Here is a 69,298-nt window from a genome sequence, read left to right on the forward strand (position 1 = left end):
GGGTTTGGGGATTTGGGGAGGGGGCTGGGGACCCAAGGGAGGCGCTTTGGCTTGGGGGTGGATGGGGGTCCAGGGCGGTCCTGGGGGTGGCATGGGGGCGGGACCCCGGCTGTGCCCGCCCCGCCGGGTCTCAGCCAGGGCCTGGCCCATCCGTCCAGGTCACCCCTGGGGAGCCCATCCTTGGTCCCTGTCTTCCTTCTCTCCTCTTCCTCTTCCTCCTCCTCCTCCTCCTGCTTCCTCCTCCCCCTCCTCCTCCCCTCTCCACCCTTCTCCCCTCCTCTCCCCTCTTCTCCCTTCTCCTCCCCTCCCTCTCCCCTCCCTTCCCATCCCTGCCCCTCCCCTCTCCTCCCCGCCGCCTCCTCCTCCTCCTCCTCCTCCCTTTCTCTCCCGTCTGTTTCTCCCAGCCCGGAATCCATTCCGGCCCCGGAGCCGGAGCGGCCAGGCCGCCGTGGCCCACCGCGAGCCACCTGGGCCCGCCCTCGGCGCGTGCGTCTGTCCGTCCGTCCGCCCGCCGCCCACCCGCCGCCCAGGTGAGCGCCCCCGCCCCTCCGCCGGACCCCGGCCGCCCCGGGGCCGCGCCCGCGCCCAGCCCGCGCCCGATCCATCCCCGCAGCCCGGGCCGCTGCCCACCCCGCCCGGCCCGGCGTCCGGGGCGCGCGGCGGCGCGCGGGGACCGACCGGGACCTGCCCGGCGCGGCCTTTTGTTGTGATGTCGCGGGGGAGGGGGGCCGGGCGGGGGCCGCGGGGACCCCTCGGGCCTGCCAGCCGCCTCCGGCTCCCCGGCCCGCCGGAGCCGCGGAGCCCGCCCGGCCCCCGGCCAGGTCTAGGCCAAATCTGAAATCAGAGCCGCTCGCCGCCGCCTCCGGCCCAGCCGCCCAGCCCTGCGCCCGGGGCCTGAGTGGGAGGGGGACTGGGTGCAGGGTGGGCGGGGGGGGTGCAGGGGGGCGGGGGCAGGACGGGGGGGTGCAGGGGGGGCTGGAGGGGGCACCGGGCGGGGTGGGGCACAGGAGGCCTGGGGCGCCCAGGCAGGTCGGGTATAAGTGGGCCTGGGCGCTGAGGTGGGGGTGGGGTACAGGGCAGGCTTGGGGCACTGGGGTGGGGGTGGGGTAGAGGTGGGCCTGGGGCACCTGCTGACCTGCCAGGGGCTGGGCCAGCCTCAGCTTGGTGCCCCCAGCTCCGCCCTGAGCAGGCCCAGCCTCTGGCCAGCTCAGAAGTTGGCAAAAGTTGGGGAGTGTCACCCAGAGGCTGGGATGAGTTTGAGTGTCCCCCTCAGGGACATCACTTGCCATGCTGTGTGTCTTTAGACAGCTGAGTGTCCTCTCTGAGCTTAGGTCCTCAGTGGTGGTGGGTGGGCCTGGCCGAGATCCCTGGGCTGATGCAAGATAGGGGTGGCAGTTGAGCCCCCTGGGAGCGTAGGGCAGGCCCGGCAGTGCCCAGGGTCCGTGGGGGCCCTGGCTAATGGTTTCTGGAACCTCAGACCACTTGGGACAGTGGTCTCTGGGTCACTTGAGTGCAGCCGAGGTCAGATTTGGTTTCCAGGGCCGGGCGAGCTGGTGACCCTCTTCTCAGCTGCTGGCTGGGGAGTCAAGTTGCCACCCATGCCAAGGGACTGGGAGCCCCATGGGAAGACCATGTCCTGGGGCATCTCAGGATTGGCAGGGGGAGGGGAGGTGCTGGCCCCAGTGGAGCCCACCTTTGGGAGAGGTTTGCTGGTGCTCCCAGAGGCACCCCAGAACCCCTGGAGGAGGAAAAGCCTGACCACCCAAAGCCGTGTGATCTCAGACAGCCACGGAGCCCTCCGGTCCCCATGTTGTCACACATGGGGATGATAGAGCCGCTGGAGAGGCTCTGTGCTAGAGCTGGCTGCCCAAGAGTGAGGGCATGCCAGGTCCTGGACGCCACCCCCTTGCCCTGGGCTCCATCTCCTATGCAAAGGTCCTGGGGCCCATCTCTGAAGAATTGAGGTAGACACACAGGCTCTGAGCTCCATTAACTGCACACAGACCTGGGCTCCATCCATCCCTTTGGAGTTTAGCGGGTGTGGGCTCCAGGGCCTCTGCTCTGCTCACCACTGTAATAAAGCAGTAACAACAGAAGCTGCTCACATCCGCTGAACACCTCCTGGGAGATCAAAGCGCTTGTGTATCCTCATTTTTTTTTCTAGTGAGGAAACTGAGGCTCAGAGATGAGTGCACGTGATTAGACCCACAGCCACACAGTGTGAAGCTGGAGAGAGGCCTCAGAGAGAGAAATCTGGCTGTCTTTTTTTTTTTTCTTTTTTTCTGTGCCAGTCCTGGGGCTTGAACTCACAGCCTGGACACTGTCCCTGAGCTTCTTTTTGCTCAAGGCTAGTGCTCTACGACTTGAGCCACAGCACCACTTCTGGCTTTTTCTGTGTATGTGGTACTGAGGAATGGAGCCCAGGGCTTCATGCATGCTAGGCAAGCACTCTACCACTGAGCCACCTTCCCCGCCCCTGGCTGTCTTTGAAACAGGGATCAGACACAGGGCCGTGGTGGCAGAGAGGGCTGTGAGTGTGTGGCGGGAGGCACGAGGCCCCGCTGGGGCTGTGGGATGTGGTGATGATGCGGCCTTTCCAGCAGGGAGGTGACTTCCAGTGTGTCACTCTCAGCTGACTGCGTGCCGGGGCCTGATCCTGTGTCTGCCCGCTGTGAACTCCCCCTGCCCTTGCTCTCCCTGGCTTTGCTGAAGCCCCCCTACCCCCTTGGCTTCTGGTTTCTCCCCGAGGCATGGGTAACCCTAGCCTGGGGCCTAGCACTTACTTTGATGTCACTTGTGGGGCTTGAACTCTGGGCCTGGGCGCTGTCCCTCAGCTCTTCAGCTTGTGCCTAGTGCTCTACCACTTGTGCCACAGCACCACTTCCAGTTTTCTGAGTGGTTTATTGGAGATAAGAGTATCACAGACTTTCCTGCCCAGGCTGGCTTTGAACTGTGATCCTCTAATCTCAACCTGCTGAGTAAGCTAGGATTACAAGTGTGAGCTACCAGCACCTGGCTTACTATGATTCTTTCCTGAATGTCATCTGGAGGTAGAACTGGAGTATGTCTGGTTTCCCCAAATCCTAGGAGCTAGGGAGGAACCAGAATGACCTCCTGTTAGACCTCTCCACTCATCCCTTGATCCTCAACTGACCCCATTTTCTCCAGACCTGCTGAGACACAAGCACCTCTGATTGTGCATTGAGCACCTACTATATACTTTCTGTGACCATGTATTGAGTACCTGCTATAGTTGCTTAGAACTTGGCTGAGCAGTGCTGAAGTGGGAGGCTTCCAGGTGGTGGTGCCCTGGCTGAGGGGAAACAGTGTTCAGCTAGCAAAGGAGGGAACTGGATGAATTCCCCCCATTCTCGTGCTCAGACCCTTCTTAGGACCCCTGGGGTTGTGGGCAGTGGTTTGTCTGATGGTTTCTAGCCTCTTAGAAATTGAAAACTGGAGAGTGAGCCAAGAGGCAAACATATTGCCAGATGAATTAATCTATCCTCACTCCTGGGATAAAGGCTCAAATAAAGGTCTCTGAGGCCTAGGAGACAGAGATAACTTGAAGAAAGGATGTAGAAGTTGGCTAGACTTGAAGCCAGAGGAACGACTTAGGAAAGTTCATATGCAAAGGCCCTGAGGTTGGGGAGGGTACGCAGTTTGTGAAGCCAGGAAAGAGTGTGTGAGGTTTAACACAGAAAATGGAAAGTGTAGGGGAGGTAAAGCAAGGCCTGTTATCTGCAGGGCTGGCCTGGAGACCCTGGGGAGGATTTTGGCCTCTCTGTCTGTCTGTCTGTCTGTCTGTCTGTCTGTCTCTCTTTTTTTGGTTGTCGTGGGGCTTGAACTCTGGGCCTGGGCGCTATCCCTTAGCTCTTCAGGTCAAGGCAAATGCTCTACCACTTGAGCCACAGCGCCACTTCCGGCTTTTTCTGTTTATGTGGTGTTGAGGAATCGAACCCAGGGCCTCATGCATGCAAGGCAAGCACTCTACCACTGAGCCACCTTCCCTCTTTTTATATAGGAGGTCTGGTTGGTGTCCCCAGTATGAATAGGCTCAAGCCATGGGCCAGCGTATAGATCTGACCAAGGCCCCTGATAGAAAGAAACGTGAAATTGGACTACAGTATTCCATGGGGGCCTAAGCAGGCCTCAGGAAGAAGCAGCAGTTGAGTCTGGGTTTTGAAGGGTCAGTAGGAGTTCAATAGGAGGAAGGCCAGAGTTTCTGAGAGTCAGGGATGAGAGATGCCAGATGCAGAGGGGGCAGATGAGAATGGGATGGGGAGACTAGACAGTCAGCTAGAATGACGGCCAGGCAAGTGCTTGTGAGTTCCCCGGGCCTGGGTTCAGGTTCTGACTCTCGCACTTGCTGCATGTCTTTTGGGTCATCTCCTGTCTCTTTCTGAGTCATAGTTTCTTCAGCTTGAAAATGGGGACCATACACCTCTCTCTTTCAGGTTGGGGTTAAGAGAAGGCCCTGTGCTCTCCTGTTGATGCACCCCCAAGTGGAAACCCACCCTTCCTGGGGTAATGGGAAAGTCGGTTGGCATCTTTATCAATGTCCTCACCCAGCTGGGCAGTCAGGGCCTAGCGTGGAAAGTGCCATGGGGTCGTCTGGGTCAAAGCTGGAGGTCAGCAAAGTACTGGGTGACCGTGACACCCACTCTGCCCTCTCTATACCTCCTGTCTGTGTTAGAAGGCTGGAGACAGTGCCTGGGCCTGGCCCAGCTTCTTAAAGGCTGTGGTAGGTGAGATCAGCCACATTTTCCAGATGGAAATGTTGAGGCCTAGAGAGGAAAAGTGGCTTTCTTGGGGGCTGTGGGGCTGTGGAGCTCTTGGGATCTGGAGATCTGAACTCCTGGGTATGGCAGCCAGGGCCCTGCAAGGCCCCTGCCTCTCTGAACTGGGCTCTTTGTGAGACAAGCCTTGTTTCCCCTTCGCAGTCTGTGGCCCCTGCTCTTCTATCCGCCCTTCCAGCTCCCCAGTTTCTATTTTGTGTATGTGTGTTGGTCCTAGGGCCTGGGCACTGTCTCTGAGCTTTTGGGCTCAAGGCTAGCACACCACCACTCGAGTCACAGCTCCATTTCTGAATTTTTAGTGGTTAATTGTAAATAGGAGTCTCAAGGACTTTCCTGCCCTGGTTGGCTATGAACTGTGATCTTCAGTAGCTAGGATGACAGGAGTGAGCCACAGGTGCCCAGCTGGTCCCAGTGCTTCTTGCTGCTCCGATCCCCTTCCACCCCTTCTCTCCCTGGGAACCCTCTGGCTTCTACTAGAGCTCCTGGGAGCGTTTCCTTTGTCGGGGCCTCAGATTCCCCATACATGAGGTAGCCCAGTGAATCATGGTTTCCAGGGTGTCCCAAGAGGGTGGACAGGAAGTACTAAGGCGCACCAGGAGCTCAACAAATGGGAGTGGGGAAGAGCACCCCCTCCCCTGGCAGCGAGATCCCCTTTCCGGGAGGAGTTTTGCCAGATGTAAAGTGGGTAGGGGTCTTGCACCAGGCAGGGCCAAGAGGAAGACGGTTCTGTGTTGCCTATTCTGGGAGAGAGACCCGGTGAAGACCACCCCTGTGTTCAAGGCCTCACCCCAGCTGTCAGGTCGCAGCCTCTGCATACTTCCCTGCGAGGGGTGAGTTGGTTGAATGCAATCTACAGGACCCAGGACTTCAAGTCCAAATGGAGACCCAGCAGCCAGAGCTGCAGACCCCCAGGAGTCAAAGTAATCAGCCCCACCCACTCCCTGGACTCAGATTATCCTGTTCTACTTGGCCCAGGACTTCAATGCCACCCACCTGAAGTGCCACTGTCGAGAAGCATTCTGAGGTCCCAGTCCAGTGTTGGCTGCATGGGAAACTGTTCTGTGATGGATTAGTAATGTCTGCCATGGGCAAGGGCTTAGAGAATGCTGTCTACATGCTGTGAGTTTCTCATTTCCTGATCTATTCAGACCTTCTCTTTTCTCTATGGGGAAAATGAGGCCAGAGAAACCCAGGGCAAATCATCAAAGCTGAAAGGGAGATGCAGATATATCTCTCGCCCTTTGATCCAGCATTTTTCCTAGCCAGCTCACCTGTCCCCACTGACACTGTGTAGTCTTGTGGCTCACACCAAGGGTGAACTGGGAAGGATCACAGAGCTGGAAACTAAACTCTCCATCTTTCTTCTCCTGGGCTCTGAGAACTTGGGCAGGGGACTTCCTCTGAACTTTGATCCCTTCTATTCTCCCTTCCCCCTGAAATTACCTGGAAAAGATCCAGAATGAAAGGAGAAGCTAGAAAGGAGGAGAAGTTGAAAGATCTTGGTTCAGTCCCTTCCCATCTGGTCATCCATTTCCTCATCTCTGCAGCTGAGGCTCTTTCCTTCCTGGGGCTCTGGTCTGGCATTCGTGTTGGAGACTTCTGCACAGGCAGGCCTGGCTGCACTCTCCGGTGCTGCGTGGGACTGGGGGGCATCTGGGATGGGTGAGGGGTGCTTGCAGCCGAGCTGTTGGGTCTGTAGGAATGGATCTTTGGAGTCCTGGCACCTGCTGGGCCTGGTGGCCAGTGGGAACAGCATCTGAGCTGGGGATGGGGAGGTAGACACAGGGCTGGAGCAGCATCAGGAAATCTGGTCTTCCTGTCCAGGCCTGCTGTGTCCATGTGGTCTTGACTTGGATGTTGATGTCCACACTGAAGGCCTTCCAAGTGTGGACCCCAGCGAGGTGGCCCAGTCCCTCTAACTGCCTTCCCCTGGAGGCGGGTGGGAGTTCAAGTCACAGAACAGGAGCCTGGGCTTAGAGAAGCTAAAAGTCCAGACTTTTGGGGTCTGGGTGATTTGTGGGTGTCTGATTCCTGTACCCAGGGCGAGTGTAGGGCTGGTGACCCTGACTCCCTGGGCCTCAGCTCTGCCTGGTGCTTTTCCTTTTGGCCTCAGGTCTGGGTGGCTGTGGTATAAAGTACAGTAGAGGCAGGGAGGCCTTTAAAGCCAACTGGCTGTAGGTTTGACTCCTGGCCTGGCCACCTGTGTGCCATATCTGGTGGTGGGAAAGTATCTGCTCTGAGCCTCAACTTCCCTATCTGCCCGTTGAGGTTGACAGGGCCAGTACCAGCTTTGACTGGTGGGGTAAAGGTCACAGGAGCCAAAGGGTGTGCTGTGCTGGCAGCCAATGTTTATCTGCTGTGAAGAGGAAGGTGATTTCCTAGCCAGGCAATCACTGGGCCTCCTGAGGGCGCAGGGATCCAGGAAGCCCTGGGGCTGGGCCCGACTACCTGTCTGACTTAGTGGCTGCATTGATTGGTTGATTCGAAGCTATTAGCTTTATCTGGGCTTTTTTTTCTTTTTTTGTCCATTGTGGGGCTTGAACTCAGGGCTTGGGCACTGTTCCTGAGCTTTTTTTTGCTCCTAGTTAGTGCCACTTTAAGTCACAACTCTACTCTCAGTTTTCTGCTGGTTGATGGGAGATAAGAGTCTCATGGACTTTCCTGCCCTGGCTGGCTTTGAACCTTGATCCTCAGATCTCAGCCTCCTGAGTAGTGAGGATGACAGGCGTGAGCCACTGGTGCCTGGCCTCCATCCAGACTTTCTCAGGGAAGCCCTTGCCTTAGTTTCTCCCTGTCCTGTGACCTGCCAAGTCCTCTGCCCTGAGTCCCTGTGGCATTTGACACCGCCTTTCTGAGCAGGCCCATCTCTCTAGAGATGCCACACTTTGAGCACCGGCTTCTTTCAGTCTTTGCCTCTGGCCTGGGAGGCAGGAGCAGGCAGGAGGCTCTCTGGGCTCTCCTTTTCTCCAGAGGTATCTGAGGACAGGGAAGCCCTGGCTTTGTGGCCCGGGCTCCTGGAGATGCCACTGGCCTGGGAAGAGATCCATTCTCAGCCCTGCCCTCAGCATCTCCCTTGTGTCCTGGCTGTGCAGGAGACGCGGTAGCCCCTTCATCTATTGGCTGTCTTCGCGCTTGCCTGGGTGGTCTGGCCCCCATGCCTGGGCCTGTGGCCAGTCTTCCAGCCCCATTCCCCATGCTCAGGCCCCTCCGGCGCCAAGCGCCCGTGGCTGCAGGCTTGCGTGCCTGCTCTCTGTGCTCCCAGCACTGGGAATATGTGGTGGTTGTCACTCCCTGGCAGGCCGCGCGTTAGCATTTACAGAGCGCTGGCTGACCAGCCCCGCCAGCCATGGGAGGGGATGGCTGCCATGACCGCCTTGTTTGGCTGATGAGGAAACTCTGGCCTCAGATCAGACTCCTGCCAGGACCCCAGGAAGGCCTTGATTGACTGTGAAAAGGAGGCTCAGAGACACAAGTGACTTGTCTGTGTTGCACAGCAATGAGGGGTGGACAGACACATGAACCCACTGGGGACGAGGACGGGGCAGGCCCCCAGCAGGCCAGCCCGGGGCTTCCTGCAGTGGCTGTTGGTGCCTGCATGCACGGTTGAGCCTCTGGGTTGGTGCCAGACAAAGCGCTGAGTGTATCTTAACCTCACTGCAACCTGTGTGGTGATGATGCATGCCCCTGCCCTTTCCCCAGAGGCTCAAGGACTTGCCCAAGGTCGTCCTGTGTGTGGATTTGAACTCAGAGCTCCTGAGCACCGCAGGCCTGCCTTTCTCATCTGCTCTGAGCTCTTCTCTGCCACGTGCCTGACTTTGACCATTACTCGCATCCTCTCCCTGCCCCTTCCTAGACAGTGAGGAGGGCAGATGTCTCCAGTCCAATTCTGGGGGCTCCTGTGGAATATCATGAAAGAACCTTCTACTTCCCAGGTGGGGAAACTGAGGCACAGGACCTGGGAAGGGACTTGGCTGCTTCAGACTAGATGGAGGCGGTCTTCTTTGCGCTGGGACTTTGGGCTCAGTTTCCTCATCTGGGAAATGGGTTAGCCAACATGGGGTTGTGGTAAAAGATGGATCTACGTGCGCCAAGGATAAAATGGCCCAAGGCCTGGCTTCGAGGCAGCCCCCAACGAAACAGGCAGGCAGGGCTCTTGCTGGCAGGGTGGGATGATCAGAGGCCCGGGTGGGGGTGGGTGGAGGGAGCTGGTCAGAGTGCGGCTGGACCGTGGTGGGTGTTTTCCACGGATGACCAGTGGTCAGGTCCCTTTCCTCCAGATTGATCTCGGCTCAGCCCCACGCAGCCCCGCGCCCCACCCCCGCCCCGCCAGGTGCTCCCGAAGGCCTCAGAACCAGATGAGCCACCGTTCTATTTGGGGACAATTCTGCTGTTCCCGTTTCAATCCTGTGCCCTAGTTTTAGAAGCAATGTGGGTTTGGTTACCAGTTGGCCATTTGCAGAAATCTTCCCCCTCCCCCCTCCACCCACTCTGCCTAAACCTTAGCTCTGCGGGCGACCTGTGTGAGGCAGGGCCGGGCTCTCAGGGCTCCGCCCCTGTGCTCTCTTGGGGAGGAGCTGGCAGCTGGCCTTGATTATCTACTGGTGATGTCTGGGCCTAAGATGGTGCTGGAGACCCTCAAAGATGCTTTTTGGATGTACGCTTGTACTCTGTGAGAGCTAGATGTAGATCCTAATTAATGCCCTGCTGTGGGGTAGGTGACATAGGAATGGTGGGAGCCTAGCCCAAGGCCAGGAGAGCTTCCCAGAGCAGGTGATCCCTAGCCTGAACAGCGTCTCAAGAGACCCACAGAGGAGTGAGGGTATTCTGGGTAGAGGGGCAGCACACACAAAGGCCCTGGGGTAGGGAATGGCTTGGAGTAGGGAGGAGCTCTGGGAGAGGGGCGTGGGGAGGGGGGTGATCTGAAGGGGACTTGGTAAATTGGCAGCCCTGGCCGCACTTGGGTGCAGGGCCCCCGCTGCGATGCTGAGGGGTGGCTTCCGGGTCCCCTGGGGCTCCCAGCACAGAAGACAAAGCGTCTTTGTGGTGGCGCAGATGGAGGCTGAGAGCCCCACTGAATGTGGGCTCTGGGCTGTGTGCCCCTCCTCTGCCCTGGGTTCCTGTGGTCCCCGAGGGTGGGAAACGCAGCTGGGTTATGGGGTGGGGGGGGACACCCCTCCTTCTGGAGCTCAGGAAGTCCTGCTCATCCAGGCCCTCATTCTGCACAACAGCGCCGGCCCGGCTACCTCCCCTCCGAGGCTCTGCCCATGCGTGCATGCCTGCATCCATGTGTGCATCCATGTGTGCACGCCTGCATCCATGTGTGCATCCATGCGTGCACGCCTGCATCCATGTGTGCATCCATGTGTGCACGCCTGCATCCATGTGTGCATCCATGCGTGCACGCCTGCATCCATGTGTGCATCCATGCATGCACGCCTGCATCCATGTGTGCATCCATGCATGCGGCCACCCGTCCCGGAGCTCCCGGTCCCCCTCCCGGGCCGGCCCCGTGCTCTGGGCCACTGACTGTGAGGACCTGAAGCTACTGAAGCTTCCCTTTGGAGTGCTGTTCCCCATCTTCCACCCAGTGTGCATTCAGCTTGGGTGTGCGGGGAGGAGGGACGGAGCAGGGAAGGGGGAGCTGAGGGCTTCAGGAGGTCCTGTGGGAAGGTGCTTTTGAACTGAGGCTGGAGGGTAGGGCAGGTGGGCATGCTGCCACTGGAACATGTGGTTAGGAAGGAGAGCAGAGAGGGAGTGAGGGGGAAGGAGGTATGGCGGGAGGTATGCTCTGGGCAGGGGGAACTGTGTATGCAAAGGTCCTGAGGCAGAAGGGTGCTGAGTTCCCAGGGAAAAGGCCAGTGTGTGGAACCCAATGAGGTAAGGAGAGCATCTGGCAGAGACTATGTGTGGGGCCTTGGAGCCCCTGTAAAGACTTAGTCCTTCTCTTTTTGGGAGTCCTGGGGCTTGAACTCAGGGCCTGGGTGCTCTCCTTGAGCTCTTCAGCTCAAGGCTAGCACTCCATCTCTTGAGGCACAGTGCCTCAATGATGCTGAGCGGTGGCTTCCGGGTCCCCCGGGGCTCCCAGCACAGAAGACAAAGCGTCTTTGTGGTGGCGCAGACGGAGGCTGAGAGCCCCACTGAATGTGGGCTCTGGGCTGCGTGCCCCTCCTCTGCCCTGGGTTCCTGTGGCCCCTGAGGGTGGGAAACGCAGCTGGGTTATGGGCTGGCTTTGAACCCTGATCTTCAGATCTCAACCTCCTGAGTAGCTAGGATTACAGGCATGAGCCAAGGTGGGGGGGGGGCCTGGCATGGACTTTGTCCTTTGTCTTAGGGGGTTTGAGGCCTGGAGGGGTTAGGGGAGGCTCACAGTTTGGGTTGGCATTTCGGAGGGGCTTTCTGCTCTGACTTGGATAGCCTGAGAGGGAGAAGCTGGCCTGCCCAAGGGAGGCGGAGAGAGGACTCAGGCCATTTGGAGCTGGGACTTGGCGGGGTTTGGGGCCGGGTTGCAGGGAGTGAGGAGTCACCTTATGTAGGGCCATGGCAGACCCCTCTACAGAAAACCACAGCTTTCTGGTTCACCTCCCCAGCCCTCTGTAGGTCTACCCGGAGACACAGGAGCAGCACTTCCCCACAGCCCCACGGCTGGACCGAAGCCCTCAGAGCCTGAGTCCTCATCTTCACACACAGAGGACAGGATCCAACCCATTTCACAGGTGAGGAAATTGAAGTTCAGAGTCTTTTACCCAGGTGGGATCCCACAGGGCTGATAAAGTAGCACTTGGAGCTGAGCACCAGTGGTTCGCTCCTGTAATCCTAGCTACTCAGGAGGCTGAGATCAGAGGATCAGGGTTCAAAGCCAGCCCAGTCAGGAAAGTCCATGAGATCTTATCTCCAGTAAACCACCAGAAAACAGGAAGTGGTGCTGTGGCTCAAGTGGTAGAATGCTCACCTTGAGCTGAAGAGCTCAGGGACAGTGCGCAGGCCCAGAGTTCAAGCCCCATGACCGACAAAAAAAAGAGTCTCATGGATGTTCCTGCCCAGGCTGGCTTTGAACCACAATCCTCAGATCTCAGCCTCCTGAGTAGCTAGGATTACAGGTGTGAGCTATGGATGCCCAGCAGATCAGGGTTTTTATAGCAAGTCACACATTGCCCAGGCCCTGGGCCCAGCTCCCCCTGCCCTGTGTGGACAGCGGGTCCCCCATCCTCTCGCTCGCTCCCCACCCCCACCAGTGCTTCCAGCCTGCCTGGAGTTGCCCCGCCCCACCCAGCCGCACCGCACCGGCAGAGCCGGTTTGAGGCTGGCCAGCCCTGAGCGTGCTCATGCCGCCAGGCAGGACCAGGCACGCGCTGGCTTCCCTGGCCCTGCGATGGCCCCCCACTCCCTCCTCTCTTGCCCCTGTCCATTCAGCAAATATCCCCTGTGATCCAAGTCCCAGGCCCTGACCTGTGCTGGGCAGGGCCTGCGGCCTCCTGCAGTTGTCTCAGACTTGTCCACACTGCTGTCACTCGGAGGTGTGCAGAGCTCTGCTGTGCGGGTGTGCCTGAAGCCAGCACAGACTTGGCCTTGGAGGCTGACAGGCGCGGGGCCTGGCCTGCTACTCTTCATCAGGGCAGGGGTGGGGGGGGCACGCAGGGTGTGGTTTATTATCTATATATCCCTCATCCATCCATCCATCCATTCATCCATCCATCCATCAGTCCATCATCTACCCATGTGTCCATTACCCATCCATCATCTATCCATCCATCATCCATCCATCATTCATTTATTATCCATCCATCCATTACCTATCTATCCATTATCCACCCATCATCCATCCATTCATTCATCATCTACCTCTCTGTCCATTACTTATCCATCATCCATGCATCATCCATCAGTCATCCATCCATCCGTCATCCATTCATCTATCCAGTCATCATCCATCCAGCCACCCATCCATCTATCCACACATCCATCCACCCATCCATCCATCCATCATCCATCCATCTATCCATTACCCATTGTCCATCCATCATCCACCCATCTACTACCTATCAACCTATCCACTACCTATCCATTCATCCATGTGCCCATCTATCCTTCTAACCACATACCATCCATTGATTGAGTCATCATTCCACCATCCATCCATCCATCTAGCATTCTACCTACCTATCCATTTATTCATCCATCCACCCCTACTGATATTGTCCACCCACTCACCCCCCTACCCATCCACTCATTGAGATATCATTCCACCCACCCACACATCTCCATTCACTTAGAGGGTAATAAATGCCATGGCTTCCACATAAATGGGGAAGGAGGTTGAAATGCCAGCTGGGGCATAGAATGGGTGACCAAGGAAGGTGCTCACATTGAAAAAGAGAAGGAAGGAGCCATACTGCTTCCTGTATGAGTAATTTAGAGAGGGCAAAGTCAGTGCAAAGACCCTGGGGCAGAGGGTGGGAGAGGGGCAGCAAGGGGCAGGGGGAGGAGAGTGAGCTGGAGAGAGTGGAGTAAGTTGAAGGCAGCAAGATGGAGCAGATCAGGGAGGACTGCAGCCCATTCTGCAGGCGTTGGGAGTGGGATGGGGCCGCAGTAGCATCCTGGGTGCATGTGGCTTCGGTGTGCAGAGCAGCTGTGGGTGGGGGGGGGCACAGGTGGGCAGTGAGGAGTGGGGGCTCATGGGAATGAGTAGTTGTTGGCAGGAGTTGGGCACCGATCTTTTTATTATGTAATAGAACCTTGCTTTTTTTGAGGTACATTGATATCATGACCCCATGAACCCATCACAGTCCCCTGGACCCCATACCCACCCTGCCTGCTCCATGCCTCTCCCTTCCGTCCTACGCCCATCTTACAGCAAACCCCGGGAGCCCTGACTCACATGTGACTACTTGAGTGTGTACCTTTGAAAGGAGGACTGAGCCAGGTGACTCAGGCCTATAATCCTAGCTACTCAGGAGGCTGAGATCGGAGGATTGCAGTTCGAAACCAGCCTGGGCAGGAAAGTCCATGAGACGTATCTCCAATAAACTGCTCAGAAAAAGCTAGAAGTGGCGCTGTGACTCAAGTGGTAGGGTACTAGCCTTGAGCACAAGGAGGCTCAGGGACCGCGCCCAGGCCCTGAGTTCAAGGCCCCAGGACCAGCAAAAGAGAGAAAAGAAAGAAAGAAAGAAAGAGAAAGAAAGAAAGAAAAAAAGAAAGAAAGAGAAAGAACTATTGGGATTTAAAAACAAAAGCATCAGTTGCTTAGTGCCAGCACCATCGCTCCCCCCTCCCCCCTGCCCCTAGGCCAACTTTGACAGAGCCCTGGACTCCTGGCAATCCCCCCCTCCCCCCGCTCCCCATCCCCCCTTCCCTGATGTGGCCTGAAGTATGTGGCTGGCTGGCGCCCGTGGGATGCGGTGGGAGTGCGTGCAGTGCCTGTACCAAGTAGGTGCTCAGTAAGTCCTCAAGCTGGATGGCTGTGGTCTGAACACCCAGGGACTGAGCTGCGCTCTGGGCCCCATCCTGGGGGACTTTGCAGGTGGCAACTCATTCCTCCCAGCAGTTGTTTGAAGGAGGCTCTTTAGTATGTATATCCCTATTTTATTTATTCGTTTGTTTTGTGTTGGTACTGGGGCTTCACTTCAGAGCCTTGCCCTCTCAGTTCTGGTGCTTTACCATTTGAGCCAGGCCTCCAGTCCAACTTTTCTTTTTGCAGTTGTGGGGCTTGAATTCAGGGACTGGGCACTGTCCCTGAGCTCAAGGCTAGCACTCTACCACTTTGAGCCACAGCGCCACTTCCGGTTTTCTGGTGGTTTACTAGAGATGAGTCTCATGAACTTTCTTCCCTGGGCTGGCTTTGAACTGCGATCCTCAGATCTCAGCCTCTTGAGTAGCTAGGCTTACAGACATGAGATACTAGTGTCCAGCCAGTTCAGTTTTTGCGAGTTAATTGGAGATAAGACTCTCTTAAATTTGTCTGCCCAAACATGGGCTGGCTCTAAACCCTTATTTCTTGACATCTCAGCCTGCAGAGTAGCTGGGATTGTAGGCATGAGCTGCCAGAGCCCAGCTTGTTTTATTATTTTTATTTTATTTTACTTTTTAAGCTAGGTCTTACTATGTAGCTCAGGCTGACCTGGAACTCATTATCTACTCCAGGATGGCCTTGAAGTTGAGATCCTCCTGCTCAGCCTCCCAAGTGCTGGGGTTACAGGTGTGTCCTCCCTGGCTCAGCTTTATTCCTGTTGTGTAAGAGAGGAAGCAGGCACAGAGAAGTAGAGACATTTCCCCAAGGTCACACAGTGAGAAGACCTACATCTGAGTTATGAGACCAACAGTTCAGTTCTTGATCCCTGTGCAGTAGGGTCTTTGGGGGCCAGGAAAGAGGGGTACTTCTTTGTGCCTGCAGGCAGGTAAATGGGGGTACTGCCTGTGGTCAGTCTTGGGGGGTGCCCTGAGTTCATTAGAGGGTAGTAGAGCTTCACGGGAGGAAACAACACGTACTCAGGCTGGGAAGCTGGAGGCTCAGCAGGGAAGAGCAAAGGGTTGGGGAGCAGGGAGCGTGTCGCCCCCTGGGCAGGCCCTGCCCTGCGCCCACTGCCCCGCAGGGTAGAGGGAGGGCTGGGCTTCTTGCTGTGGACTGATGGCGGGGTGGGGCTTGGCCACTGGGCGCGCCTGCCCACCCGTGTCCCCGGAGGGTGTGGGCGGGAGGGGGCACGGCGTTCCCAGAGCTGCCAGCAGGGAACAGCGGGGCCGTGGGCAGGGGCCGGCTGGCACAGCCCCCAGCCCATCCTCTGCCAGCTCTGGGAGGGGTGGCTGGGGGCCCTGAAACCCCCCCCCCATGCTCCCCAGTCACCCCTAGGTCCTAGGGGCCAGGGGACCCCATGTGGTCACGCCCACACACCCCTTGGCGGTCAGCCCTTACCGGCCAGGCTGGGGGTGTGCGTATGGGGTGACACTGGGGTCCCTGAGGCCTGTCTGGACATGGACTTCCCCTCCCTGCTTCTCCCCAGCGCAGAGTTCTGGGACCTGGCACCCCCAGAATCCTGGAGCACGGCCCTGCGCAACCCCTTGGCCTCCGGTATCACTCAGACGCAGGCCTGGGCCTTGCTGTGTGACCTGAGGCTGGCCGTGTCCCCCTCTGAGCACCAGCCTTCCCTCCCATTTGCTCTGAGTCTGCCTGGCCGTGAACTCTGGGACAGACACTAGGGTGGACTTCCCATAGAAGTCCATAGAACCCCCTCGCCAGCACCAGGATCCTCTACTCTGTGGTTTAGGGGGACCCAGCTGCCCCTCCCCAATGACCTCTTAGGCATGGGACCCCCAAGAAAAGCAGGAGTAATGGGGTGGGGGTGCATACCTGACTTCTGTAGCCCCTTCCCCCATACTGTCTCCTCCTCAGGGAAGCCCACCAGGATTTCCAGGCCACCCTAGACCCCCATATCTCCCTTGGTCCCTTCCCCTCCTTTCCAGGGCTGCTACCTCTGTGCAGTGGAGAGGGAAGGGGCTTCAAAGGGATGGGGTGAAGCCCAGCAGGGGGGTTCAAGGGAGAAAGGCAGACAGCCAATCTGCCAGTCCCTCTGTCCTGACCCGCCCTCAGCCCTGCCCCAGCCTGACTTGATGAAGGGCCAGCCTGGCCAGAGACCCTGCTGAGTTCCCGGACCAGGTTGGGCCCCTGTGGTTCCAACTGTAATCCTAGCTACTGGGGAGGCTCAGACCTGGAGGATGACGGATGGAGCACAGTGGCTCATGTCTGCAATCCCAGCTCCTCAGGAGGCTGAGAGCTTGTCATGGGGCTTGAACTCTGGGCCTGGGCGCTATCCCTGAGCTCTTCAGCTCAAGGCGAGCGCTCTACCACTTGAGACAGAGCGCCACTTCGGTTTTCTGGTGGTTTATTGGAGATAGGAGTCTCACGGCTTTTCCTGCCTGGGCTGGCTTTGAACCCTGATCCTCAGATCTCAGCCTCCTGAGTAGCTAGGATTATAGGTGTGAGCCACCAACGCCCGGCACTCCATCCTTAATTAGTCAGCAAAATGCTGAACTGAAAGTGTAGCTCAAGTGGTAGAATGTCAGTTAGGAGCACAAGACCCTGAGTCTAAACCCAGGACTGAGAAAGAAAAGGACTCACTCAGGAGCCTTTCCCAGCGGCTCCTCTGGAGGGAGGAGCTTGAAGGGATTTGTCACCAGCTGGACAGAAGGCACATCACTTGACCTGCCTGCACTTTGGTTTTCTCCTCTGTTAAATGGGCTCAAAAAAGCCAGGTGCTCATGGCTCATGCCTGTAATCCTAGCTACTTAGGAGGCTAAGATCTGAGGATCACAGTTCAAAGCCAGCCTGGGCAGGAAAGTCTGTGAGACTCTTATCTCCAATAAACCACTCCGAAAACTGGAAGTGGCGCTGTGGCTCATGTGGCAGAGTACTTGCCTTGAGCTGAAGAGCTGAGGGACAGCGCCCAGGCCCAGAGTTCAAGCTCCACAACCAACAAGAACAAAAAAAGAATAGCACATAGGCTTTGCATGGTAGGACACGCCTGTAGTCTCAGCCTCTTGGGAAGCTGAGGCAGATCACTTGAGCGCTGGAGCTTGAGACTAGCCTCGGAAACAGTCACAAGTGAGATCTCTTCAAAAATAAAGCAGACAAAACCCCACCCTGGCGAGCTGAAGTTTTTTTTTTTTCTTTTAGTGGTGTTGGGGTTTAATCTCAAGGCCTCATGCTTTAAGCTGGAGCAATACCTGATGAACCATGCCTGCAGCCTTTTTTGCTATTACTGGAGTTTGAACTCAAGGCCTCACAATTGCTCAGCTTCTCTGGCTCGTGCTTGATCACTTGAGCCTTGTCTCTAGCATCGCTGTTTCTTGTTTCTCCCTCCTCCCCCCTCCCAGTAACGTAGCTTGAATTCAGGTCCTGAGCACTGCCCCTTAGTTTTTTCCACTCAAGGCTGGCGCTCTACTTCTGGAACCATACTTCCATATCTGGCTTTTTGCTGATTAACTGGAGATAAGAGGATTCACTCCCAGTCTGGCCTGCTCAGGCTGGCTTTGAGCAATGATCCTTAGGTCTCAGACTTCTGAGTAGCTAGGATTATAGGCAAGAGCTACCAGATCACTGGTTATTTATTAAATAGGGTCTCTTTTCCAGTCTGTGTGTGGGCCTGGAATGATGCACTTTCTTTCTTTCTTTTTCTTCTTTTTTTTTTTTTTCTTTTTCTTTTTGTCAGTCGTGGGGCTTGAACTCTGGGCATGGGCGCTGTTCCTGCACTCTTCAGCTCAAGGCGAGCACTCTACCGCTTGAGCCACAGCGCCACTTCCGGTTTTCTAATGGTTTATTGGAGATAAGAGTCTCTCGGACTTTCCTGGCTGGCTTTGAACCAAGATCCTCAAATCTCAGCCTCCTGAGTAGCTAGGATTACAGGCGTGAGCTACCAGTGCCCAGCTGAATAATGCATTTTCTTAAGGCTTCCCAGCTTACAGGGAGGCAGAATCATAATCCTTGCATGTAGATAAGATTACAGGCTGGAGCCTCCGGTGATTGCCCACCGTCTCTTCCCTCCCTCCCTCCCTTCGTCCCTCCCTCCCTCCCTCCCTTCGTCCCTCCCTCCCTCCCTCCCTCCCTCCCTTTTTTGTCAGTTGTGGGGCCTGAGCTCTTGGCCTGGGCGCTGTCCCTCAGCTCTTCAGCTCAAGGTGAGCTCTCTACCACTTGAGCCACAGCCCCACTTCCCATTTTCTAGTGGTTTATTGGAGATAAGAGTCTTTGGGACTTTCCTGCCCGGGCTGGCTTCGAACCACGATCCTTAGATCTCAGCCTCCTGAGTAGCTAGGATTACAGGCATGAGCCACTGGTGCTGGCTTTTTTTTTTTTTTTTTAAAGACAAAGTCTCTCTGTGTATCTCAAGTGGGCCCTAAACGCCCAGTCTTGCTGCCTTTGCCACTGGGGTGCTGGGATTACAGGAGGCTGCTAGCACATTGGCTCCTAGGTAATGCTTCTGCTAATGTGAAGGAAAGAGGAGAACCTGTGCAGGTGCCAGCGTGGAACTTTCTGGCTGCTGCCCTCTCCCCTCCCCTCCCCCTCTCCCTCCCCCCTCCCCCCCCCCCACCCCAGGGCAGGGCTTGGAAGCCGAGGGTGGGCCCGCAGTGCTCCTGCGTGCTGCCGCCTGGCTGCTGTGTGGTTCCAGCCCATGCTTGTTTCTTGTGCAGGTGTCTGTTTTCCCTTTGGGGAAATGCACTGGCAGTGGGGCTCGGGGGCCCAGCTGGGACTAGTGATGGGGAGGCGGGGGGGGGGGGGCAATGGATCCTCTGTCATCTGGGATGGTGGCCTGGGTGCTGACTTGGCCTCGGTGCCCCTGTCCTGTGGCTGGGCTGGCTGCAGGCGGCCAGGCCTGGCTGTGAAGGCCTTTGCGGGGATCAGCCCCAGCTGCCTGGGCGTCTCCATGGCACCAAAGGGAGTCTGGGGGTGGGGTGGGGAGGGGGCTCGCTTGACTCGATGCTGGGGGCCCATTAGGCCTTGGTGCTCCCCTGGGCAGAAGCTGCTCACACCCACCCGTTGTACCCCATCCGTACCCCATGACACATCCGTACTCCCACCTCGGCCCTCTGTACCTCCTCTGGGGGGAGTCTTGGGGTACCCAAGGCTGCTGAGCCCAGAGGCGTGACACTTGCTTCCTGAATCTGGATGACCTCAGGCAAGCAGCTAAACCTCTCTGTGCCTCCATTTCCTCATTCACAAAATGGAGATGCACATTTGGGGCTGGGGGGTCTCCTGTGCACGCAGCTTACTTATTAGCGAGGTGCGTGTCCCCAGGTAATCTCTCCCGGGCAATTCTCCGGCACTGCCACCCGCCTCCCTGAGCCCCAGGTTGCCTGACAGGCCCCTGTGGACTTCTTCTTTTCTGGACCCGGGCATAGGAGAGGTGGATCTGAGAAAGGCTGGTGCTGGAGGTTCCGAGCGTGCTGTAAGGCATCAGACAGTGCCTGTCCCTCCCTGAGCTACCCCCTAGCCTGTTGTTTCTTTCCCAGCCTCTCACAGTCCCAGTCACTGGCACTTGTCACTGCAGCTGCTCGGCATTTGTCTTTTTCCCACCACAGTAACTGACGCTTAGTAGGTGCTCATTTAAGCTTTGCTGGAGCAGGCATGATTGCTCAGGAAGCAGGGGGACCGCCCTGGGCCTTTTGTTGCTGGGCCTCTGCACACACAGCAACACCTTCTTCTGTTCAGTCCTGAAGCCTGCCTCTTCCAGGGAGCGGGCCAGGCCTGCGCGTGTGAGAGGACCGGGGCATGGGATGTGTGTTGCTTGGCCCCTGCGCTGCAGCCTCATGCAAGGCGCATGCGCTCATCTCCCCCATTTGCAGAACAGAGCTGGAGCCTTGGACACGTCGTGACTGCAGTCATGAGCAGCGGAGCCAGGAGCTGAGCCTCGGTAAGCCTGCACCTCGCCCCAGAGGGGAAAGCAGACAGACAGACAGACAGACAGACACACACACACACACACACAGAGGTAAGCCCACATCTCGCCCCAGAGGGGAAAGCAGACACACAGACACACACAGACACAGACACAGACACAGACACACAGACACAGACACACAGACACACAGACACACAGACACAGACACACACACACACACACACACACACAGAGTCATGAGAGCGGAGCCAGGAGCTGAGCCTAGGTAAGCCCACACCTCACCCCAGAGGGGAAAGCAGACAGACAGACAGACAGACAGACAGACAGACACACACATACACACACACCCAGGCCAAAAGGATACCAGGCAAAGTAAGTCTCTCAAACCCCGATCAGCCATGGCCAAGAATTTTGGGGGACCTCCCAGAAATGGGGAACATAGCAAGGCTTCCTGATTCAGGTTTTGTTACACATGGTTTTGACCATGAATGGTCCAAGAAAAAAAATAATGAAGAAGAACCGTTGTTGTTGTTGTTGGTCATGGGGCTTGAACTCTGGGCCTGGGCATTGTCCCTTAGCTCTTCAGCTCAAGGCAAATGCTTTACCATTTGAGCCATAGTGCCATTTTCTATTTTCTGGGGACTAATTGGAGATAGGAGTCTCATGGACTTTCCTGCTTGAACTGCCAGTCTCAGATCTCAGCCTCCTGGGTAGCTAGGTTTAGTTGGGATTATAGGAATGAGATACTGACACGCAAGGTCCCCTTCCCTCCCAAGCTGGCTTTGAACCATGAGTCTCAGGTTTCAGGCTTGAGCCACTGATGCCCAGCTCACTGCTGGCTTTGAACTGTGATCCTCAGGTCTCACCTCCTGAGTAGTTAGGGGTGCAGGCGTAAACTACCCAACGCTCGGCAACTATTTTTGTTGTTGTTGTTGATTGTGGGGCCTGAACGCGGGGCCTGGGTGCTGGGCCTGGGCGCTGTCCCTCAGCTCTTCAGATCAAGGCTAGCACCCTATCTACCACTTGAGCCACAGCACCACTTCCAGTTTTCTGAGTGGTTTATTGGAGATAAGAGGCTCATGGACTTTTCCTGCCCTGGCTGGTTTTAAACTTCGATCCTCAGATCTCAACCTCCAGAGTATCTGGGATTACAGGCATGAGCCATGGGCTCCCAGCTCCACTCCCTGTTTCAATTTTCTTCTCTTGTATCTTTGTGTGGGTTTCGTTATCAAGGGAACGTGGGCTTTGTTGCCTGAGTGGGCTGTGAGGATTTGAGTGAAGAATCAACATTAATTCTTCCTACATGCATGGTGGAATTCACCAGTGCCATTATCCTGGCCTAGGCTTTTGGGGGAACTTTAAAACTTCCCCTAAAAGTTTTTAAATTCAATCTACTTACTTTAGGTTTACTTAGATTTTCGATTTCTTTTTAGTTTGTGTAGTTAGGGGGTTGATGTGATTTCTGTCAGTGTTGTTCACAGCAGTCCCTTAAAACCATCTCTGTTTCATTCATAGTTTGGCTCCCTTTTCATTCCTGTTGTAATAACTGAGCCCTGGTTACTGTAGCCAAGGATTTGCTAACTTTGTTGACCCTTTCCAAGAACCAAGCTTTGATTTTGTTTTCTATTGTTTTCCTACTTCATTACATCCTGCTCTAATCTTTATTCTTTCTTTCCTTTACTTGTTTTAGATTTAGTTTTTTTTTAAAGCTTAGGTTGTTGATCTGAGAGTTTTTCCTCTAAGTATTTAAACTAGAAGTTACCCTTTATGTTCTCTTCCTACATCAATCCATCTTCCTGTGTGTGATATTTATAGTCTGTATTGCTTAGTCTCGTGTTTACCCTGGAGATACAGATGTACATATAGATGTATATATGGGATGGTGTAGGGTTTGAACACAGGGCTTTACACTTGCAGGCCCTCTACTGCGTCAGCCATTTCTCCAGTCCTCTTCACTTTCTTATTTTTCCAATGATGTCTTGCTTTTTGCCTGAACTGCGGTCCTCCTATTGACACTTCCTGTGTAGCTGGGATGATCGACAAAAACCTCCATATCTGGCTTTTTTTTTTTTTTTTTTAATTAAGAAGAGGTTCCATGAACTTTCCCCCCAACCTGGCCTCCCCAATCTCAGCCACTTGTGTAGCCAAGATGATCGTCGTGAGTCACTGTGCCAAGCTATTTGCAGATATTTCTAGAACACCTCCTGGTTTCCAGAGAGCCAGCCTGGTTGCCAGGATGACCTGCTTGCGTGGGGCTGTGAGTCAGGGAAGAGACGCCAGAAGTGGAGCCATTGCAGTGGCCGGGCCTCGCCTGGGCAGGACGATGGGCCGCTTTGCTTTTGTCTCTGTGGAGTTTGCAGATGCCATCTTGTCACCTCTGAAGTGGCCCTGGGACAGGCTGTGGCCTTCTCACGGACTCCTCCAGCGCCCTGTGGTGTTCTTGTGTGGCACAGAAGGAGGTGGGGCCCATGCCCCACAGGGTGGAGGGAGGCAGGCCCGTCCCGCGCTCACTCTGGCCTTCTGGCTCCTGGCGCCACCCCACCTGCTGCCCCGAGACACCTGTCATTTACAGAGCCAGGGCCTGGCCCAGCCCCACAAACCAACAAACATTGCAACCAGGGCCCCTGGACTCTGGGCTAAAGATCCCGCCTTGCTTTCCTCCCCTGCCCCAGAGGGGAGAGAGCTCTGGTGAGTAGAAGCACGCAGGGCCTGGGGGCTCTCCTGTCCCTGTTCCTGTTTCCTAGATCCTCTCAACAAGGCGGGCTGGAGTGTCAGCTCTGCTCTCATCTCCCTCCCAGGAATCCTTTGTTTTGCCTTCACTCATTCTAAAGGAAGCTCATGTTCTTAGTTCTTCATGTGTTAGTAGCTTTTATTTTTAGTACTTTCTCCTTCCCTTTCTTTTCCTTTCTTTTCCTTTCCTTTCCTTTCCCTTCCTTCCTTCCTTCCTTCCCTCCCTCCCTCTCTCCTTCTCTCTCTCTCTCTTTCTTTCTTTCCTTCTTTCTTTTTTCTTTCTTTCCTTTCTTTCGGCTTGAACTCAGGGCCTGGTCACTGTCCCTGAGCTTCTTTTGCTCAAGGCTAGTGTTCTACTTCTTGAGCCACAGTGCCATGTCTCCCTTTTTCTGTTTATGTGGTATTGAGGAATCGAACCCAGGGTTTCATGCATGGTAGGCAAACATTCTACCACAAAGCCACATTCCCAGCCCTTCTTTTTCTTTTCTTTCTTTTTTTTTTTTTTTGTTGGTCGTAGGGCTTGAACTCAGAGCCTGGATGCTGTCCCTGAGCTCTTTTGCTCAAGGCTAGTGCTCTACTGCTTTGACCCACAGCACTACTTCTGGTTTTCTGGTGGTTATTTAGACATGAGTGTCTGGCTTTGCACCACAATCCTCAGATCTCAGCCTCCTGAGTAGCTAGGATTCCAGGCATGATTACACCAGCACCCGGCAATAGCTTTTATTTTTACATGGACTTTTTCCAAAAGACATTTTTCCTGCCAGGTACAGAGGCCTGTGTGGTGTCACGGGGAGCGCATGGGCTGGTGGGCTGTGGGGCCTCCAGAGGGCTGGAGGCTCTGTTCACTGGTCAGGTCAACAGCTCCCTCCGGACAGCAGCTTACACTGGACCTCCAAGGCTTCCATAGAAACTGGCCTTTCCTGCCTCAGGCTGTTTGCCCCCCCCCCCCTCCCGGCGTTGGTGGTCCCTTGGGCAGCTGAGCAGCTCTCTCCAGGGCCTCCCGTGGGTTCCCTGGCTCAGCTGAGTGGCCTGGGGCCCAGAAGGCGCCTGGCTGATCTTTGTTCCCATGGGGGGAGGTGTCTTCAAGCTGAGTCTGACCCTGAGCACAGGCAGCCCTTTCCCAGGCCTCAGCCCGTGCAGGGCCCTTGTCTCATTCACAGTTTCACAAGAGATTCTGGGTTGAGGGGCTGGGAATGTGGCTTAGTGGTAGAGTGCTTGCCTAGCAAGCATGAAGCCCTGGGTTCCATTCCTCAGTACCACATACACAGAAAAAGCCAGAAGTGGCGCTGTGGCTCAAGTGGCAGAGCGCTAGCCTTAAGCAAAAGAAGCTCAGGGACAGTGCCCAGGCCCTGAGTTCAAGCCCCAGGACTGGCAAAAAAAGAGATTCTGGGTTGGGCCAGGGCTCCCCCCTGCTTGGCACAGTCAGAGCCTGATGAACCTTTTTTTTTTTTTTTTTGTCTTTTGTCTTTTGTGCTAGTCCTGGGGCTTGAACTCAGGGCTTGGGTGCTGTCCCTGAGCTCTTTTGCTCACAGCTAGCACTCTATCACTTGAGCCACAGTTCTACTTCTGGTTTTCTGGTGGTTAATTGGAAATAAGAGCCTTCCAGACTTTCCTGCTCAGGTTGGCTTTGAACCAGGATCCTCAGATCTCAGCTTTCTGAATAGCTAGGATTACAGGCGTGAGCCGCCAGGCCTGGCCTGATGAACTTTGATGGCCTAGAGGGAGCACTGTAAGGTAATTTCTCTTGGTTCATAGCCTCGAGGCAGCCCCTGAGAAGTGTGTGTTTCCTGCCTTCGCAGATGAGGACGTGGAGACCCAGACAAGGGACGTGACTTGCTCAGGAACACATAGCTGGTTGAAGTGGAGCAAGGTCTCTAGTTCAAGACCCCAAGGCTCCATGTCTGGTGTTGGGGCCTAGTCCCCAGACTGCTTCCCAGATCCTCTGGGGCAGCCTTGTCACCCTCCAGGTGAGGGGATGGCTGCTGAGGTGGGGGGCTGGGAAGAGCCCTGGCTGCCCGCAGTGGGGAGCCCCAGCAGGCCTTGTGAGCCTGGGCAGAGGGAGGTGGCTGAGGATGGCCTGGCGGAGCCTAGAACTGGCTCCCTGTTTCCCCATCTCTCTACTCCAGATTTCTTTCTGGCTCAGGGTGTGCCACTACTGGGACTTTGCTGTCCCAGGCTGGCTTTGAACCACGACACTCAGATCTCAGCCTCCTCAGTAGCTGGTTGTCACTCCAGTCACCTCTCCCTCGGCCTCACTCCTCCCCTCTTTCTGTTGGCTGTCCAACACACTGTGTGCCCTGCCATCTTCTGGACACTGGCAGTACTGCAGTGTGCCAGACAAAGCCTAAGACAATTATCACGGGGAAACTTTTTGGGTGGGGCAGGGTGGGGATAGGAGGTCAATGTGGAGGGGGCACATGTAAACAAGGAAGGGCACAAAGTCAGGAGGACTTAACTCAGTGAAAGGACCCTTCTCAAGGAGGCAACTTTGGGGCTGAGACTTACTAGGTGAAGAAACGCGGGAGGAATTTTCTCAGCCATGGGAGCCATGTGTGTAAAGCCCTGGGGTTAGGGTGAGCACCCAGGCTCTGGGCGCTGTCCTTCAGTTTTTTTGCTCAAAGCCAGTGCTCTATCACTTTAGCCACAGTTGCACTGTTTTGTTTTTTTTTTTTGGTCGTGGGGCCTGGGCGCAGTCCCTCAGCTCTTCTGCTCAAGGCTAGCGCTCTACCACTAGAGCCACAGCGCCACTTCCCATTTTCTAGTGGTTTATAGGAGATAAGAGTCTTAAGGACTTTCCTGCCCAGGCAGGAAACTGTGATCCTCAGATCTCAGCCTCCGGAGTATTTAGGATTATAGTTGTGAGCCATTGGCTCGTGGTTTTTTTTTTTTTTTTTTGTCAGTTGTGGACCTGAAATCTGGGCCTGGGCACTGTCCCTCAGCTCTTCAGCTCAAGGCTAGTGCTCTACCACTTGAGCCACAGCACCACTCTTGGCTTTTTCTGTGTATGTGGTGCTGAGGAATTGAACCCAGGGCCTCATGCATGCAAGGCAAGCACTCTACCACTGAGCCACCTTCCCAGCCCTTTTTTTTTTTTTTTTTGGATAATTAATTAGATATGAGTCTCGTGAGGGGCTGGGAAGGCTTGCTGTCCATTGTCACTTTTAGCACCTTTATCCCCAGTGTTAGATAATTTCAGCCCATTGTGTATTCACTCAACAAGCCAGATGCTTGGTACTAGAGACATACATAGCCCCGTGATGTCCCCCGATTTCTGCTGATGGGGCATTTCTTCTCTGCCTAGCCTTGTTCCAAGCAAGAGCTCTATGGATGCCGGCGGAGTGGTCCCTTTGCAGACGGAGAGACTGAGGCTTTGAGAGGCGTCTCTACTGGATTGGACCTCAGTTTCCTCATCCTCTGAGTAGGTGGGGTACCCTCTGGCCCTGGCCAGCGCCATGGGCAGCAACAAGAGCAAGCCGAAGGAGGGGGGCCAGCGGCGCCGCAGCCTGGAGCCCACCGAGGCCCCAGGTGCCTTCCCAGCCTCGCAGACGCCCAGCAAGCCGGCCTCTGCCGATGGCCTCCGAGGCCCGGCCTCCGCCTTTGCACCCACTGCTGCCACCGCTGAGCCCAAGCTGTTTGGGGGCTTCAACTCCTCGGACACCGTCACCTCCCCGCAGAGGGCAGGGCCGCTGGCCGGTCAGTGTCCGCCTTGCGTGGGCAGGGTGGATGGAGGGGGGCGTTCAGCCACGGGGGACCCGGTCCAGGGCTCCCGCCTGGGAGGAGTTGTTGTGGCCTGGGACCCGAGCAGCGCCAGCGGCACCCCTGTGCCCTGGGCTGGCACCGTAGGGTGCTGTGGCCCTGGTCGGGTGCTGGAGATCAGCTCAGATGCCCAGAGTCCCATGGGCACCTGCGAAGCCTCTGCCATACCTGGTTTCCTGCTAGGGACATGTGTACAAACACGCCCCATGCCCTGTGTGCACATAAACCTGCAGTGAGACCCCTGAACTGTGCACAGGACACACAGCTCACTGACAGACAGACAGACAGATGGTTGCATGCCCTTGGCCAGCCCTGGACCCTGTGGACCCTGTGGACACAGACCCACAGATGTGTCCACATGCCCACAGAAGCACATGCATGCACACATATGCGTGCATGCACACACACATGCATTTGGACAGGGAAGACATGTGCGGCCCTGAGTATGCCCAGACAGCTGCACCTGAGGGAGACGGGACTGTATCCCAGGGCTGCTGGGAGGACTTGGGGTGCCAGGCTGGGGTGCTGGGCACTTGTCAGCAACCCAAGGCCAGTCTTCAGGAGTCCCCTGGGAGTGAAGCCAGGCTGACCCCGCACCTACTTACCTGAGCCCCGCAGGGTCCTCACATGGCCCCACACGGTGCCCACACCCGCTGTTCCTGCCAGTGTCCAGGCTGGGCACTGATGGGGCGAGGGGGGGCGGCGGTAGTCCCTAGTGCCCCCTGACATCCCTGCTCTCCCTGCAGGTGGAGTGACCACCTTCGTGGCTCTCTATGACTATGAGTCACGAACAGAGACTGACCTGTCCTTCAAGAAAGGGGAGCGGCTCCAGATCGTCAACAATACGTGAGTCCCTCTCTGTCCCCCTAGCCCCCGCCCCTCCATGCCACACAGGACCCTGTGGGGGACTTCACGGTGGGAAGTGGTCTCCGGCCTGCTGCTCCCCAGAGCTGCCAGCAGAGGGCAGTGCAGAGCCCGCATTGCCTCCCTGGCCCTGGCCTGCACCGTGGACCTCCCCAACCTTGGGGTCCCCTCTACCCCAAGCACTGGCTTGCTCTCTACAGCCCTTTCAGCCTCTCCTTCTCTCTGCTTCTCTCTCGCTGGCCCTCAGGAGGAAGGTGGACGTCAGGTGTGTAACCCCGCTTCAAGGGGGCCCGGCTGGGGATGCTTGGCTGGGGCTTGGGAACTGCTGTCTGCACGCCTACCTGTGTTCCCGCCTGTGCTCTCTGGCGCCCTCTGCTGTTGCTGTCCCTACCCCACACTTCCCTGGCTTATACCTCTCCTCGCCTCTCCTGCTAGTTTGACCAGGTCCCTGCCTGACTGGGAGGGTTCCCCATTGCCTCCCACCTCCTCCTGGCCCTCCCTCTGATCTGTCAGCACACACTGAGCACCAGCTGCATGCAGGGACCGTGCCGGGTGCAGAAGGCTCTGGCTGTGGCGAGGAGCCTCCTCCACGGCAGGCTGTGGCTGTGGTCTGGCCCAGGGTCTCTACTGTGTGCCCCTCTCTGGTGGTGAGCACAGGCCAGGAAGGGAGACAGGGCCTCCAGGGAAGGCAGGGTGGAGGAGAGGACGTGAGCCGCCCTCGGCCAGGGTAACCAGTAGAGGCACAAGTGCCTCAGGGTGCAGAGGGCCGGAAGCAGCTGGAAGTGGAGTGGCATAAGGCCCGCCCCACATGGAGTCTCGCCGTTAGGTCCCGCCTCCCTTCCGGAACTCCCACGTGCTGCTCCCTCTGCCTGCGCTGATGCTTCTCCCTTCTGCCTGATGAACTCCTATTCATCCCGCAAGATCCAGCAAAGGACTGCCTTCTCTGCCAGGCAAAAGGGATGCGAGGTGCCCGGCGCCTCCTAGTTGCTCTTTTCAGTGACACGACTGGGCAGTAGTGATGGGGCAGGACTGTCTCTTTTATACAAATGAGGAAACTGAGGCTCAGAGTCGTGAAGGCCTTGTCCAGGGTCACATAGCTGCCCAGAACTTGGGCAGTGGTTCTCCCTCCCCCCCCCGCTCCCCTCGGGGGTCCCCAGCCCCCTGTGGTTCTCCCCACCCCCCGCTCCCCTCGGGGGTCCCCAGCCCCCTTCCCCACTCTGATGTGTCGTCTTGCGTGTGTCTCTGTTCTCTTGTCGCCAGCCGTCTGCATCTGTGTTGCTTCAGGGAGCGGCTCTGCTCTCTGGCCGCCTCGTTGGCTCACCTTGTGTTTCTGGGTGTGAGTCACAGGTCACACGATTTCAGCTCCGAGAAGCGGGGCTTTTATTTGCCGCATTTCACAGATGAGGAAACTGAGGCCTGAGAGGTGAAGTGACTTACCCGAGGTCACACAGCTGGTAGCCGCAGAGCTGGGCAGAGGCGTGCTCTCCAGCCCATGGGCCGTGGCAGGGGGTGTGTGTGGGGAATCCTTTCCCTTTCGGGGTGGTTCTGGGAGCTGGGTGTGATGGGGTCTCATTGATGGGGGCCGCTGTAAGCCGTGACTCCCGTCTCAGTGCTCACCCACTGCTTGGCCAGCAGCTAGGTGGAGCAAGTCGTGGCATTGTCGGGAGAGGAGAGATTTGGGGTGTGGGCCTAGTGAAGATGGACACCCAAATCAGAGGGGCTCAGATACCCCCTCCTGCTAGGATCTCTGTGTGCCCTGCTGGGGTGCCCCGCCGGGCCCATGGCTGCCAAGCCTCCACCTGCCCCAGCCACACCCTCTGAATGAGTCTGGGGTGGGGCTGGGGTGGATTGGGCTGGTGTCTCGCAGCCTGGAGACCCTGCTGCTTGGATCTCGGTGCCATGGGGCCCTGGGTCCGAGGAGGCCCCACTGTCCCAAGCCGCTGACCTGGGTCCCCCGGAACTTGGCTCCCACCCAGACTGCAGCCGTCTCTTTGGGGAACCCTCGGCTGGCCTCTGAGTCCAGGCCCAGGCACGCTGGGAGCCGGGAGCCTCCAGGCAACTGTCTTCCTTGTGACTGGAGTCTGTTTTGTAGTTTTGGGCAAGTCCTTGCGTCTCTCCATGCCTCAGTTTCCCCAACTGCACAAAGAAAGTGCTGGTCTGTTCTAGTCTGGGTGTCCTCAGTGGATCTTTCTACGTCTCTAAGCGGTCCCCTGTACGGGCTGAGGCCTGGCCTTCCTCCAGGAGTCCAATGGGGTGGAAAGGTGTGGCTTTCCCCAATGGGACCACAAAGGGAGGCCGGTGGAGGTTGGGGTGTGGAGGCTGGCCTCGCTCCTGAGATGGACTCTGCTCCCCTCGCCTGGAGCTCCCATGTGTGTCTGACCCATGTAGCCCAGTGGTACCCCCCTTTTATCTCATTCCATCTTGAGAGCATCTGGCCCTTCTGGCCTTCCTTACTCTTGCCAACCCCAGGAAACCACACCACAGCCGCAAGGAGCTACCTTCCTCCTCAGCCTCCTTCCTGAGCCTCCTTCAGACCTGCGAATCTAGGGCTGTGTGACCTTGAGCAGAGCCCTTGGCTTCTCTGGCCTCAGTCTTCCCATCTGTACTAGGGTTGTAGGAGGGGCTGGACCCTGGGCCCCCCTTCCCTCCCCTCCCTTCCCTGTGCCCTCCCTGTGCCCCACGGTTGCTTTGGATGCGAGGCGGCTGGGTGCCCCTGGCTCTTGCTCTCCCCCCCAGCTCCTACTCCTGCCTCTCACCGCCCCCCTCTCTGCCTCTTCTCTCCCCGGGCCTCTCGCTTGCTCCTCCCTCCTCTGTGTCTCTGGACCCCCGCTCCAGTCAGACCTGGTTCACATTCAGATGGCTGCAAAGGTACTTCCACCCTCTCCTCCCTTCCCTCCCTCTCTCTATCCCTCCCTCTGCCCTCCCAGGCCCAGGGACCTAGACTGTGCACTGGGAGTCTCCCCCACCCCACCTCTGCTCTTCCCCTTTGCCCCTCCGCAAGGGGCAGTTAATGGGCTCTTCACCCCCCCCTCCACGTGAACTGCTGTGTGACTTTGGGCAAGTCCCAGCCCCTTCTGGCCTCAGTTTCCCCCGGGGTTTGGGGGTAGGCTGCAGGAAGAGGACCTTTAGGACCTTGCTCTGTGTGTAGGGCTGGGCCTGGCCTGTTACCAGAACCCGCGAGGGCCATCCTCATCCCCACTTGGGTCTCGTGGCCCCCAAGCTAGGGCTTTGGGGTCTGGGCTTGGGGGGCTTTGAAGGTCTCCTTGGACATCACTTGGTAGGATTTTCCGTCTGTGACTGCCTTGCTTGCCTGTCGAGATGGGGAGCTTCCCCCTCGTAGGCAGCCCTCAGCATCTGGGGGTGCTTCTGGACCCTCCCCTGGCAGAGCGTACTCCATCCTGGACTGGGGCCATCTGGGCCAGGGAGGGGAGCTGGCCGGACCCGGCCCACCTGCTCTGCTGGCCGCCAGGGCCTCTCAGGGCCTCCCTGGGCTGTGGACTCAGTGCAGCACCGGGGAAGATGGGTGAGCCCTTGGGCTTGCTTGGTGACAGTCTCTCCCCACCCCCCACCCACTTGTTTTTTTCTTTTGGCTTCTTTCTGGCCCTGCACAGAGAGGGAGACTGGTGGCTGGCCCACTCGCTCAGCACGGGACAGACCGGCTACATCCCCAGCAACTATGTGGCGCCCTCAGACTCCATCCAAGCTGAAGAGTGAGTGCTCTTCCTGGCCACTGCTGCTGCTGGCTCAGTGTCCCTCCTGGGTTGGAGTGGGAGGTTTGGCCTCCCAGAGGCCCAGCCTCATCCCAGAAGCTTGGCCCCAGTGCCACCCCGTCTCTTCCACCCCAGGTGGTACTTCGGCAAGATTACCAGACGGGAGTCAGAGCGGTTACTGCTGAACACAGAGAACCCAAGAGGGACCTTCCTGGTGAGAGAAAGTGAGACCACGAAAGGTATGAGCACTTACGTGGGCCAGGCAAAGCTGAGTTGGGCAGGTTGCTGGCACTGGGTATTGCAGAGTGAATAGGAGTTTGGTATGTGGTGTGGCGTAGGAAGAGCCCTCTAGGTGGCGGGAGCAGCAGGATCAGTCAAGGAGGGGATGGGGGTGGCTGAGAATGGTGAGAGGTGAGGGAAAGATGGGGTGTAGCCTCCCGGGCCTCAGGAGCTCCCATGGGGAAGGGGCACAAGTTGTCAGGTCTGTGTATCACACAGCAAGATCTGTTCCCAGACTGGCGCCGCAGCCATGAGCCCCTTCCCCTTCCCTACTCCAGGGGCCTCCGCGGCTGGCTGCGCAGGGGGTGGGCCTGACCTTGTCCTTCCGCCATAGTCTGGCCTTCTGGTCACACCATCCCCCCCATCACCATGGCAACTGAGCTGGGCTGCTTCCTGTGGGCCTGGGGCTCAGCAGGAGATGGAAAAGCGGAGCCTTTCCCCCTCCATCCGCTCCCCTCCCCCTCCCCCGGCCTCGTGGGGGGTCGGGGACTGTGTGAGGAAATGGAGCTTGGTGGTAGGGGGGTCTGGGGAGGTGTGCCTGTGTAAGTGTGCATGGGTGTGCGCATGTGTGCACACGGGGTCAGGGCTGGCTTGGGCTTCAGGCGTGTGGTTTCTGGGCCACACATGACCTGAGCTATTTGCAGAAAACCGGGGCTTTCCAGGGTGCGCCTGAGCTACTTGGGGGGTGTCCCATGCTGCTTGACCTGCTGGGGGACCCAAGGCCTTCTCGGGGACCTTGGCTTCCCCATCTGTACGTTGTCAACCACCACCTCTAGCTCAGGAGGCCAGCAGGAGTTCCAGAGGCCTTCCAGGCCTGCGTCTTCCCACTTCTCTGGCACCCCCGGGACTCAGCCTCGCTCCCTGATGCCTCCCTGGCTGTCCCCGGGGACTGACTCACCCACCGAGGCTCCCAGCCAGGCCTAGCACTGCCAGCAGGACGAACCTTTGGCTAGAAACTTTCCCCCAGCCTCAGGGAGGAAGGAGAGGCCACACACAGCTGTGTGGTCTCCTGCCAGACTTCCACAGCCTCAGCTCGCCCAGTCTTCCAGCCGGGCTGGAAGGGGCTGGCGGGGACATAGACTGTGGTCAGCCCTGGAGAGGGGACAGTGAGGCTGTGCGCTGCCCTGGTAGCTGGGGTCTCATGAGAATCTCCACCCTGTGGAGGGAGAGATGGGCCCAGACAGGGCAAGCAACTTGTCACAGTCACACAATAGAGATGCACATGCACGGCCAGGCTTCCCAGACCTTCTAAGGGTCATGAGTTTGTGGTGGGCCGAGCACCCGTGGTTCAAGTCTATTATCCTGGTTCCGCAGGAGACTGAGACCTGAGGATCACAGTTCAGAGCCAGCGGGGGCAGGAGAGTCCACAAGACTCTTATCTCCAATTAGCCACCCCAAAAAAAAAAGAGAGAGAGAGAGAGAGAGAGAGCTAGAAGTGGAGCTGTGGCTCAAAGTGGTAGAGCGCTAGCCTTGAGCAAAAAAAGCTAAGGGACAGCGCCTGGGCCCTGAGTTCAAATCCTGTACCAGCACAGAAAAAAAGCAAAAGTAAAAGAAGATAAGTTTGTGGTGGGACTGTGCAGAGAGAGCTAACAAATAGAACTAATAGGAAGGGATTGGTGGGACCAGGGCTGGTCACCCCGGGCAGCCCCGACTGATGGGCACCGTCCCGTGTCCTGGCCCCTCCCCACAGGAGCCTACTGCCTCTCAGTGTCTGACTTCGACAACGCCAAGGGCCTCAATGTGAAGCATTACAAGATCCGCAAGCTGGACAGCGGCGGCTTCTACATCACCTCCCGCACCCAGTTCAACAGCCTGCAGCAGCTGGTGGCCTACTACTCCAGTGAGCCGGGCTGGGGCTGGGGGCTCCCCTGCTGCCCGTCCTCTTCCTCCCCTTCCCCCCTTTCCTCCGTCCACCCCTCCCTCTCCCCCTGTGGCCTCCCTCCCCCCCTCCTTCCCCTCCCTTTCCCCCCTGCCTGGTGAGGAGGGGGCTTCCTGCAAGAGCTGGAAGGGAGGGGGAAGCGGGCTCCTTCCATTGTTTCTGCATGCTAAGACCGGTCTGAACTGGTTACTGGGAGAGGAGGAGGGGGCTGCGGGCTGCAGCCGGGAGGGAGAAAGGAGAGGAGAGGAGAAAGAGGGGTGAGTGCAGTAGAGAGCCGTGAGCTCTGGGTGCTGTGGGTGGGGTGTGGGCACGGGTGTGTCCCCCGGTCACCTTCTGTGTGTCTGGGGCCTGCAGGGGCCCGCCTCAAACGCATCCCTCAACCGTCCCTAGTGCCTAGGCCCCGATCATGCCTTCAGGGCTGCCTTGAGTCAAGATGAAGACCCCAGCCCCCCCTGCTCCTTCCCTTCCCCTTCTCTCCCCTTCTTTGCAGCTCTCCCAGCACCTGCACCTTCCAGCAGCTTCTCCAGACAGCCGCCCATGTTAGCTGTAGCCTTTAGGCTATGTACTCTGCCAGGGGTACCCTCCCAGTGACCCCCTCTGCAGACCCAGTCGCTGCTCCTTCTGGGAAGCCTTGCAGGCCTCCGCACCTCCCTCCTCCCCGGCCCTCAGCACACGCAGCTCCCCACACATGGCTGTGAACGTTTAGGGCCCACATCATTCCCTACTGTGTCCCTGGCATGCTAGAACTCTGAATGAATGAATGAAGCAAGTCAGTGTACTTGGCACAGTTGACCAGCTTTGGGGTGGGGTGGTGGTGTGTGCAGTTGTTGATACTTTTCAGTGGGGACACCCTATGGGTCCCTGGAGCCTTGGGGCCTACACACACTGGGGGGGGGCGGGGACCCCCTGAGGGGACTCCTGCCTGAACTCCTCTTGCTTCCTTGTTGCCAGAGCATGCCGACGGCCTGTGCCACCGGCTCACCACCGTGTGCCCCACATCCAAGCCGCAGACCCAGGGCCTGGCCAAGGATGCCTGGGAGATCCCCCGAGAGTCCCTGCGGCTGGAGGTCAAGCTGGGCCAGGGCTGCTTCGGGGAGGTGTGGATGGGTAAGCAACCAGACCCTGGCTTCCTTGGCAGCCCAGCGCTCCCGTGCTCACGTACTCATTTTACTTCACGGATGTTGATTGTTCAGAGCCGCCGGTGTCACCTGGCATTGTCACACATGCTTGTAATGCCCTTGGGTCACATTCACCCCCTCTAACCCTCCCGGGGGGGCTGCTCTTTCCCTGGGGTACAGCCCCCCAAGTGCTCAACTGAGCTCCTTTGACTCCTGGGAGCCTGAGCACCAGTCCACCAACAGCTGCTCAGTGCAGGCTTTAATCTCTTCGACTGCAACCTGGGCAGGCGGAACTGGCCAGTGCCAGTGCCGGGGGGGGGGGGGGGTCCTGGGCAACTTCCTGTCTAGCTCTGGAGGCGTGGGGAAGTGGTTCTTGACAATGAGCTCCGTGTAGCCCAACACATCCCAGGCCCCTCCACGGCCAGCTGCCTCCTGCTGCCTCCGGAGTGGCAGATGGGGTTAGAGGTCGCCTCAGTATCCCCTAGGTATTCCTTCTCTGTCATCTGCCCTGCTGTCCAGAGAGGGGCTGCAGAATGGCGGGGGAAGGTAGGGCTGGGAGGATCATGGGGACAAAGCCTGGAGGCTGAAGGCCAAGCCTGAGGAAGGGAGGCCCGGCTGTGGGCGGGAGGAAGGGGAGAGGGCGAGGCTGGCCAGGGGCAGCCTCAGCTCAGCTTTGGATCCAGGGCCGGCCACCTGGTCCTCGGGTCCATTTTGCAGATGGGCATGTGGAGGTTGGGAAGGAGCACCAGCCTTGGCTGGGCCTGCTCTGCCAGTGGCGCGGGGAGCTGGGCACTCGGCATGGCAGGTCCTGGGCTCCGTGGGGCCTCTGGTGAGGTAGCTGGTATTCCTCCCCTACACAGGGACCTGGAATGGCACCACCAGGGTAGCCATCAAAACCCTCAAGCCGGGCACCATGTCTCCAGAGGCCTTCCTGCAGGAGGCGCAAGTCATGAAGAAACTGAGGCACGAGAAGTTGGTGCAGCTGTATGCCGTGGTGTCAGAGGAACCCATCTACATTGTCACGGAGTACATGAGCAAGGGTGAGGCCTGGTGCCATCGGGACTCAAGCAGGGGAGGCTGAGGGCCAGCTCTGGGCCCCTCCTGGAACCCAGGCCAGCCGGTATGGCCATGGACGTGACGCTGGGACCATCCCCTGGGGATTGCCTTCCCCTTTCCGCTTGTGCCATTGATTTTCCCCTAAGCCCTTTCTGGCTTGACCTTGACTTACTTTTTTTGTGTTTCTTTGAGACAGGGTCTCAGCATATCATCCAGGCTGCTCTCAAACATCCTGGGGCTCAGGTTATTCCCAAATTCGAGATCCTCCCGCCTCAGCCTCCTGAGTGCTTAAGTTTTAAATTAATTACTTTTCAAAATAAGAAATGTAAGGGCTGGGAAGGTGGCTCAGTGGTAGAGCGCTTGTCTTGCATGCATGAGGCCCTGGGTTCGATTCCTCAGCATCACATAAGCAGAAAAAGCTGGAAGGGGTGCTGTGGCTCAAGTGGTAGAGCGCTAGCCTTGATCTGAAGAGCTGAGGGACAGCGCCCAGGCCCAGAGTTCAGGCCCCATGACCGACCAAAAAAAAAAAGAGAAAAAAGAAAAAAATGTACTCGTTACCCGACTTAGGAAACTCGTTACCTCTATATATCACCTTAATAACACAAATAAAAGCTAGTTGCCAGTGGCCCACACCTGTAATTCTACCTACCAGGAGGCTGAGATCTGAGGATCATGGTTTGACACCAGTTCAGGCAGAAAAGTCATGAGACTTTTATTTCCAGTTAACCACCAGAAAACCAGAAGTGGCACTGTGGCTCAAAGAACACTAGCCGTGAATGAAAAAGCTTGGGGACAGCGCCCAGGCCCCAAGTTCCAGCCCCATGACCAAAAAACAAACAACAACAACAAAACCCCAAAATACCACTTAATTAAAAATGCTTCTATCCCCATTTTTTTTGTGGCTTTACTGGGGCTGGAACTGAAGGCTAAAAGTGCTCTCTCACTTGAGCCACACTCCCAGATCTTTGCTTCTTAGTTTTTCAGATAGGTCTGAAAATCTGATTTTACTGGGGCCCAGCCTCTAATTTTAAACCTCCTACCTCTACTTCTTGAGTAGCTGGGATTGCAGGTATGTGTCACTCTGCCTGCTCCAATATACACCTATTGAATTGTCCAGTTGAGTGAGTTTTAGGCAGTTTCTATGTGTCACCACCTCTAGGGTGTCTGTCCTGTGACACGGTGGATAGGTTTCTCTGGAAATTCCCTGTACGTGATCTTAGTTTAGCTATGTGTGTCAGTGGTTTGTGCCTTATGTTGCTGAAGTGGGTTTGGTGGGGTTCAGGCCCTGAGGCTGGCCTGGTCCTCTTGAGGCCCTGTGGGGGGGTGGGGGGGCCGCCTCCCACTTGCCTTGATGAATGCAGAGCGAGGCTTGGTTCTGAGGCGGGCTTGGTGGAGCAAGCCCATTCTGCTTCCCAAGCAGGGGGGTGCGGGCCGAGACTGGAGCTGGGTCTCTCTTTGCCCAGGGAGTTTGCTGGACTTCCTCAAGGGGGAAACGGGCAAGTACCTGCGGCTTCCTCAGTTGGTGGACATGGCTGCTCAGGTGAGTCTCCCCTCCCACCTCCTCACCTGCGGGGTTCCAGCCTCTGGAGCACCCCCCCCCCCCAGGAGGCCTGCCTGAATTGCTCTGCATGGATTATCAAACCAGTTAGAGGGGCTGTGGGAGATGGACAGAGGCGCCAGGACTCACTGAGTGGCTCTGGGAGACTGCAGGCTTTATTTTTTTTTCCCCTCTATAAAGGTCATTTAGTCACTCCACAATCTTGTGTTACGGCCTGCTACAGGCAGTGCCAAGATCGTGTTCTCCCCCTTTGCTCTTGAGTGGCCCCAGGGCGTGGACTGCAGGCAGGGCGCGCTGCACCTGCGCGCTGCCGCACAGCTGGGCCTGGGGCCCGTGCTGCCCGCCTCCCTTGCTGCTCCCTCCTCGTCCTTTCCCTCTCCCTGCACCCTGGGTTGTGCATTGGTGGCATTTGGGTTGAGCTGAGGTGTGGCAAGGGCGGGGTGTGTGGCTACATCTTCACCCAGGGACCCATAGCTGTGGCCCCTGAGCTGGCACCCTGGGGGGGTGGGTCTCCCTGCAGATCGCCTCGGGCATGGCATACGTGGAGCGGATGAACTACGTCCACCGGGACCTCCGCGCGGCCAACATCCTAGTCGGGGAGAACTTGGTGTGCAAGGTGGCGGACTTTGGGCTGGCTCGCCTCATTGAGGACAACGAATACACGGCCCGGCAAGGTGGGGACAGGGTCGGGGGGGGGGGGGGTCGGCGGCTGGGGTGGGCACCACTCCTGGGTCTCCCCATCTGCCCGATGGCAGGCAGGGCACCGTGACACTGACAGCGCCCCGGCCTTCCCCGTGCCCGCAGGTGCCAAGTTCCCCATCAAGTGGACAGCGCCCGAAGCAGCCCTCTACGGCCGCTTCACCATCAAGTCGGACGTGTGGTCCTTCGGGATCCTCCTGACGGAGCTCACCACCAAGGGACGGGTGCCCTACCCTGGTGAGGAAGCTCCCCGAGCCCCTGTGCGGAGCCTCAGTTTCCCTATCTGGGCGCCCCCTCTGGTCCAGGGAGGACGTAGGGTGGCTCTACTTGGCACGGCGCCCTCTCGTCCCCCTCTGCCCCTCCCCGTCTCCCGTCTGCGGCCAGCTCCTCATGCCCCCTTCTGTCCTCAGGGATGGTGAACCGGGAGGTGCTGGACCAGGTGGAGAGGGGCTACCGCATGCCCTGCCCGCCCGAGTGCCCCGAGTCCCTGCACGACCTCATGTGCCAGTGCTGGCGGAAGGAGCCGGAGGAGCGGCCCACCTTCGAGTACCTGCAGGCCTTCCTGGAGGACTACTTCACGTCCACCGAGCCGCAGTACCAGCCCGGGGAGAACCTATAGGCAAAGGCGCCCCCATGACTGCACGTGGCCTCCCTCGGCTTGGCTGGTCTGGGCTCCCGGTGGGTCTCGGAGGTGGGGCCTGGCCGCCCTCTGCCCGCCCACTGTTGGCCCTTCCCGGGAGGGCTGAATTCACCGCCGAGGCCAAGGCCTCTGGCGTGGGGGACAGGGAAGAGCTTCTGGACCCGGGGCAGCCCAAGAAGACGGACCGAGGCCAGCACCATGACCACCATCTCAGCGTCTGCTCCGGCCACACACCTGCTCCCTGCCATCCCTCCGAGTCCGCCCCTCTCTGGAGGAGGAACTGGGAAGAAGGGCTGGGCCGGGATGCCCTTTTCCAGACGGACCCTAGCGCCCGCCTGCTCCTTCCCCACTCCCTCCACCCCACGGCTGTCTCAAGAGCCTTTCCAAAGAGGAGCGATGGCCCCAGCCCTCAGTCAGCTCGCCTGCAGCCTCCCGCCTTCCAGGGCTGAGATGTCTGTGAGTGGAGCTCCTGGGTCTAGAACCTTCTCCTAGGCTGGGCAGCCCATGGCCCAGTGGGATTTGGTGATGGGGGATGGGATGAGCACTGCCCCAAATCCTACCTGTCACCCCAGGGACCCTTGGAAATGGTCAGTTCCTTGCCCCCATTTTGCCCATAGGGAAACTGGGTGTAGAGGAGGTATGTCACTTGCCCGGGGCACAGAAGAGTTAGGGTCGTGGGACCGGCGGCCGGTGCTCCCTCTGTCGTCCTCAGGAATTGTTCTCAGAGGCATTGTGGACGGATGGACGGGGACAGCCCAGGGGACAGGGTCTAGAGGTGGATTGGGTAGCAGAGTCCTATTATAGTTGCCGTTTTGCGAGTCTGTCTGTCCATTGTTGGGAAGAGAATGGAGGCAGGTGTGAGGCTGAGCCAGGAGTAGAGGAAGGAGATGGTGGTTCAAGGAAGCAGCTTCAGTCAGAATGTGGCCAGGGTTTGATCTTTGGAACCAGCTGGACACAAAGGGGAGGGAGCTCCCAGGCTCTGGAAGCAATCAAGTGGAGGCAGAAGAACATGGAGGCTGGGAGGCCCTGTCCCTGGCCTCTGCAGGGAACCCCAGGTCCTCCTTTTCTATTTGTCCTGAGCATTTCTACTCCGGGCCCCTGCGCTCCTCCCCAGGCTGGCATTTATAACTCATAGCTGTGGAGAGGAGTGTCTTGGCTGTGTGACCGTGTGCAGCCCTGCTCCCTCTCTGAGCTGCCAGGTGTGCAGGCCTGTGTGTGGCCCTGGCCTCTGTACCAGCTCAGTTCCTGTCCAGACCCAGCGGCTGGGCAATCGCGTGGAGCCCAGCCCCGGGGACAGCAGGGACAGCAGTTTGGATCCTCGTGTTGCTGTCTAGCCTTAGGGGCATGGTGTGGCGCTCTTTCTCCTGGGCCTGTCTGTCTCTGTACACAATGGGCAGCTGCCCATGGTGACACCTGCCAAGGGCCCCTGTGGTGTCTGTGTGTGTGCATCTGTGTGTCTCCATGTGCGTCCGTATTTAACATGTACAAAATGCCTCTTCTCTGTCCCTAGTGGTGCCCATTTCACCCACTGTCCTGTCACAGCAATAACATTCCTTCTGTGGGGCTTCTCAGCCCGCCGGGCCCCCATGGTGACGTCCGAAGGCCACGGGGCTGGCTGATGAAATGCCACCTTTTCCTCCCATTCCTGTCTCCTCCTCCCATCTGCCCGTCACCTCTGAGCTCGGTCACCCGCGTGTCCCCCACCCCCGCCCAGCTGCCCAGGGCCCTTTGTATGAGGTGTCCTAATCCTGTCTTCTTTTTTTTAAACAGTGTTTTGTAGATTTCAGATGACTATGCAGAGGCCCCAGGGACCCCTGCCCCCTCCCCAGCTGTGGGCGGGCTTAGCGATGCCGCATTCCAAGGCCCAGGCTTGGGGAAAAGGGGGGGGGTGTCCAGAATTGGTTGTAAATACTTTGCATATTGTCTGATTAAACACAAACAGACCTCAAGAGTTTGACTGGTGATTTATTGAGCGTGTGTGTGTGTGTGTGTGTGTGTGTGTGTGTGTGTCTGTGTGTGTGTGTGTCTGTGTGTCTGTGTGTTAGGGGAGTTAGAAGCCAGATGTGAGAATGGTCTGTGGTGGGGAGCCTTGGGCTGGGCTGCCCTGGTAGCTGGCAGGGTTGGGGTGGGGGCTGACAGGGCTCTGATTAGAGATAGCCATGGCTGGCTGTGGCCGTGTGTGCACATCTGCCGCTGTGTTGGGGGATCACATCTGGGGAGAAGCACCAGACCATGCCTGAGGTCCCCCAAAGCTTGGGAAGCTCAGGATTCAAATGGTCACCTACAGAAGCTGCCAGACCTGAGTAGAGAGTGTTGCTGCTGTGGCCATGGAAGATCTGTGGGAGGCGCCGGGCGGTGTGTATAAACCTGTGTTTCCAGGTTTATAAGGCTGCCGGGGCACAGGAGAGAGCCAGGAGGAAAGCCCACGGCCTCACCCTCCTTTTCCCCCACCGAAGGGCACAGCCGGGATAGGGGGCTGACATTATCCATGCGAATGCCCACCCAGGTGAGACCCCACCGCACAGAAGATCTGAGGCAGACACTGGGTGCTCCAGCCCCCCTCCTTCCCAGCCCCCGCGGCCCGGCGCTGGGGGCCGGAGCTGCGTGTATATGTGGCTGTGGTAGGTTTGCTCTGGCTCCTCGTGCACAATGCATCTATTTCCCCATCACACGTCCAGGGGGCGTGAGTGCCCCTTGGGCCTTGTGAGCTCAGCTCATCCCCTGCAGCCAGCTGCTCCCAGCCGGGCCCTCCTGTGTCCAGGATGATGACATTACAGGCAAGAGCCCGCAGTTCAGCTGGCTGGTGGGGCCAGCCCCATGCCCCCGGCCCTGCAGGCTGGGAGAGGCTTCTCAGTGACCTGCGTGTGCTGAGGTGCAGGGCTGGGTGTGTCATGTGTGCCCCGTGTGGCGTGTGTGTCCTCTGCATACCGACTGCTCCCACCTGCACTGGATGTGTGCACACAACACCTGTACATACATGCACAAGACGTGCACACAAATGCATGCACTCATAAATGCACACACACACACACATGTACCTGGTCTACATTTTCTTTCATTTTGTCTCCCCCCGCCCCCCCGCCTTTATTTCTCTCATGGGTTCAGAAAAGCTGTTCTTTGCTGAAAGAAAAAGGGACAGACAGATGGATGGACAACAGAAATCAGAGACAGCAGGATGGACTAGGAAAGGCACTGTGGTGATGGTGGCTGGATGAGCATGTGTGTGTGTGTGTGTGTGTGTGTGTGCATGCGTGCACACACACACACACACACACACACACACACACACACACACACACACACGCCCCTTCTTCTGCCCTGTCTTTCAGATGTTCTGGCTCCGTGCTGCATTTATACACAGTGTGTACACGTGAGTGTGTACACGTGCAAGCCAGGGTTTACGCTCCCATTACCGGCCCCACTTCCAGTGCCCTCCTCCAGGCCTCCATCTTGATTATTCCAGATGTGCTGGCTCCAGACTCTGCTCCGTCCAGGTCTCTCCCTCCCACCTCCTGGCTCGCTTTCTTCCCTCCTCCTTTTCCTTCCCTTCCTTCCTTCGTTCCTTTGTTCCTTCCTTCCTTCCTTCCTTCCTTCCTTTTCTTTCATCTATCTATCTATCTATCTATCTATCTATCTAAATATCTATCATCTATCTTTTGTTTTCCTTCCTTCCTTCCTTCCTTCCTTCCTTCCTTCCTTCCTTCCTTCCTTCTCTCTCCCTCCCTTGCTTGATCTCTTTGTTCTTGGATTAAGTCTTGCTTGATAACCTCACTGGCCTGGAGCTTACCCTCCTCCTGTCTAGCCTCCAGGACGCTGGGGTCTCAGGCATGCACTGTCACACCCAGCCCACCTTCGGCTTTTTCATCCCCCATTAAGCTTCCCATGGCGTGGGCATATAGGCATTCCTGCTCTCATTCACTCACTAGATCATTCATTCACTGGCAGGTTTCTACAGGGCTCCTCTGACACAGGCCTAGGCCTGGCCCTGGCCTAGGGGTTAGAGACCCATGAGGAAAACTAAGGAAAAAAAAAACCTCAGGAGGAAGCTGAGGGGGGTCCATGATCTACGGTGTGCCCTGAGGATGGGCGAGCAGTGATAGATAATGAAGGAAGTCCAAGGCTTCAGGAGAGAAGATGGGCCCCAAGCAGCTCCAGAGGGTGAGGGCTGCGGGTTAAATGGGTGGATGTGGGTAGATGCTGCAGGGGGCAGCAGAAGAGCAGGTGGAAAGCTCCCACCAGGCCAGGACTGAATCCAACCATCACAGCCTCTCCCCTTCCTTGCCCCACTGTTTCCTGATCTGCGTGTGGTGTGAGGCATGTGGGTGAGACAGATGACAGGCACACACACAAACAGACAGACAGACAGACAGGCAGCCGGAGAGTGTGCCTGCATCCCTCTCCTTCCTGGGACCTCAACTACGTGTTGTCTTTTCTGGAGTATTCCTGACACTGATTTTGTGTGTGCATGTGTGAGCATGTGTGTGTGTGCATGTGTGTGGTGTAGTCAGCAGGCTGCATGGGTGTGCTGGGCACTGCAGGGTGTGTGTGTGTGTGTGTGTGTGTGTGTGTGTGTGTGTTCCTTGCTGTGGCTGCTGCCAGCAGGGGCTGACCGACCAACTCTGGACCCAGGCTGGAGGCCGCTTTGGTCATGGCCGTCCTTCCCTAGGTGTGAGCCGCCTTCTGCACAGCCTGGAAGGGGGGGCCCGGGGCCCCCTTCTTTTCCTTGGCTTTGTGTTCCTGTGTCTCTTTGTCTCCCCTGTACGCTGTCTTTTGTTCCTGTCCTCCGGCTCTGTGTGTCTCTATCTCTGCATCTCGCTGTCTTTGTTTCTCTCCCTTTCTGCCTCTGTGTGTCACAGCTCGGTCGTTAATTCATTTTCCCATTAAGACTGACTGCACAGTCCCGTGCGGTGTGTGTGTGTGTGTGCGCGCGCGCACACGCACAAGAGTTCCCATCTTTCTTGCCTTCCCTCCTATGCTTTCCCTGTTTCTGAGGCGTCTCTGAAATCTGCCCTGGACGTGTGTGTGTGTGTGTGTGTGTGTGTGTGTGTGTGTGTGTGTGTGTGTGTGTGTGATGGAGCTGCTCCCCACCTGGGTTCTGCTCCCCAACTCGGCTCCAGCTCCTTTCCTCTGGATGCACTTGGCCCTGTCCCTCCTAGTGTCTCCTCCAAATCTCTCCTGGTGCTCATGTTCTGCAGACAAGCACAAGCACTGGCGATCTGTCCATCCATTCCTCTGTCTGTCCAACAGTTATTTCTGGGCCTCTCTCCTGAGACTCCCTGCTTGTCCTCCCTCTGCAGGACGCTGCCTGGCCTCTCTGCCCCTCCCCACCTCCATCACCCCATCGCGGTGAGCGCCCAGCTTCCTGAGCCTCTGCCTGGCCCCTGGCCTTCAAGGCTAACCCTAGGCTCAGCATCTGGTCCATTCCTCCCGTGTTCCTGACTCACCCCACCCCAACAGGTCACGTTCCAGTGAACCCGCCAGATTGCCAAGGGCTCCCCAAGGCTCCCCGCCTCCATCTCTCTTCACCACGACTCCTGTATGTCTGTTTTCCAACACCGCTCAGAGTCGTTCCTCTGGTCAGTCGTCCATCGCCCGTGCCCTCCCCGCACCTCCCCTGCCTTCTCAGCCCTTCCTGTCATCACAGGCTGGAGGTGTAACTTGTCTACCCTAGAATGTGCAACTCTGCAGGGGAAAGCCTCAGACTCCCCCTCCCGCCGTGCCGCCCCTCGCGGTGTTCTTCACTGTCTATGTGGGACACGGACCATGGCTGTCACTTTCCCTTCTGGACGTCCTTTCTTTGTTCCTTCCTTCCACCAGCGCTTACTGACCGCCTCCTCTGAGGCTGCGGCTTCCTCGCGCGCTCCCGCTCCCCTCCTTCTTCCAGTCTTATTGAATTTTGCCTCTGTTCTGTGCATCACTGCAGGGGAGAAGGAGAGGGAGAGAGGGAGAGACAGAGCACGCACAAGCTTGTGTGTGTGTGTGTGTCGCCCGCCGCCTGTCCCTCACTCCATTGCCTCCACATCTGCCTCCCTCTCTTTCTTTCCCAGGAATGGATACTCAGAGAGGATGTGGACTCATTTCTCTCTGTTCCTGTCCACCCCCCCCATCCTTTCCCTGGGCAGATCATGGCCAGCTCCCACTCAGGCCCCCCCCCTCCCTTGGGTCTGTCCCTCTGATGTTTCTGGTCAACTCTTTGTCAGGTGCTCACAGAACCTCTCACCAGGATTTTGGAGCTAGCACCCCCCTCCCGTCGTGGTCCCCTCCCCATCACAGATGGCCAGTCTCCCACTGCCACCCCGGGCCAGCTTCACACCCCAAGTTCCTCACCCCTGTCCAATGCCAGGTCCCCAAACAGCTCCCCTTGTAACCATGACTGCCTTCCTGCCAACCTTGAGCCCGTCCACCTCTTCACCTTTCTCCCTTCTCACTTCCCACCCAGGCCCCCTCTGGCCTCTCCATCCTGGCCTCTGGCCCCTGAGTTCCAATCTGCCTACCCCTACCCGCCCGTGGCCCCCCGCCCCCCGCAGGAATGGCTTCTCCACAGCTTCCCGGGTTCTTGCTTCATGGGTCCCAATGCCCTGTGGTACCCAGTTTGGGGTGATGTTCTGGGGGACATGTGCCCCCCTCTTCTCTTCCACCTGCCTTTGCAGGGGTCAGCCCTTGCTGCCTGTACCCACAGGAAGGAATGAGGATTAGAAGGCTGTTGGGCTGAATATTGGTGGTGGTGGTGGTGGTGGTGGTGGTGGTGGTGGTGGTGGTGTGTGTGTGTGTGTGTTGGGCTGGGTACACATGTGGTTTGTGTGTCTGTGTCTCCTGAGAAATGGTCTGCTGGGAACTGTCCTGCTTCATGGCCACCCTGGGTGTCTGCACATCTGTCTGTCTGGCTGTCCGCTGTTGATGGCTGGTGTGTGCGTGGCTCTCGGAGCACAGGGATCTGTGGGAGTGACGCTCTGTGTGTCCTTCCTTCTTTTGGACACTCCAGGGCCATCACAGGCTCTATGGCTAGCCATATGGCTAGCTATGTCCTGCCCTCTGTCCTGCAATCCAGCTCCCGTGGGTCACACTCCCCCCTTCTCCCCACCGCTGCCTGGGGGCTTTGTTGGGGCCTGCACGTCCCTGTCAGTGGCGGTGGCTGCTGTGGGCGTCACTGCTCACGTCCACTGCCGGTTGAGATCGGGCTCTGCGTGTGGGCCGGGCACAGGCGTGAGTCATCCCGCAGCCCCTGGCGGTGTGGGGGTCTCGCCTCGCTGCTTCCGTTCTCCCGGCCCCCTCCCTGTCTCCCTCAGAGCTCTGCTGGTTTTCTTCTCTTTCCTTCGTGCGTCAGGCCTGCGTCTGTGTGTGCGTGCACCGGTGTTCAAGGAGCTCCTGTCGCCTCTCTGTGGAGGAGCCACTGCGCTGGAGAAACGTTTAGGTTCCCTAAGATTTCCATCCACAAACGCCATAGTCAATATACCCCATGTGGCAGGGCTGGGTAGGGACCTGAGGTTGGTTGGTGGGTTGGTTTTTGGTGCCCATCTGGGACTTGAACTGAGGGCCTAGATGCTGCTCCTAAGCTTTTTTGCTCCAGGCTAGAACTCTACCACTTGAGCTACAGCTCCACTTCTGGCTTTTTGGTGGTAAATTAAATATAGGAATCTCATCGACTTTCCTGCCCAGGCTGGCTTTGAACCATAATCCTCAGATCTCAACCTCCTGAGTAGCTAGGATTATAGGCCTGAGCCACCAGTGCCTGGCTCTTACTTTTTCTTTTTTTTTTCTTTTTAAATTAAACTAAATTTCTTTTGGAGACATTTTCTCTTTATGTAGCCCAGACTGAAGTTGAACTCCCAATCCTTCTGCCTCCACCTGTCTCCCGAGTGCTGGGATTACAAGCATGCACCATGATGCCCAACTGAAACCTTTTGTTTTTAAATTGTGGCGAAATCCATTTGCTTAAAATTAGCCTCCGAAGGTGAGCAATCCAGTGGCATTTGGTGAATTCACAGTGCTGAGCAGCCACCGGCCCGTCTAATCCCCAACCCTTTCCATCACCCCACTCCCCCCTCCACTTCCTCCCCTCCCCTTTGCTCGGTAACTTTTTTTTGTAATGGGACCCTCAACCCCGTGCACGCTAGATGAGAGCTCTGCCGCTGAGTCCATCACCAGCCTCTGGTTCCTCTTTCTGGAAAAATCTTGGTGACCCTGGCTGACTCTGGAGCATCAATGTACACAGCTGCATCTTCAGCCTTCATCCCAAGCCACCTACGGTGTCACCCCCACTGTCACAGTCCCCTTTGTGAGCCTCTCCTCCTGCTGCCTTCCCTCTGGGGTGGCCTCCCATTCCTGGTCCTTCGTTCACACTCTCTAGACACTGAATCCCCCCCCCCCCAGCCCTCCCCCATTCCTGCCAGCCCCTGCCCTCCCTCCCAGCTGCAGTCTCTTTCTTCCCTTCCAGTCCTGGCATACCTTGCATGCTTCATTCCTTCCTGGTCACTAGGCCAGCCACCAGTGCCCAGAGGACCTGCCATTCCCAACCTCCCACCCCAGGGCCCTTGCACCTGCTCCCTCGTTGAAGTGCCTTTTCCCAACACATCTTCCATGTCTCCTTCCCAAGTCTTCTTCCTGCAGTTGGGTGAAGTGTTCCTGACTTTCTCAGTCCTCTCACTGCCCCCCTTTCTGGAGTTAGTGTCATCTTTTTGGGGTGTCCCAAAGGAGGGGGTGTCACAATAGCTCCCACCTGTTTATCAGCACAGGCCAGGAACCACTCACCACTCAGCTGGAGTCCCCTGTGTCCAGGAGGGGTCTCCTTCCAGCAGGGGTGGGGGGGGTGGGGACGGGGGCCTTGCCTGGACTCCAGCCCCTCTTCCCTTCCTCCCCTGAATGAGTCCAGACCACTTCTTGCTCTGTGTGTGTGTGTGTGTGTGTGTGTGTGTGTGTGTGTGTGTGTGTGTGTGTGTGTTTATCTTTCTCTCTGTCTGATTGTCATACCTGTCTTCCCGGAGCATAAGTTAGGTGGCTTTGTGCATTCTTGAGCATCTCCATCTGCTTTCCTGTATTTGTTCTCTGCCCCCTTACCCCACACCCCCCGAAAGAGAGAGAAAGAGAGCCAGAGCAAGACTCTACATGCCTCCTTCTCCCTCTTCACAGAGTTCTTGCTTTTGTGCGCATTCTGGGAGCCAGAGTGTGTGTGTGATCGCGGTGTATGTTTGAAAGTACCTGTTTCCCTTCCTCTAGCCAGGGGTCTCTCTGTCTCTAAGGTGTTATAGAAATCTGCCCTGGAAAGAGAGAGAGAAAAGGAGAGAGAGTGGGGGGGGGGAGGAAGACGCATGGCGTGGCTCTGAGTCCTTTGTCTCAGCTCCCCCCTCAGCCTGTGGTTTCTGAGCGGTCTCTGCATCTCTCCTGCTGTTTCCCTCTCTTCTCATTGATCTCTCTCTCCCTCCCCTCCCCCCCCACTCCTCCTCTTCTCCCCTTGCCCTGGCTGTCTTTCCTTCTCCATTTTTCCAGATGTCCCCTGTCTGAGTCTGTCTCCAGCCACATGGTTCCCTTGCTGGCTCCTCCCTGCAGGCCTGCTCTGTCTTCTTCCACTACTGTGTGTGTGTGTGTGTGTGTGTGTGTGTGTGTGTGTGTGTGTGTTAGTGCATGTGTGTGTGCTCATGCGTGCACACCTGTGAGCCTACTGCATGGGCAAGTCTCCTACCATCCCTCCACCTGGCCCTGGGGGCTCCTGTCCTGGGGCCAAATCCGCTCCTCTCATTGTCCTTGTCCAGCTGCAATCAGGCCCACTCCTGGGCTGCCAGGCTTGGTGAGGTAACCCTGGCCTGCCTCTGTCTACTTGGCCCACTGTCCTGACTCTGTGCCTGTCTGTCTGTCTGTCTGATGCCTCAACTTCTACTCTTGCAGCCTTTGTCTGACTGCCCCGGCCCCCGCTGCGCTCCCCGACCCCCGCTTCACTCTGGAGTCCTCCTGAAGTAGGTCCCCACCCTGCTCTGGCTCACTTAGACGTCACACTGAGGTGGAGGCAGGTTGCAGGGGAGCAGGCTGGAGCCCCCAAGGAACTTCACACACTGAATCACAGCAGCCCGTGCTCCCCGGCTCTCCTTCTGAGTCTGGGGGCTGGGCTCCGTGCTCCGGTACAGCACCATGCCCGTGTTTGAACACGTGTACATGCGTGTGCACATGTGTGTGCATGTGGGGGGGTGGCCCTCCCTCCTTTGTCCTCCAGCTTTATCTCCATCCACTCTCTTCCCTGGTTTTCTTTCTTTTTCTTCCTTTTTCTTTCCAGGCCTGCAGCTTTTTCTGCTTCTGAGACGAATGAATCCATGGTCATGATGGGATGGTTAGAAAGCATGGAGAAACACAGAGAAGGCAAGAGCAGTCCTGCGGTGTGGTTTCCTGAAAGGCCCCTCTGCCCCCTGCTGGGAGTGTGCCTGTGCACACTCAGTGCGAGTGTGAGCCTGGGCACTGACGGGCTGGCACACAGGTGCATGCATCCCTTCCGCCCCCTGCAACCTCTGTTCCTCCAGGGACTCTGCCCTGTGTCCCTGCGCCTCCCTTTGTCCCTGTCACCATCTCTCGCTCTGTACCCAGCCCCTCCATCTCTGCGTTCACCCCTCTGCTCTGGCCTCACCCAGCTCGTTGGGCGTGTATGTTACAGTGCGCATGTCTGCTCTTCTGACCCCTTGACACCATTTGCCAGTCTGTCTATCTATCTGGCTTTCTGCCACCTCCTGTCTCTGCAGCCTTTTTCTCCCTCCTTCACTTCCTTCCTTCCTTTATTTCTTTCTTTGCTGTGCTGGGAATTAAGCCCAGGGCCTTTTCACATGCTAGGCAAGCACTGTACCACTGAGCTATGCCCTTTGTTTTTGTGGGGTTTTGTTGTTGTTTGTTTTTCAAGATGGGGGTCTCACTACATAGGCCAGTTTGGCCTCAGCTCACTTTGTAACTCAGGCTAGCATCAAATGCCCAATCCTCTTGTCTTGCTTGGTAAATCCCAGGATTACAAGTGTGGCCACCAGATCTGGCTCCATAGCCTTTCCCAATTGCCACTTTCCCTTTGCCTGTGGGATGTGTGTGTGTGTGTGTGCGTGCACATGTGTGTTTCCACACATGCTTCTTGTTGCCTCATACACGCTCTCTGTGTAGTTTCCCAGCTGTTTGCCCTCCCTTGCTTCTGGGTAGCTCTCATTCATGAGTTCCTTTGTTGGCTCTCAGCACAGAAAGTTCTATTATGTTTGCAGCCAGACAACACCACTAAACACACAGCTACCACCAACACGCAGTTGTGATGGGCCTGTGGGGTAGGAACTTGAGCTATGCAGGGGCTGGGATGAGGATGATGATGATGATGATAATGTGTGTGTGTCTGTGTGTCTGTGTGTGTCTGTGTGTCTGTGTGTGTCTGTGTCCATCCATTCTATTTGACTCTCCTCTTTCCTCTGTTTTCTTTTTTAGATTTCTAGAATTTTATTCTTGCTGCTCAAGCTGGGAGTGTGTGCGCGTGTGCATGTGTGTGTGCGCGCGCATGCACGTGTGTGCACGCATGCACATGGGCGCGCATGCACGCGTGCTGGCTCATCCATGCATGCACTCCCCCTCTCCCGCCTCTAGCTGCCTCTGCAGCCTGTGGCTTTGTTCCTTCTCCATGGACAGCTTCTTTCTTTTAGAAATGACATTTATTGTTTTCCATTGCTGTAGGAAAGGCAGAAAATACCAAAAAAGCCTGCGCAGATGAATATAAAATACCCGTCCGCTCCCAGTCCCAGAGACAAATAGACCACAGTGACCCCAGGACTTTTCACCGTCTCCCCCTTACTCTCCCCCATCCCCTCCTGTCTGGGAGCCTTTCGTTTCTGGATGTCTTTCTTTGTGAGTTCCATTCTCCTCTCTTCTCACTCATTCCTTTTCAGGAGCATTTGCGAGTCCTGTGTGTTTCGCATGTCTGAATGTCTTTGTGCATCTGCCTCATCTCTGTGTGAGTGTGAGTGTGAGTGTGAGTGTGAGTGTGTGTGTGTGTGTGTGTGTGTGTGTGCTGAACAGAACAAAGGCACAGTGGGGAGGGAGAAGGCCCCCATACTGCCCTCACTCCCTGGGGCATGAGGGGTGAGGGGAGCTGTGTGCCCCTCTGTTTCTGGCTCCCCTGGGATGCAGGCTGGGTCGGTGGCCGCAGCTCTCCTGGGTGCAGCTCCCCTGGGGAGCAGGCCCAGTGACTCCATTGTCTCTGGAAGGTCTTCTGAGGGCCCCGAGCTGGGGGAGCAGGGGGACAGGTGCCCCCTAGGGGCGCAGAGCCTGTGTCCTCTCCCTGTCTGTTCCGGGGTCCCTTCCCCCTCCCTCTGCTTTTGCTTCTCACCTTAACACAGTGGAGATCTTCTCCTTCTCCTCCTCTTTCTCCTCTTCCTCTTCCTCCTTTTCCTCTTTCTCCTCCTCCTCCTCTTCCTTTTCTTTCTCTTTCTCCTCCTTCTTCTCCTTCTCCGCCTCCTCCTCTTCCTCCTCTTCCCCTTCCTCTTCCTTCTCCTCCCCTTCACCTCCTCTTCTTTCTCCTCCTCTTCCTTCTTCCCCTCCTCCTTCTCCTCCTCCTTCTCTTCTTTCCCCTCCTCCTCCTTCTCTTCTTTCCCCTCCTCTTCCTTCTCCTCCCCTTCACCTCTTCCTCCTCTTTTTTCTCTCCTCTTCTTTTCTTTTCCTCCTCTTTGTTCTCCTCCTCCTCCCATTCTTCTTTCTCCTCCTCTTCTTCCTCCTCCTCCTCTTCCTTCTCCTCCTCTCTTTGTTCTCCTCTTCCTTCTCTTCCTTCTCCATCTCCTCCTCCTCCTCTTCCTCCTCCTCTCTGCTCTTCCTCGCCTCCTCCTCCTCTTCTTTTTCCTTCTTCTCTTTCCCCTTCTCTTCCCTTCAACTCCCCTTTCTCCTCCTCCTCCTCCTCCTCCTCCTCCTCCTCCTCCTCCTCCTCCTCCTCCTCCTCCTCCTCCTCCTCCTCCTCCTCCTCCTCTTCCTCTTCCTCCTCTTTCTCTCTCCCCTGGCACTGAGGATAGAACCCAGAGCCTCTCACACATTGGGCAAACACTCTTCCACCCACTGAGATAAATTTCATTTTTGAGACAGGGTCTCACTTGAACTGGCAGTCCTTAGGTCTCAGCCTCTAAGTGCTGAGATTACAGACACACAGCCCCGCCCCGGGCTCCCCTGTCACTCTTTTTTGGTTTTGGACCGCCCCCCCCCCCCCCCTCGGAGGATCTCTCCAGCTCACGGGTTTGGCAGGCCATCTACTTGCCAACAACCCTTGACTGCTTCTCCCTGAACTCCAGGCTCCACTGCCCAGTCGGCATCCCTGCTCAGGCGTCCAGCAGGGCCTCTCAGATCACTGTGTCCACCGCTGGCTTCCTCCGCCTCCCTGCAAACTTGCTCCTCCTCTGGCCCTCCCATGTGGAACCCCAGCTGTCTCCTGGGTCCCTTGTCTGGTCAGTTCATAGCCCTGTTCCGCTGCTGGTGAACCCTGTTGGCTGGGCTCCTCCCAAGTGCCCACATTCTCCTCCCTACTCAGGAGCCATCATTCCTCTGGGACTCGGCTCCAGCCTCAGGCCCAGGTGCCCTGCTTCCTCCCCTGCGGCCAGCTCAATCGTCACCCAGAGCCATCGGGTCACGCCACCCTCTGCTTGTGAAATCCAAATGTTCCCCCATTTCCTCCAAGATCTGCACTGCTCTGACCCGAAGCTCACTCCCAGCCTCACCTCCCACATTCTCTTCCTCTCTCCATCAACCTGCCTGTCACCATCACCATCATCACCATCACCATCACCATCATCACCATCATCACCATCACCATCACCATCATCACCACCATCACCATCACCATCACCATCATCACCATCACCATCACCATCATCACCATCATCATCACCATCATCACCATCATCACCATCATCACCACCATCACCATCATCACCATCATCACCATCACCATCATCACCATCATCACCATCACCATCATCACCACCACCACCATCATCACCATCATCACCACCATCACCATCATCACTATCCTCACCATCATCACCACCATCACCATCATCACCATCATCACCACCATCACCACCATCACCATCATCACCACCACCATTATCACCATCATCACCATCACCATCATCACCATCATCACTACCATCACCACCATCACCATCATCACCATCATCACCATCAGCACCATCATCACCATCATCACCATCATCACCATCATCACCATCATCACCATCATCACCATCACCATCATCACCACCACCACCACCACCACCATCATCACCATCATCACCACCATCACCATCATCACTATCCTCACCATCATCACCACCATCACCATCATCACCATCATCACCACCATCACCACCATCACCATCATCACCACCACCATTATCACCATCATCACCATCACCATCATCACCATCATCACTACCATCACCACCATCACCATCATCACTACCATCACCACCATCACCATCATCACCATCAGCACCATCATCACCATCATCACCATCATCACCATCACCATCATCACCACCACCACCATCATCACCATCATCACCACCATCACCACCATCACCATCATCACCACCACCATTATCACCATCATCACCATCACCATCATCACCATCATCACTACCATCACCACCATCACCATCATCACCATCATCACCACCATCACCATCATCACCATCATCACCATCATCACCATCACTCCCAGCCCTAGCAGTTCTGTCTCAGGGCTTTTGTCTTCAGGTCTGCTTCCTCCCTGTCCCTCGGCTCAGAGGCTGACCGCCCTTTTCACAGTAGCCCTTCCCTCCTCCGCATGCTGCTTCCATGCCCTGCTCTGTTCTGTGCTCAGCTCTTCACCTCGGAGTTGATCCTGTCAGCTTACCAGGCCTGTTGTCTCTCTGTGCTGGGAGGGCTGTGCTCTGAGCACCGGGCTGTCCTCTTCCCACTGTGTGTTTTGGCCATTCTCCACTGTCCAGCACACAGTAGGTGCTCTACAAGTTCTTGTGGCAAATCCTGTAGAGTCTGTTTCTGTGCAGTGCTCCCCTCTGAGCCCTCCCATCAGGTCCCCTTCCTTCCCCACCTCTGTCCCCACTAGTAGACAAGCACCATGTGCTGTGCCCATCAGTGCAGTGTGTGTGTACGCATGTGTGCATTTATAGTATGTCCATGGCCATGTCCCTGCTGTTTGTCCCAGGGTCCCCTTTCCCTCTCCCTACTGCCTTGTTTTTAACCTCATTCCAAAGCCATAGACCCGTGCTGGACTTACACTAAGTTTCTAAGCTCAATGCTCCAAGTTTCTATGCTCTCTGTGTGTGCGTGTGTGCCTGTACACATATGCACATATATATCTATGTGTGCACATGCCACATCTGTCTGCCTCTGGGGCTTGGGCTGAGGGAGGGGTCATTCCTGGTAACTGGGTCACTGTCATTCACACTTTGTCCACCTAATGGTTGATTAATCCACACAAGTTAATTAAACACCTGCATTGTGTCAGGACCCAGCTCTGTGTGTGTGTGTGTGTGCGCGCGCACGCATACACATATGTGAATGTGTACTGCTTACCTGACTTTGTCTTCTCCGCCTCTCCCTTCATCTCTCCCTTCACCTACCCTCACTCACATGTGGGGTCCTGCAGAGTGTCCTGGAACCCTGAGTATCCTTTGTACCTGCACCCCTGCCCTTGGTGCCAACACTGCTGTGTTGGCCCCCAGACGGGCCTTGTTGCTCCCCAGTAAGAAACTCCGAGCCAGTCCCCAGCTGGCTTTGGGATAGCAAGCCCAGCATATAACAAGCTCACTGCATCATTCTCCACTCCTAACAGGTTTCGGTCCTCATTCTCATTAGCACTGGGTGTCACTGTGGCCTGGGTCTGCAGCCAGGAGCCCCAAGTCATCTCCGAGTCCTTCCTCTCCTACCACCCACAGCCCATCTGTTCCCCTTCCTGTAGAATCTTCCTCCGAAAGCTGTTCAGCACTCCCCCAGCCCTCTGTCATACCCGTCCCTGACTCAGCCCAAGCCTAGAAAATGGAAGCCTGGACTACAGTATCCACGCATCCACCAATTGTATCTACTCACCCACCCATCCATCCATCCATCCATACATCCATCCCTCCATCCATCCACCCACCTATCTACCTACCTAGCCACTCATCCATCCATCTATCCTCTCATTCACCCACCCACTCACCCATCCATCCATCCATCCATCCATCATCCACCCATCCATCCATCCACCCACCTATCTACCTACCTACCCACTCATCCATCCATCTATCCCCCCATTCACCCACCCACCCACCCATCCATCCATCCATCCATCCATCCATCCATCCATCTACCCACCTACCCATCACCCATCAAAATACATACATTCATACACACATACATACACACATGCATACATTCTGTGTACAATTGTACAACACATTTTCACTGAGTGCTCACTGGGGCTCCTCTGAAGTCATGGGCCTCGAAGCCCCTGGACATGTCCTGTAGGAGCTCAGAGTCCAGAGAAAGACAGACGAATTGCCAGTGTAATTCACCATGTTCTGTTCTCGGGACCATGCTGTTCATCTATTCAGCCAATCCTTCACCTACATCCACTTTCACCTCCATTGGCACACTTGGATGGCCAGCAATATCATATACTTACCAAGACATGATCAAATCCCTTTGCAGCCCCAGCTTCAAGACCAGGAATCTGGGTGTCCCTCTGCCCATGCATTCTCCACTTCCCATTGAGCTCCAACTCCTGCCACCTCTCCCTCCCACATCTCTCCAGTCGTCCCCCAATTCTTCCTCATCTTCCTTTTCAGTGTCATTGCCTCCTCTCCCAGGACCATCCCCTGCCTCTTTTCCTGGCTCCTCTCAGCTGGGGAACATGCTCATTTCCCTCTCTTTTGTGGAGGGACCCTCTATCATGTCCTCCTGTCCTCTCTCCTTCCACCGCAGAGCTAGTGTGGTGATACTGTGACCTCACCATTGCTCCTGCTTCCTCTTGCCCACCACAGTGTTCAGGTGATCCTGCCATCAGCTCTCGGCTTGCCAAAATCACTGTCTCTTTTCCTTTGTATGCGTGTGTCCCACAGAGATCTCATCATTGGTGACATTATCCTCTACTCTCACATCCTCACCTCAACTCATTTTTTAAGAATAAAAGCTGGACACCAGGTGGGATGGTGTATTCCTGTAATCCCAGCTACTTGAGAGGTGGAGACTAGAAGGATCTTAGTTCTAGGCCAGTCTGGGCAAAAAGTTAGTAAGACTCCATCTCAGCCAACAAGCTGGATGTGGTGGTGTGTGTCTGTCCTAGGTAGGGCAGTTGTCATCTGAGGCTGGCCTAGGGTAAAAACATAAGACTCTGCTTCCAAAATAACTAAAGCAAAACTGGACTAGGGTCATGGCTTAGGTGGTAGAGCACCTGGCTAGTAAGTGCCAAGCTCTGAGTTTAAGAATAAGGTGTTGCCGGGCACCGGTGGCTCACGCCTGTAATCCTAGCTACTCAGGAAGCTGAGATCTGAGGATCACAATTCAAAGCAAGCCTGGGCAGGAAAGTCTGTGAGACTCTTATCTCCAATTAACCACCAGAAAACCACCAGAAGTGGCGCTGTGGCTCAAGTGGTAGAGCGCGCACCTTGAGCTGAAGAGTTGAGGGACAGCGCCCAGGCCCAGAGTTCAAGCACCACTACCAAATAATAAATAAATAAATTAGTTTTAAAAAATAACGGATTGTATCCTTTTTTTTCTTTTTGCTTATGTGCTGCTGAGGAATTGAACCAGGGCCTCAGGCATGCAAGGCAAGCGCTCTACCACTGAGCCATCTTCCCAGCCCCTATTGTATCCTTTTTAATGAAGCCTCTGTGGCTGGGAGACTCTACCCTGGGAGAGCCCTGTCTTATCCCCGGAGTCTTTCCCTATGAACAGTTGATTAAACACCTGTGCTGTGATATTGGGATCTCTCTAGCTCTGGCTATCTGCACAAACTGGGGTCAGGAAATGTGTGTGACTAGGAAGAAAGGAGGGGCAGGCAGACAGATGGAAGATGTTTCTGTTCTCTCTTCCTTTTCATTCTATATCAGTTTATCTCTCTTCCTGACTTCTCTCTTTCCATTTTCTTTTTTTCAAAAATTACGTTTCAGTCTCACCGGTGATGCTCAAATGGATTAGCTTTCTTGTTGTTGTTTTTGCTGGGCCCGGGCGCTGCCCCTGAGCTTTTGTGCTCAAGGCTAGCACTCTACCACTTTCAGCCACAGTCACTCGAGCTTTTTTTTTTTTTTTTTTTTTTTTTTTGGTAGTTTAGTGGAGATGAGTCTCACAGACTTTCCTGCCTGTGCTGGACAGTAGATTGTTTCTGCCTTCTACTACTACAGAGAAGACTGCAATGGACAGACATGCGTCTCCTTCCGGCTCTCTCACTTTTGAGGTTCTGTAAGTCTGCTATTCCTTGCCCATGCGTTCACATACCTCTTGTGATCTCCAAGTACCTGGTACATTTTCTGTTTCTCCCTTGTCTTTTCTCTTTAGACTTGGCCCTAGCTCTTGAATGTGTGTGTGTGTGTGTGTGTGTGTGTGTGTGTGTGTGTGTGTGTGTGTGTATGTGTGTGTGTATTTGGGTGCCTGTGTGTATTTCCTGTTCTACACATTGTGTGCACAATCAGAAAGTTAGAATAATTTCAAGAGGCTGCCTCAGGGATCTTCTGTATTTTTTGGGGGGTCCAGTGGTGGGGCCTGAACTCTGGACCTGGGCGCTGTCCCTCAGCTCTTCAGCTCAAGGCTAGCGTTCTACCACTTGAGCCACAGCGCCACTTCTGGCTTTTTCTGCTTATGTGATGCTGAGGAATCGAACCCAGGGCCTCATACATGCGAGGCAAGCACTCTACCACTGAGCCACCTTCCCAGCTCTTCCTTAGGCTTTGTTCTCATCTCCTTTGGGGTTCCTCTAGCCTCTCATTCACCCACCATCTTCCCACCTACCACCCACAAAACATGTTGAGCCTGTTCTAGGAGCTACAACTTGACCGTGTACACATGTGTGTATATGCGTGTGTGTGTGTGTGTGTGTGTGTGTGTGTGTGTGTGCAATGCCTGTGTCTCCATTTGCCTGCCTGGCACAGCCCCTAAAGTTTCCTTCCCTCCCTCTCTCTGCACTCTGCTGACTTTTTAATTTGCACATCACCAGGCTTCTCTGCTTCCGTCTTCATCTTTCTCTCTCAGCCGTGCTCTTTCCAACTCTTTGGGTGTGGGTGTCAATCCCGTGCGTGCACACGGGGCCCTGGCTTCCTCCAGCTTCTGAAATTTTCTTCTTTCTCCGGGTCTCAACACGGGTCTCAACATGGGCATGCGTGTTGGTCTCAGCCAGGCGCCTCCCCCGTCCTCATTGCTCATCCTCCACCTGCCTGTCCATCTTGTTGTCTATCTTGCCTCTCCACTTTCTTTACTCCTGCTTCATACGCCTTGGTATCTTGAGGCTTCCAGTTTCCTGTTCTGGATCATTCCCTACTGTTTCTACCTCCTTGGATGCAGTCAGTGGGGTCCCTGGCATGAACACTGGGCCCACATCCTGCTTGTTTCCCTCCCGCTCTGGCCACAGACTCTCGGCTCCCCGGGCCCACCTGTGCTGGGCGCCTGCACCCGGATCTGCACATGTTTGCTCATCTCCTGGCCGCATTTCTTGTTTCTCACCCAGTCCTCATTAGCGCTCAGCACCACCGCCACCTGGGCTGCACAGCCAGGAGCCAGAGTCATCTCTGACTTCACTCACTCCTGCCACCCACCGCCCATCTGTCCCTTTCCTGTCAAGACTCCCTCTCAGGGGACGCTCAGCACCCCCTCCCCACTCCAACCCCTTCCATCCCCGCCACAGCCCACCCAGCAGCTTTTCCATGCATGGACCATCTATTCATCCATCCATCCACCCACCCGTCAGCCATAGGCCATCCATCTACCCATCAGCCATCCACCCAACAAACTTGTGCGTAGCACCCACTGGGACCCTGGGGTCACAGCCCGCGGAAGCTCAGAACCCAGGGAGAAGACAGAGCACTACTGATACATGGCAAGGTGTCAGGCTTTTTAGGACTTTATATTGTGTGTGCATATCAGTGTGTGCACTTGTGTGTGCGTGCTTATGTGTGTGTGTGTGCATTTGACGTGTATATGTCTTCCAACTCTCTGCCCTTCCGGTTCCTCCATCCAGCATGAATACTCTTCCAGTTGCTTCTGTCCTTCCATGACCTCCCCCAGTTCATCTCCCCATCAGCACCCCAAGTTCAAAGGTGCCTCTGCCCCAGTGCCTACACCTGCCCAACAGACTCAAACCCCAGACCCCATATGGCCTCTCTCCTTGTCTGAAGATTCACAGCTCACCAAGCCAGCGTGAGCTCCTCAGCCTCTGCCCTCCTCCCCCCTGCCCACCTCTCATCTGGCCCAGCTTTCTGGTGCTTTCCCCAGTCTCTCCCTTCTCTGCATCCTCACAGTGCTCTGCTGTCTGCGTCTCCTGCTTCCTTTCCACGGGTGGACGTGCTTGGCTCTCCTGTCCCCGTCTCTTCTGCCCACAGTGAGACGGTGGGGCTGCTTGGTGCCTGCTGACTACTTCTCTCCTCTCCCCTCTTCCACCGCCCCCACCCCCAGCCTAAGCCCTTGGAGCCTCTGGCAAGGCCACCCCACCTGCTCTTTGAGGAGCCCCCAGCCCTGAGGAGCCTCATGAGAGCCTCGGCTGGGTCCAGGGCCGGCTCCTGGACTCGGACGGTTCCTGGCTTCTTCCTGCCTGGCCCCTGACTCCCCACTCTGCCTGTGCCCTGGCATTTCTCCCATCCAAGGATTGCCCAGGCTGTAGAGGTCAGGCTGCCGCTCTCCCAGCCAAGGCCTGAACTGGACTGGCTTCTTTCTTCTTCTTCTTCTTCTTCTTCTTCTTCTTCTTCTTCTTCTTCTTCTTCTTCTTCTTCTTCTTCTTCTTCTTCTTCTTCTTCTTCTTCTTCTTCTTCTTCTTCTTCTTCTTCTTCTTCTTCTTCTCTCCTTCTCCTTCTTCTCCTTCTTCGTTTTTGGCGCCAATCCTAGGGCTTGAATTCAGGGCCTGGGCACTGTCCCTGAGCTTCTTTTGTTCAAGGCTAGTACTCTACCATTTGGGGCACAGCACCACTTCTGGCTTTTTCCATTCTGAAGAATGGAACCGAGGGCTTCATGCATGCTAGGCAAGCACTCTACCACTAAGCCATGTTCCCAGCCCTGGATTGGCTTCTCTCCTCCATCCTTGTTCAGTTTTTTTTTTTTTTTTTTTTTTTTTTTTTTTTTTTTAATGGGGCTTGAATTCTGGGCCTGGGCATTGTCCCTGCACTCTTCAGCTCAAGGCAAGTGCTCTACCACTTGAGCCACAGTGCCACTTGTGGTTTTCTGGTGGTTAGTTGGAGATAAGGTCTCATGCATTTTCCTGCCCAGGCTGGCTTTGAACCACGATCCTCAGATCTCAGTCTCCCGAGTAGCTAGGATTATGGGTGTGAGCCACCAGTGCTTGGTTTGAAAATATTTTAAAAAATCCCACCTGGACCTATCATGTTTGTAAAAGGACATGCAGGCCTTAAGTATATGGCTGAGGACCCCTCTCACCCCAGTCAGTCAGCTCCCAAGAGGAAACAGATGTCCCCTCTAATGAAAGAAACTTCAAGAAGGCTGTTCATCAAGATGCTGAGGTGTGAGAACAGGAGGGGATCTAGGAGAGCAGCAGACTTATTACCAAGGGGTAGAGAACTTTCCAGAAGCATTCACACAGTTGTGGAAAGAAGAGGATGTAGCAGTCTGAGCTTCCTAGGAGCTAATCCCCTCACCCAACTTTGCTGGAGTCCTCAAGCCCAGGGGGGAGCAGAAGGCTTGGGTGAAGTCAAGACTTTGTCCACGGGACTCAGCTTCCTGTGGGGTGCAGGCTGCAGGGGTGAAGGATGGAGAGGGAGCTGCAGGGCCAGTGGAGCCATAAGACAGGACAGTGGAGTTGCTGGGAGAGCCATGGGCGATGTCTCTCTGGGTTTTCCTGTCTTTATTGATCAGCTAAGCAATGTTCACCCTTAACACCTGTGCTCCAGGGCTGGGGTGGGTGTGCCCCCCTCCCAGGCAACTGTGCCCCACTTCTGCCCCTCACACACTCCCCTCCTCTCCCTCGCTTCCTTCCTCATTCTTCATCTCCCTTAGCCATACCCACTCCTGCTCCCCAGAGCAGCCGTACTGAACTTCACTTCTTTGTGGGTCGTCATCATGTGTATCTATGTACTTGTGTTTATTCTTTTAAAATGTAATTTTATTGTTACTATGAAGGCGCTGTACAGAGGGGTTACCATGTCACAACCTAGGTACAGTGTATGTTTTTCTTTTGGACAATGTTACTCCCTTCCTTCACTTTCTCCCAGTTTATGTGTGTTTATTGTCCAGGTTTCCACCTTTCCTGTCCTGTTGCATCTGTCTACCTGTCCATCCATCCATCCATCCATCCATCCATCCATCCATCCATCCATCCACTTACCCATCCTATAGCCAATAAATATAGTACTATGTGCTCTACCGAGGGCAGGAACTCCAAAGTCCAAGAACCGCAAAGCCAGGAACAGACAGACCAGGTACACCCAGAGGAGATGGGGGGGGGGTGGATTATAGGCTGCTGAGGGGGGGGGTGTCTCTGTATTCTCCAGGCCAATACCACCTCTCCCAAGGCAGGAAGTCACTTTATACCTTGTCTTCCTGTTAAGTTGGGGACTGCCCACTGGCTTCCAGGGGGCTCTTTCTTGTGCTCTCCCCAAGTGCTCTCTGACCTTTGCCCTGGCTTTGCATATTGGGTCCTGCCATGCAGGTGGGCTGGCCCATGTTTGTGGCTGGAAGAGGACGGATAGCAGGATGGATTGGAGGTGGTATCTTCTCTCCCTTCAACTTTTGCTCTCTCTTCCCTTGCTACCTCTTCCCTTGCTACCTCTTTTAATTACTTAAGTGGCACATGACCATATCATCTTTATCTAAGAGCAAAGTCCTCCCCCGGGGCTCTGAGTCGTTCTTTCTCCATCCCTTCCTGTGACCTCTCAGAATTTATTTATTTATTTTTGGTCCTGAGGCCTGAACCCAGGACCTGGGTGCTGTCCCTGAGCGCTTTTGCTCAAGGTTAGCACTCTATCACTTTGAGCCACAGCTCCACTTCCAGTTTTCTGGAGATCAATTGGAGATAAGAGTCTTATGGGCTTTCCTGTCCGGACTGGCTTTGAACCATGATCCTCAGATCTCAGCCTCCTAAGGAGCTAGGATTACAGGCGTGGGACATCAGCGCATGGCCAGATTTTTTTTTCCCTCTCTCTGTTCTTTCTAGATTTGGTCATCACTCTGTATCTATTATTCTGTGTCCCAATGTGATGTGTGTGTGCGTGCGTGTGTGCGTGCGTGCACATGTGTGCATGCTCATGTGAGCGTATGCACATGCAGGTGTGTGTTCTGCTTGTCTTTTCATGGGTTTGTGTGAGTCAGGATCCCAACAGAGAACATTCCAGCTTTGCAGGGCGTTTATTTGCAACAGTGTCACATTGCAAGATGGAGGACAAGCTGTGAGGGATTCTGCAGACCTGTAGAGGCAGAGCAGCGAGGCTGGCGCCAGCTCTCCCGCTGAGGCTCGGAGGGCGGCGACGGCCAGGAGAGCTCCTCAAGGGCTGGTGTCTCTGATGAGGGACTGCCCACCCAGGTTCCTCAGGGCACCCCATTAGCCAAACCCAAGTGGAAGCCGGCAGCCAGGGAGCCCATCTCCTGGGCAGAGAAGAGGAGGGCAGACTTGGAGCTGGAAGCAGAAAACGTCTAGAACTTTCTCTCAAGGTTTCTGATGGGGTTTATTACTTGTTTTGGGGTTGACTCCATCCATCCATCCATTCATCCATCCATCCACCCACCCACCCATCCATCCATCCACCCATCCATCCATCCATCCATCCATCCATCCATCCATCCATCCATCCATCCATCCATCCATCCATCCATGCCAGCAGGCGGGCATGGAGTGTGCCCCTGTTAGCTGAGCAGGGGAGGTGCCTGTCACGTGAGCCTGCCCCCCCTACAATTCCAATGGTGTATTCCACTCCTCATTTTGTTCCAACTTTCTTATTGACTGGCTCCCCCTGCCCCCCTCTTCCTGTATCTGACTTCGTCTTGCTCATCTCTCTGTGGAGGAGAGCTTATTGAATTTTGCTTCAAGGCTGCGTCATTCCTGCGGCGTGTGAGTACGTGCCTTGGCTGCCTTTCTCCGAACCTCTGGTGTTTTTCTCTAAAGTTCTGAAATTCTGTTTGATTTCTCAGATCCCGGATCCTTCTCTCTTTCCCTGGAGGAAGTCTCAGTTGTCACCAAGATGAACGCAAAGTGGTCACCCAGGAGTCTTTTTCTTCCAGTTGTACTCCTATTCCTTAATGTACTCCGGTCCTTCCTTCCCTCCCTTCTTTCCTTCCTTATGTCCATCATCCATCCATCTTCCATGCACAGATATATGGCAGCTATGTTTCAGGATTCACGGTCATTCGTTTCCCTTCCCCATGTGTCTACACTTGTGTGGCTCTCTTCTTTTCTTCAGAGGCCTGGTGCAAGTTGTTCTCATCCTCTCCGTTACTTCCTGTGCTACGTATCCTCCTGCTCTTCTGCATGCCCACAAACTGCTTAGTTCAAGGCCACAGTCTCTTTGTCCTATCTCATCTTCTTCCTCCAGCTCCTCCTCCTTCTCTTCTCACACCTCAGAGTCTTCAGTCTGTGCTGGGCTATCTGCTTACTCCACTCATTTTATCTGTGTCCACCTCGGGATCCTTTAGTTGGTATTTCTTCACTCTAGCCCTTCCTGCAGCCTAGACCCCTCCACCCTTTCCCTCAAGCCACAGGCTAGTCTCTGTTTCTCCATCCCTTCTATAATTTCCTTGCCCACAAGATGTGTCTGTCTTTACATTAGTAGTGAGCATTGCTTCCACCCAAGCCTTGGCAGATCGTTCTCATCTCTTCCTTCTTCCCATTGATCTATTGGATATACCTACCCATCTATCCACCACCCATCCATCTGTCCATCTATCCACCACCCATCCATCTGTCCATCTATCCACCACCCATCCATCTGTCCATCTATCCACCACCCATCCATCTGTCCATCTATCCACCACCCATCCATCTGTCCATCTATCCACCACCCATCCATCTGTCCATCTATCCACCACCCATCCATCTGTCCATCTATCCACCACCCATCCATCTGTCATCTACCCATCTATCCATCATCTATTGCCCATGTATCCATCCATTTATCCATCCGTCCACCTACCCATTATCTACTCATCTGTTCATCTTCTACCATCTATCTATTCATCCATCCATTCATCTACCCATTCAACTATCCATCCAACCATCCATCCATCACCCATCCATCCATCTATCCAACCAACCATCCATCCAGATGTCCATCCAGCCAGCCAACCAGCCAGAGAGCACAGATTGAACAACTACTGGATGATTTGGTTCTATGAGGATGACAGATCCCATGGGCAGGATGCCTTCTGGTAAAGCTGTGTCCATGGGGAAGAGTAAGAACACAGGGTTATAAGTGTGACATGTATTTTAAATGTCACTTTCAACATCCCAGTGTGTGTGTGTGTGTGTGTGTGTGTGTGTGTGTGTGTGTGTGTGAAAATAGGAGGAGACATCTCACATCTCTGGGTCCAGGGCTGAATCTAGGCCTCCAATCAACCCTGTAACCATGAGCTCCACACCAGTAGCCCAGACTCACCAGGTTGGTAATAAACTTTGGGTCCTCCAAAGCCTCAAATCTAGAACTAAGAACAAGTAAGTCCCTTTTCTTTCTGAAATCCTTCTACCTTTGCCCACACTCCCAGCCAGTGCGGTAGCTTGGGCAGCAGCGGTCCCTTCCCCGCTCCCTCCCCTGCGCTCTCTCAGCAGGTGGACAGCTCACCCCCTCCCATTTGAGGAGACACCTTTTCCCTTGACCTTTAGTTTCAGTCTCCCTCCAGCCTTTTCTCTTCCTATGACAAAACAGCTGGGGAGGGAACTCAGCTTGATTCCCTCTTCTCCTCCCCAGCCCATTGTCCTGTTGAGCCCTGGCAGCTGCTCTGTGCCCAACAGAGATTATGGATAAAGACCAAAGCCCATGGTCCCTTTCTCTCCAGTGGGGACTCTGACACTGAGCCGTTGGTGTTTGTCTCCTCTGAGGACATCCTCTCTGTTTGCCTTCCATCCACCCATCCCTATCTCCATACTCCCATGGCCCCAGCTGCCCTCTGCCCTGAGTTGCTGCTCCAGTTCGTCTCTTGAAGCCCCGTGATGGCTTCATGCTGATCACACCTAACTCTGTCTCTTCGCTCAGGCAGGCTCTCTGGGCACTTCCTCCACCCAGGCACTGGGCTTGGTGTTGGGGTATCTTCTTCTGCCTTTTCAGGTTGTGAGTTGTTTGGGGGGGGGAGCAGGATCAGCCCTGGATTTGCCCTGAGTCTAGGGAAGGGTGTTAAGGACTGTGGGTAGTCCTCCTCCTTCCTCCTCCCTCCCTCTCCTTCTCCTACTCAGACTAAAGAGGTAGTTGAATTAAAAAAATATTGGTATACATTTGTTTTTCAAGGGGGTTTCATTTACACACACACACACACACACACACACACACACACACACACACACGTCCCTGTCAATTTCAGCTCCTCAGTCACTCTCCCACATCCCTTCTCCCTCTTCTCAACACAACCTCAACCAGAGCCCTTGTTCCATTTTCATACTTGGAAACAAACCCACTTTGTAACCAAGGCTGAACTTGAACTCGAGATCCTGCTGACTCCCCAGTGCTAAAAATATTTGTTTTTAATTGTACGTGTGATACATGAAGACATTCTCTTTGTAGAAATGGAAGCATGGGTAGACTGGAAGAAGGACTCAAGTGGTAGAGCTTCCGGCTGACAAGCATGAGGCCTGGGAACCTCAGTGCTGGAGACAGAAAAAGGAAAGAGGTGGGGGGCAGGGAGGGAAAGAGAGGGAGCCACTACTGTCCACAAATGTGTTCTCAATCATGAAATTAGAGCTGTGATCTTACTTTTGGAGGGGATGGTATTTTTTAAATATAAATACTGTTAATATTGCAGGGTGGACTAAAGGACTTTGGTCCGGTGATGAGCTGTGTCATTCTCTCTGGGATGCGGGTAAACAGTTGTCATGTGAAGCTCGGGAAAGTGTGTGGCTGGCTTGTGTTGGCCACGAAATGGGCACAGGCTGGGGGTGGGGGAACCATGCTCCCAGAGAGAGGCTGGCCAGCACGACACAGGAGCCTCTGCCCCAGAAGAGTCTGTTTTGCTGTCCTGTAGCTGGACACGGGGTGGTTTTTCTCTTTTCATCAGGGCTGATAAGGTTGCGGTGCATGTATGTACTCATGACTCTCCTTCTGCCTCAGACTCTTCTAGGCCAGAATTTGCCCACCAACAAATTCTGTCTGTCCCCGTGTCTGTCTGTCCGTCTCTCCTGAGCCTTCACACCCTGCCTCTCCAGGTCTCTGGTCTCTGTCCTTCCTTCCTTCCTCCATTCTCTCTCTTGCCTTCGTCTTCTCTCTGGATGTAGCTCCTGCCATGAGGGTCTCAGTTGGTACCTGTTTTGGTGTGGGTTTGCGGGTCACAGCCTGACCTTTCTCTCTGATGCTTTTTCGGTTCTGTCCTTTCTCCTTGCCCACGTCCTCCTGCGTGTCTGTGCGCGTGCACACTGCGTCCTCGTCTCTGCATCTGCTTGCCTCTCGCCTTCCAGAGGGTCCCACTTCCCCCTCTTCAATTTATTTTTTAGCTTGGTTATTGACGTGCCGTCCCTCCCACCCTCTGCTCTGCCTGCAGCACACGCGCTCCACCACCTTCCTCCTGCTCTCCAGAGAAGCCTTATTGGATTTTGCTTCGAGTCTGTGCGTCATTCTTGCTCTCTGTGTGTATAATGTGTGTGTGTGTGTCTGTATGCGTGCGTGTGTGTCTACTACTTTCTTCTTCAGCTTCTTTCTCTGTCTGAGGCTTGTAGAGTCTTACTCTTTTTCTCTGTGTCTGTGTTCATGAGTGTGTGTGTGCGTGCGTGTGCACGCATGTGTATGTGTTAGGTCATGTTGAGGCTGGGCTGCACCTTTGATTTCCTCAAGGATTCTGGACCAGGGTCTGTCTGTCTCCTTTCTTGGTATTCCTCCTCTCGTGCTGTACCTCCTCTCTACACAGGTTTACTTCCTGTCTTCTTTGAGGACACCTTTAGTCTCCCATGAACCCTGAAATCAACCCACGCTCACTCTCTGACACAGATTTGGAGCTGGCCTCGATGGTCCCCATGACAGGTGCCTCAGACTATACTACTCATCACTGTCTCCTCACCCCAACCACTTTTTTTCTGTCTCACCAGTGCAGAACAAGCCTGTCATAGCCACGGTGGCAAATGGAGGGATCAGAGACCACTAGGACTTCCGGCTGCAACTCTTTCTTCTTTGCCTTCCTCCTGGCTCCAGGACCTCCAACACAAGAAGACATGTTTTCTGCAACCCATTGTTCCTTTCTTGCTCTGTCTCCTCTCCACAGAAAAGCTGGGCTAAAGTCTTCCATTCCTGCCTTCCATCCATTCCCATCCTTGGCAGCTGACTCCAGCCACTGAGCCCGCTGCTGACCACCTGCTGGTCAAATTCATGGCCCTTTGGTCTCCTCTTTCCCCTCGTCCATTAGGGGTCTTGATGGTGGTGCGTGTCCTTGCCTAGTTATTCTCTTCTTCCCTTAGGACTCTGGGAGGGCTGTCCCTCCTTGTCTCTCCTCATCTGTCCATATTGGCTAGTCCTCTTCTTCTTGCTCTGCTGGCTCCCAAAAGGTGGTCCCTCCCCTCCATGCACTGTTGCGCATGGGCGCAGAGCTCCCTCCTGAATTGGAAGCTGCCATCCATGTTGAATATGGGACTAGGAGACAGGACTCCCAGTGCCCGCTGAAGGATTCTTCCCATCCCAACCGCCTCGTCCTCCCAGCCCACCCCACTGTAGGGCGCCTCAGGCCTCTCCTTGACTCCTTCTGGCCACACTGAGTCCTTCCACAGCTTTCAGGCGCCCTCATAACAACTGGGAACCATGGCACCCCTCCCCCCCAGCAGACGACACCTTGCCATATGCTGCCTCAGCGCCTCCAGGGTCCCCTGTCTGCAGCCTTCCCTTCATCATACTTGGGGAAGAGATCCACACCCCCTTCTCAATTTTCCCATCTGGCAGCTCAGTCTTTGCAGGCCTAAGCTATACCTGGCCAGCCTCCCACAGGCTTCTGGGAAATCTCAAGCTAATTGGCTCTGCTTCGAGGATCTGTGGCTCAGTCCAGGCTTTGGCACACTTGTTGACTTCTGCTTTGTCCTCACCCACAATGAGCCTGTTGCAGTAGCAGGTAGGTATGAGCTACTCTACCTGACCCCCCCACCTTTGTCTCTGTCTCTCTGACAGGAAGCCAGGTACAGGTGTGTCTTTTTTTTGGGGGGGGGAAGGGTCTGTCTGTCTTTCCTACCAGACCACAAGAACTTCAAGGGTAGAGGCTACATCTCTGGATCTCAGCACAGAGGAGGAACTGAGGAAAGTTGGTTGCTGGAGGGAAAGATGGAAGAACAGACAGGGGATAGCTGTCTTGGGCTAGCTTCTCTCTCCTATGGTCTCTTATTCCCTTTGGCTTCCTCTTTCTTTCTCTTCCTTTGAAACTTAATTGTTCATTATCTCAGTTGATGGTGTGAACATGTTCAACTTGAAAAAAACTTTTAAAACACTGTAGGAAAGCTAAAGTCTGCTTTGAAACCCTATCCAGAGTCCTGGTTTGTGATTGATCTTCTCTTACTATTCACAGTTGTTAAATCAGTGTGAATTATTCTGGGAGATGGATGACTGGGTGGATAGATGACAGATGACATACAAATAGAGTGGTAAACAGGAAGAAAGATGAAAGGGAGGAAGGAAGGAAGGAAAGAAGGATGGAATAGAAAATGGAGGAAGGGAAGGGAAGGGAAGGCTAGCATATAGCTTTCTTACTGTTGTGTGGCCATTGTGATTTTGGCTGGACGTAGATGGGGTCACTGTGCATGTGATTTGGCAATAGGTTCCCCATTCAGCTCAGACTTACACATGCTTCCACATCCTTCCCCACATGTGCTGAGTTGAGCTAGCTTTCTCCTGCCAGGGGCATTGGAAGCCCACTGGATCCCTCCACAGGAGCCTCTGTGTGTGTGTGTGTGTGTGTGTGTGTGTGTGTGTGTGTGTGTGTGTGTGTGTGTGCGTGTGTGTGTGTACACATGTGCACACACAGGTGACAGCAATTTTTTGCATAGCCTCTTTATTTTTGTATCTCACTCATCTTTAGTTGCTAGTGTTTGTCCTCATGTCTCCACTTTTCTCTCTGCCTTTCTTTATTCTCTCTCTCTCTCTCTCTCTCTCTCTCTCTCTCTCTCTCTCTCTCTCTCTCTCTCTCTCTTCTCTGTTCCAGATTCCCTTAGTGTGTGTGTGTGCACGTGCGTGCATGTATGTATATATGAAGGATGTATAAGTGTGTGCATACATGTGTACATTCGGGGCATGCACATACACGTGTGCAACAGGTATATATGCATGTTTGTGAACATTCAGGGATGTGCATGTGGAAGTGTGTATATGTACTTTAAAACATTAAAAAAATATCCTTGGGGACCATCTCTCTGGGGCAGGGACGGTCTCAGCTGTCATTCTCACAGACCCTTCCTCCGTGGGCCCCTGTCTCTCCAGGCGCCCACGCTGCTCAGCCTCCTTAGCTCAGGGCAGGGTCTGAGCCCTCTGCCTCTCCACCCCCTCCCTTTCTCTTCACACTCC

At 55.6% G+C, this 69,298-nt stretch overlaps 1 protein-coding gene across 4 annotated transcripts; it reads left to right on the top strand.

Moving 5' to 3' along the window:
• The first annotated feature begins 319 nt into the window (after positions 1 to 319).
• On the top strand, positions 320 to 40,414 carry Src (SRC proto-oncogene, non-receptor tyrosine kinase). 4 transcript variants are annotated; one of them, XM_070007273.1, is made up of 17 exons: positions 320 to 530; positions 11,384 to 11,509; positions 20,121 to 20,188; positions 24,706 to 24,873; positions 26,208 to 26,599; positions 27,409 to 27,508; positions 27,774 to 27,791; positions 30,362 to 30,394; positions 31,138 to 31,236; positions 31,372 to 31,475; positions 33,206 to 33,355; positions 34,346 to 34,501; positions 35,373 to 35,552; positions 37,032 to 37,108; positions 37,647 to 37,800; positions 37,931 to 38,062; positions 38,236 to 40,414. In XM_070007273.1, exons 5-17 carry the CDS (start codon positions 26,359 to 26,361, stop codon positions 38,442 to 38,444), a joined length of 1,653 nt encoding a protein of 550 aa, XP_069863374.1. In that variant the 5' UTR covers positions 320 to 530; positions 11,384 to 11,509; positions 20,121 to 20,188; positions 24,706 to 24,873; positions 26,208 to 26,358; the 3' UTR covers positions 38,445 to 40,414. The 4 variants fall into 4 exon arrangements, with proteins under 4 accessions (XP_069863374.1, XP_069863373.1, XP_069863375.1 ...); XM_070007272.1 differs by lacking the exon at positions 24,706 to 24,873; XM_070007274.1 differs by lacking the exons at positions 24,706 to 24,873; positions 30,362 to 30,394 and having other exon boundaries at positions 321 to 530.
• Positions 40,415 to 69,298: the final 28,884 nt, after the last annotated feature.

This window comes from Dipodomys merriami, unplaced genomic scaffold (genome assembly GCF_024711535.1).
Source record: "Dipodomys merriami isolate MVZ:Mamm:240054 unplaced genomic scaffold, mDipMer1.0.p SCAF_7, whole genome shotgun sequence".
NCBI lineage: Eukaryota > Metazoa > Chordata > Mammalia > Rodentia > Heteromyidae > Dipodomys > Dipodomys merriami.

Coding starts and splice junctions, on each gene's coding strand:
- Src (XM_070007273.1), top strand. CDS start 26,359: ATGGGCAGCAACAAGAGCAAGCCGAAGGAGGGGGGCCAGCGGCGCCGC. Junction 35,553..37,031: donor CACGGAGTACATGAGCAAGG/GTGAGGCCTGGT, acceptor CTCTTTGCCCAG/GGAGTTTGCTGGACTTCCTC. Junction 37,801..37,930: donor CGAATACACGGCCCGGCAAG/GTGGGGACAGGG, acceptor CCGTGCCCGCAG/GTGCCAAGTTCCCCATCAAG.